This window comes from Gallinula chloropus, assembly GCF_964237585.1.
Source record: "Gallinula chloropus genome assembly, chromosome: 5".
Taxonomy (NCBI): Eukaryota; Metazoa; Chordata; class Aves; order Gruiformes; family Rallidae; genus Gallinula; species Gallinula chloropus.
Window position 1 is genome coordinate 61364978 of NC_140090.1, and position 69879 is coordinate 61434856.

The 69879-nt window shown below is 47.2% G+C and overlaps 4 protein-coding genes across 4 annotated transcripts in view; 2 read left to right on the forward strand and 2 right to left on the reverse strand.

Annotated features, from left to right (window-relative positions):
* Positions 1 to 3598: 3598 nt before the first annotated feature.
* On the reverse strand, positions 3599 to 13401 carry HIF1AN (hypoxia inducible factor 1 subunit alpha inhibitor; the record flags this gene model as incomplete). The annotated part of the gene is made up of 8 exons (XM_084264392.1): positions 3599 to 6021; positions 7222 to 7332; positions 7587 to 7650; positions 8021 to 8127; positions 8636 to 8781; positions 10450 to 10598; positions 11799 to 12049; positions 13225 to 13401. 8 exons carry the CDS (start codon positions 13399 to 13401, stop codon positions 5977 to 5979), a joined length of 1050 nt encoding a protein of 349 aa, XP_084120518.1. The 3' UTR covers positions 3599 to 5976.
* A 1801-nt stretch (positions 13402 to 15202) lies between these two features.
* NDUFB8 (NADH:ubiquinone oxidoreductase subunit B8) lies at positions 15203 to 18958 on the forward strand. The gene is made up of 5 exons (XM_084265268.1): positions 15203 to 15311; positions 15481 to 15607; positions 16177 to 16276; positions 17830 to 17985; positions 18738 to 18958. Exons 1-5 carry the CDS (start codon positions 15212 to 15214, stop codon positions 18828 to 18830), a joined length of 576 nt encoding a protein of 191 aa, XP_084121394.1. The 5' UTR covers positions 15203 to 15211; the 3' UTR covers positions 18831 to 18958.
* A 6781-nt stretch (positions 18959 to 25739) lies between these two features.
* On the forward strand, positions 25740 to 55531 carry SEC31B (SEC31 homolog B, COPII coat complex component; the record flags this gene model as incomplete). Its single annotated transcript, XM_084264267.1, has 27 exons — positions 25740 to 25818; positions 27333 to 27456; positions 28052 to 28247; positions 29388 to 29483; positions 30501 to 30641; positions 31147 to 31289; positions 31533 to 31632; positions 33532 to 33693; positions 35631 to 35783; positions 36502 to 36732; positions 37404 to 37478; positions 38088 to 38171; positions 39106 to 39214; positions 39562 to 39740; positions 40194 to 40320; positions 41863 to 42008; positions 43237 to 43410; positions 44026 to 44214; positions 44869 to 45082; positions 45465 to 45785; positions 46788 to 46826; positions 47172 to 47228; positions 49668 to 49723; positions 50951 to 51097; positions 51519 to 51635; positions 52893 to 52964; positions 53702 to 55531. 27 exons carry the CDS (start codon positions 25740 to 25742, stop codon positions 53879 to 53881), a joined length of 3711 nt encoding a protein of 1236 aa, XP_084120393.1. The 3' UTR covers positions 53882 to 55531.
* A 4925-nt stretch (positions 55532 to 60456) lies between these two features.
* WNT8B (Wnt family member 8B) overlaps positions 60457 to 69879 on the reverse strand; it is a gene marked incomplete at both ends in the record, with an annotated part of 18160 nt that continues 8737 nt past the window's right edge. Inside the window, 5 exons of the mRNA XM_084264610.1 lie at positions 60457 to 61014; positions 61435 to 61577; positions 63586 to 63711; positions 65017 to 65155; positions 66428 to 66510. Coding sequence (XP_084120736.1) covers positions 60457 to 61014; positions 61435 to 61577; positions 63586 to 63711; positions 65017 to 65155; positions 66428 to 66510 — 1049 coding nt within the window. The remainder of the gene's footprint in view (positions 61015 to 61434; positions 61578 to 63585; positions 63712 to 65016; positions 65156 to 66427; positions 66511 to 69879) is intronic.

Sequence of the window (69879 nt, forward strand, 5' to 3'; positions counted from 1 at the left end):
GCGTGATCAGTCCGTTACCCGTGATGCTAAGCTTTCCCTCAGAAACCACTGCTTTGGATACTGCTATAACGCCCTGTGCCCTCTGTAGTCATGAGCACTGTCCTTTCACAGAAACAGCTTATTTGGCCTCACTCCTTTAGTTGCTTTCAGCTCAGCCAGAGTCTTCACACAGCTCACTGCATGAGGCCAGCAGCGTTTCAGCAGCTCAGAGAGCACAGGGCGTGCAGCAGATCTCGTAACGCAGATTACCTATGCACAGGGAAGTGTGCAATCTCCTCACTTCCTGGCTTCCCAAGGGGTTTCAAGTCACATCCAAAGGTTCTCCCTGTCAGGGCATTCAATAGCAAACCCTGAATATCCAGGAAAAAAATGAACAACTGAAACTCTGAGTTGAAAACCATACCTGTGGCTCCTGCCATCCAGCACAGTGATGTTTCCTACAGCGAGGGCAATACCCTGCCGTGTCGAAGTCTGGGCTTTCTCAGGGTTTACAGTATTTTAGGGGGTGAGTTCCAACAGCTATCCTGCATTGCCACAAGCTGCCTTATCATCCACAGAAAGCATGAAGTGCTCTCTGACAAATTTAAACATGCTTTTAAAATGTTGTTGTGAATGAGAAGCAGCGCTCCCCCTTACATTTTTAGGAGGGAAAAGAAGTCACTGCCTGACATACTTCCTCACGCCAAGCAGTATGACCAGTGATCCTCCTAACTTTTCTTCTCATTAGCACTGGATGAACAGCCCTGTTAGATCATGTCCTGAGATCTGCTGTTTTCTCTTTTGAGTTCCTGTGGTGGAAACCACTAGCCACAGGAGAAGGCTGAAAATCCAAGTTGCTGTCATTTATCTGAGCTCAGAGCCAACTGGGAACAAGGCAATATTGCTTCAGCTCTCCCCTTTAGATGTATCTGTTTTGATGGAGACCTCCACCTCAAGCGAATGACCCAGCCTTGCAAGGACAAAAACTGTCACTGGAGTCAATCAACCCAGCAAGCTTAAGCCTTGAGATGTACCAACCAACCCTATATGCCTCAGAGTCTGTCATCCCCCCTCCCAAGTAACCACCATTGATCTACTCAGGGGCATTGTAAGCTACACCAAATGTTTAACCTGAGGAGACTGTGAATGACACCTGTAGGAAAAAATAGGTAACAGATTTCATGTGTACCAATAATTTGATCAAAACCCAAAAAACCCAAACAAATGCATATACTGGATTGTGCCTGGCTGGATGATGAGCTAAACCAGCAAACACACAAAGAAGTCACAACTGCCTTCTTTTATTTATCTGTCATGCAGCCCATCATATTCCTCCATGGTCTTGTTGGAAATGACATTATCAGGAAAAGACCCTGGAACTGCTTTCACATTGCTTGTCCTAATCTTTCTGCTTGCCAGTCAAGGTCTGTGCCTACTCTCTTCCACACCAGGAGCTGCAAGGCTACATGCAAGGTGTGGGGAAAGGAGACTGCAAAAATTTGTTTCTGTGTTTTCTACTGACAGCTTGCAGCCAGGCACTGAGAAATAAGCAAGTTGGTGGGGCAAAGAGAGGGCTCCAAGATGCGTGCTCTCCCTTACTAAGCAGTAAAGCTGGGAATCAGTGAACAGCATAGAAGGGATTTTGCCTAGCTGCCTCCCTCAGGAAGCTTTCCAACCAAGCCAAGACCCTTGCTGCTGCTCTGTACTGAGGCGGAGGGGGCTCTGTAGAGCAACAGTAGCACTCAGAGTTAGGCATCTCACGGACTTTGCTGTGGCTCTAGTGGCTGCCTCCATTGTTTGTGGGATATTCCCCCCCCCTTCCCTCCTTCTAACAAAGATTCTGATTAATGATCGCTCATTCCTAATTGTCAAATTTCTTTTCCTTCATCCTGTGTCTAATCACCAGTGACAGAAGCCATTACGCAAATGAGAGCAGACGACTTCCCACAACTGTTCTGGTTGGTAAAAGCCTTGTAATTTAAAGCTCTGCTTTGTAGAGGAAAGCTGCGTTTCCCCAAGGCGTCCGGGCATCTGTTCCACTTACACTCCAAGAGCCTCCACTTCCGCTCCCTCCCCCCACAATTAGTCCTCTGCTTGCAACAAATATTTGACTTTGCGAGGCAGTAATTAGAACTTACTTTGCGTGTGTTTGTCACAGTAACAGCATCTCTTTCCCTTTCCTTCTAGGTGGTACCAGTGCAGAAAAGCACCGAGGGAAGACAAGGGCTTCAGAACTTCCCAGGACATTGACAAAAGAGGTGCCACCTCCAAAATAGGAATGGAAGATGAAGAGCATAAACCAGAGTGGGAGGAAGCCCCCCACCACGTGGCAGAAGGGAACATGTGCAGATGCAGTAAGTACTCCCTGTGGCAGTTGCTCCTTCGCCTGGGATGGCACAGGGGGTTGACCAAGCACCACAGGCTTGCCAGGAGATTGCCAAAACCCTGAGCGCACCATCCCCATTCTTGACCCTCAAACAGCAGATGGCTGCATTCAAGGTCAACTTGCTCATTGACAAGACTTGCTGTAAAGTAGCCGTCTCAGCCCAGCCCTCTTCCCCTAAAGAGCTGTTTTCATGCTGGGGGTCTTACCCTTCACTCCCAGCTGTGTTAGACTGTCCCTGCATCACAGTTGGGTCTCATACCTCCTCAACTCCAGCCCTGATCCTGACCCGCTGGCTTCACTTTGGACCTGCTTTGTCATTCCACATTTCCTGGGTGATCACAGAGTTGAGCCTGACACTGATCAGCAAGGGGGTCAAACAACATACCAGTTTAAAAACCCATGCTCTTCCTATGGGGAAGATCCTGTAACCATGATCTACAAAGTCAAGCCTCCTTTAAAAATATCTCACATTTCAAGGAAGAGGGAAATGGAAGAAAGGTATCATAGAACCTAGGGTTCTATGATTCACCCCATCCCCCAGTGGTGTGAGAATGCCAACTGTCGTACTCCAGGCTCAGACAGATGTCTGTCCTCCCCCCACCCATCACCCCCCAACGTCCTTAAGCTCTATCTAACTCTTCCCCACTTTAATACAGATTAGAAATTTGTTCAGATTTAGCCAGCATTTCACTGACATGCCAAGACTGCTGTAGAGAAACCAGAAGATAACCTGTGTCTTCATTTGGTAGAGGACTCCACCACCAACATACAGCAGAGGTACAAAGGGAAGCCTCCCCCAAAAAAATCTCTTTGACCAAAGTATGAATTGGGTAAAGGACCAAATGGAAGACATGATATCCCAAAGGATAACCAATGGATAGCACTCAGTCCTGATTGTTTAGTTTGCTCTGTCACCCCATCAGTGACAAGATCATGGTGACACCATTCAAGTCAGCAGGGAGGGGAAGGTGTTCCCTCCCCACCACCACTTGTTGACAGGGTTCAAGCACACCCTTTAATCCCCAGCTTTCCTTTCATGCTTATGGAAGTAGTGTGTGAAAAGTTGTGAAGACACACAATGATGCAGTTGGTACTGCTGTTCTGAAGGCACTTCAGGAGACCATCCAGTGAAAAACGCAAGTGGAGTTAGTACAAAGACTGAAAGGTACCTGGCTTTATATGCACATCTTAAGACACCCCCACACAAAATAAAAGCCACACAGTTCTGTTGTTCAACATTGGTTGTATTTAAGAACTACACTTCAGAAGGTACCGTGTGTCTGTCACACCCCACCCCCTGCACACACACCCCTAGCAGAGAACACACACAGCTTCCCAATACCATGGCAAGGGGCATTGAAAGCACAAGGTGAAAAGGGAAGGGGGGGAGTCAGTCCATCAGTGCATTGTAAATGAGCTTTCATGAAGTCAAGTGCAGCAAAACCTGTTCAGACACTTTGAAAGTTAGACCTTTGGCAATAAAGGAAAAAAAAAAACCCAACAGGATCCTAAATTCTGTAAGTACCACTCTCTCTCCACATGGGATATGAACTCCCACCCTGAGCTTCAAGAGTTGGTGGTGTCTAACAAGTAGTGCTGGAGACTACTATGTGCTGAATAAACAGCACAGAGATGGGATTTCATTTGAGCATCTTTCAACCAAGGGCACGGGCCCAGGATTCCTGGAAAGGCCTTGCTTTTTGCCAGAGTCAGCAGCTTAGCCTTCTTCCCCACCCGCCCAAAGGCTGAACATCAATAAATATCCAGCTGAGTGACCTTCGTCTGGATCTAACCACAGCTCTGGAGAATCTGCAACAAGTAACATGGCAGTCAGACTACCCCGTGACACAGACATATTTCTTAAACAAGGAGCCTGCAGCTGCCAATTACACTTCATTTGTTCTGACCTGTAAAGCAGCCAGAAAACTAGCCCCTGGGACCTGTCTGAGAAGCCTTTCTTTCACCTTTGTGCAAGACAAGCTCGCTGCAAGTGGTGCATGAGCTGTCCCAGCACAAGATGGGACCTGAGGCCAAAGATGGAGAGCTTCTTGAGCGGTGTGTTCTCAACACTTTTATGAGAATCCCATGTCAGAACAAACCCCAAAGTAAAGGGGGAAAACACTGGGAAGTCTCAACAGAACAAATTCACCACTGATCTCTGGGATGAGATATATGGGTTATGAAACAGCTTCTCCCACCTCTAGCTCCTGGGACCCATTACAACCACATCAAATATACAAGACCTTGGCACCACCACCCCTAAAGCAGGGACAGCAGTGCAGCACACCTCTGGGAATAAAAAGCTAGCTTCCATATGAGCCTAAGGCTTGCACATGGAAGAGGAGGAAAGCAACCTGATTTTTCAGGGTGACTGGTGAGGACTCAGAAGCTTGCCTGGTTCCCATGCCCTGGTCTTCTCACTCCCTGGCCTGCCACATCAAGTCCCAGAACACAAAAAGGATCAAGCTTAACTCATCCACGTTTAAACAGAAAGCCCTGACCTCTTCCACATCACTGTACAAGGAAGGGAACCACACACTGGCATGGATTTAACTGATGGACAGGAGCCACACGCCACCACACAAACACGCGCACCCGTGCGCAGCCACACACACTCGAGTTCTTGCAGTTTCAGTGAGAAGGGCACTTCCCCACGGCAGCCCGGGGAGTCAGCACCCCTGCTGGGAGAGGGGAGGCTCTGTACCTATCTGGCACTGCGTTTTGACAGTCTAGCTCAGCACCCGAGGGGAATTTATCTTTTAAAAGTGGCTTCATCATTCAAGACGTGGAGAGTGCCCTGGCATTTATGCATCTCCCTTCATAATGCTACATCCCCTTTTAATCACACTGCAGCTTCAGAAGAGCAGGAGAGAAGCCTTCACTCCCCAGAGAAAGCTGTCAGAAAGGAGGTTTATCTAGACTCCTACAACACAGATGCTATTTAGAGAGCACAGGATTTGGTGCTCACACACTAGACGAATTCACTCTGATCTCTACCCTGTACTAAGTCCAAAGCATAGGTTTCTTAAGTAAGAAATTGCATCATTTGTCCAACTGTTCATCTCTCACAGGCCATCCCACATGTTCATTTCCATTATACAAAAAGGTACCAGAGTTGAGCATGGACAGGTCCTCTAACAACAGAGGGCTGTGACACCTATCACTTCCCATCTTATATCCACTGCAGGCATGAACACATAAACCCAGCCAGGAGGCCCAAACCCCATGAGGCTGAGGAAACAGGATCACTCCTGTTCTTTCTCCAAACTTCTTCAAATGCCTGAAAGTCCTTAAGCAACACATCCAAGTGCCAGAAGCCATGCTTCTTCTTGTGGCAAACAGGGCAGAGGGAGAACAAATGAGTTAGTGAGCATAAATCCAGCTTCCAATAAGTGCAGACTCTTTCTTGGGAGGTTCGATTAGATGAGAGTGGAGGATGAATGGGGTACTAACGGTTTTGCAGTTCCAGTAGCCCCCTTTATTGTAGTGGGGCAGGGATGGGCCAGGAGACCCATCAGTCTGTTAAGTGCTGCGTGCAATACTAGCGCTCAGTATCTTCCTTTGCTTGTGAACAAAGCAGCTCCAACATCAGTCACCCGGGTAGCCAGGCATTAGTCATACCGTCCTTTAATCATCATATTCAACAAGGGACCCACCTGTTCAAAGCAAAAACAGATCATTAGCCAGGACAGTTACACAGAAATAGCAGCTGCAGAGCCTGCTCCCTCTGCATCCCAACACCTGTGCTGAGCAGCCCAGGGCAGAGGAACTCAACGCATAAACTGAGCCTAAGGTACACAGAATCAGTTTTGAAGTATTTTCTGGATAAAACACTTGGGCACCCTTGAGCACATCCTCAAATAACCCACCATAATTGCAGGGTTCTCTGACAACACCAAACTTTTGTTGTCACCAAAACATTGCATCCACAGTGTTTGTCTGAAACTTTTTCATTTCCCAGCCTAGACTTGTGATTTTTCAGTAGATGCTATTAAAGAGAACCAACAGTCATCACAGGTTGTGTTTTGCAGGGCAGAGAAGGAACATTCTTACTTACTGAATCCTCTCTGGTCCTTGGGGTCACCTGGAAGGCAGGCTAGGACTGATAGTTTTGCTAAGGTTTTGGTTTTAGTCAAGGCCACTCACGTTTCTCAGCACTGCCTGATCACTGAAGTGGTTCAGCATGCTATGGCAGTAACAGTCTCAGGGGACAGGCATGACCTCACATGAGTGTGCTAAAGAAGAGTTCCTGCACACTGGTAAGGGTTACAGACCATGAAAACACTTCTATGCACATCCAGTATTTCCCCCTTCAGATCAGGAGATCTTCCACAGCATACATTTAGCATACTTCAATCTGGTTTTGTCTTTTTTTTAAATACCAGTTAGTTCAAATTGCAAAGAATTCAGCGATGACGAAGATGTGCATTAAGGGGGAAGCACATGAGATTTCCCTTATTTAAGAGATTTGGATTCAACAGGTAAGAGGTTTTTGGTTGTTTTTTTGTTTTGGTTTGGTTTTTTTGGCAAACACTGGGTATCGTTGTTGCACAGAAGGCTAAGGAGAGCTGGGAGCAACACTTTTCTGGCAGTACCCAAAACCAAAGTACACCTTCCCCCACAAACAACTACTCCACTGTTTGTAGTGTTCCTCTCCAGAATTATAATTTAAAGAGCTTGCCTTTTTGTAGCCAAAGGAGCTTCTGAAGACAGCAGGATGAACCATTCACAGCAACAGAGCAACCCTTTCTCCTACCCTCACTGTGACACCTGCAGAGCCAAATAGTTGGCATCTCGAGTTTTGCATTAAGCCATAATGATTTCAACATAATTGTCTATATTGTTCTTTTTTGTACCTCTTGTGGATTTCCTAAGGCTTCTCCCAACATCTTCTCAATGTTCCTCATTATCGCCACTTTCTGATGAGCCTTTAACGGATATTCAATTCTCTTTGGGGTTGGGGCACCCTGAAATATCAAAAATAGCTCATTGCATGCTTCCTGAACTGACAGATTATTCCATCTTTTCCCAGCCACCCAGTTCTTCACACACCACTCAAAAGGAGAAAGCTTTTCTTTTAATTTAAAGCTTTCAGCTTTAAAACGAAGGATTTGGTGCAATGAAGTTCTCACGTGAACAACATGTGCCAATACATCTCACCTGAAAAAAAATCCTCTGGGACTGAGCTACCCAAGCTGCGCAGGAAGGTGCTTGTACTCACCTTGTACCAGAAGTTCACAGTGATGGTAATGCCCCCGTTCAGGAGAGACTCGATGTGGTGCCACCTGCATGGAAACCACACAAGAAAAGGAAAGAAACTATTGCTGTAGTTTATTGTGAAATACCTTGGATGGATGAGTTCAGGCTGCACTAGACAAGCCTTGCCCTATACCTCCATCAGCATGACCTCAGAACTTCTGAAAAGCTCTCTTTATTTAAATACAGATCCTTTTCTGGCACATGGTAGTAGACTACTTGCACAATAATGTAGTGACAGGGAGAATTACCACTCGGTTCCAACAGATGGAAAAGTAGAAGCAGATTGGCCTAAAATACTCCAGAAAATACTGTACTTGCTGGAGAAGTCAAATCAAAATTCTCTTAAGAACCGACCCAACACTTGAAGCACAAGACTTCTTAAATCTCTGTTCTTACCAGTACATAGGTATGTATAGCACATCCCCTGGACCCACCACCGTCTCGTAGCCAACCACGCTCCGGAAGTTGGGAAACTTCTCATAGTCAGGATTGTCAAAGTCCACCTAATGGAAGAAAACATTAAGAAACTCAGCAGAACTTCCTGCAATGACAATCCTCACTATTGGCTCTCAGTATCAAATCCTCCTTATCTTCTTTATGCAGCTTTTACAATCCCATTCATGTTTTAACTCCACTGCAAGATCCTGCAGTACCCCCAAAGCACCAAACTTAAGACAGGAGTCCTGCAATTTGTCTCTCTGCAAGTGTACATTTGACCAAGTGATCAATGAAACAGAAGAGAGAAGGAAGCAACTGCTGCCCAGCTGTTCTATCAGTAAGGAGATGTTTATAGCCCTAGCACTTGCAAGTCAGGAGCAAACACAAACAGAAACACCACCAGTCCTTCCATCTGTTCTCAATGTATTCACCAGTTAACAGATCTGAACGTACGTTTTGCAAAAGCTCAGTAAGAGGTATGCAGCTCTAATTCCAGTGCTCCTTCCTCCCACCCAGCATCTTCAAAAACGCCCTTTTTTGGCATGCAGCAGAGAACAGATCTGCTACTCTCACCTGGCTCTGTCTGTCACATGGGTGGTGCACAGGATAAGGGTAGAGGCATTCAAACTGATCAGGAGGGAACAGGATACACCTCTTGTAACCCTTGATTTGAGCGAAGAAGTTCTGCTGCTCATCGTAGTGAGCTGGCGTCACATTCCCTACACAGCAAGAAAAGGGGATAATCAAGACACTCAGGCACAGGTATGAACGATGGAAACAAGCTCTAAAGACAGTAAATACACTCCAACATACTCAGAAAATTAAATAAGGAAGATGACTGCAGGAACATTACAAACTGATCACTGTATCAGTCAGCCTTTACTGAGCAGTTGCTATCCCACTTCATTTCCCTTCTAAATCCCTATTCAGCAACTTATGCTCTACGGGATTAGGAACTCCAGCTTGCTCCATGCACAGCAGATGGTGAATGTTGACAGAAAGCTTTTTCATAAAACACTGTTTAGGTGACAAGTTGTGGAACGGACTTTGTTAGTCTAGAGGAAAGGAGTCTAACAGCCTGATTTTGAAAAAATGTCTTAGTAGTTTTGCAAGAAAAAAAGTTAACAAATCTCTTCGACACTGGGGCTCCCAATATCACCTTCTCAGTCTGATTAATAGTTATGAAGCTTGACTGCTGCCACTAGATCTTGAATTTCGTCAAATATTTAAATAGAGCAGGTAATTTTGTACCCCTGAGAACTGTTTTTCTGAATGCTTGCCAATTCAGATACTACTTTTCCAACTTGCTTTTTACATGCATTTTTACTAAAGAGAATTAAGGTAACACTTAAGCCCCTAACTTCATTAAATAGACTGTACAATCACAGGCTCCTGTAAAGACGCTCCTTTTTCTAGCACAAACTGGTTCAAGATGATTCCTTGGTTCTTGTGCATAACCTGTTGGTAACAGGATTTTAGTGATCACATGATAACCTCTGGGGAAGCATCGGTGCAGAACTTTTGTATAAAGTTCTCTTCTCTCAGCTAGTAAAACAAGGGTCAGATTACTTCACGTTGGGTATGAATTGTTGCAAAGGGAAAAAACCTGCCCTCAGAACTGAACAGCCATCAATTGCTAAGTAATTATAATTGGCCAATTATAACAGGATGTGATGGCCACATTGATTACTGGCCTTCCCACTTCACAAAACCATGTGCATTCCTTGCCTAGTTACAGAGAATACTTTCTACTACAACTTCTCATTTCCAACAGCATGGTAGTATCTCTGCCTTCTAAGCCACCTGCCTGTGAGTCTATACATGGATTTGGAATTCTATTCTATCCCGATATTTTTTTGGATTTATCCATCTTCAAGCTCTCCAGAGCCCTCTAACTTCCAAAAGAAATTCAGCTCTTAATTGGAATCACAGAATAATCAACGTTTACTCCTGGACATGGACATACTAAGAAAATCCCAGAAGACACAACTCAGCTTGACTTGCAAACCTTTTAAATCCACAGACTCCAAGTGGTTTAAATCTACTGCATCCAAAGCATTCAAACAATAAAAAAGGTTTCAGAATATGATTAGCAACGACTGAAAGCATAACCCTACCAGCACGACCCAGAGCCTTTCCAAGAGCAGACTACGTCCAGGAATTCAGGTACGTCCCTGGGGCAACACAGGCTACTCCTTTGACTTCCTCTCTAAAACCCAAGTTAAGCTGAGACAACAGTTCCCTCCCAACAGAAAGATTAAACTGCCTGCTCTCAAAGGACACCTAGAAACTAGTGGAAAATCCACTTGAATGATCTTCTGAAACTGAAATACAGCACTGCTGACCAGATCTTGCCCCTTCTCCTGCAGTCAGAGGAAACTGCTTACCTTCCATGCCAATAAGAAGCAAGTTAGAAGTCAGTTGACCCCAACCGCGCTTCCCTTGCTGCTTGTTAATCCAGTTCCAGTTGAAGCCAAGGAAATCCACCACAATCTTCCTTCCAACTGTGTCATTCAAGGTTTGCTGCAAATATAACCTGTATTTTCCCAGAGACAAGCCAAAACAGAGTATTAATTGTCATGGACATAAAAGACCTGTCTCCGCATCTCTTCAGAAAGATTTCAAAACAAAGAAACAACTCCTACAGATGCTGTTCCTCACCACACCCCATCAACACCTGCGGAGGGAAACAGTTTCAAAAAGGCCCCAAACTTTGCTGAAAGATTTCCTGGTACAAAAGGGAACAGAACTCAGTTCTGCTTGAACAGTCACAAAAGAAAAAAGAGAAATTCAGAGCAAGAACAACCCCCTCACTGTGCAGGAGGAAACTGTAAACAGACTGGCCACTATCAAATATCAAACACACTCATGAATAATCCCCAGATAAACGTTACCACTCTTAACTCATCTGTAGTAAGAGTTACTTCCTCTGCTAGAAGTAGGGGCAAAAAAACCCTCAGAAAAACTCAGCAGATTTCAGTATTAAGTAAATTTAAAGCCATGCTTACATCAGAGGAATCAAACATCTGTATTAACAAATCACAGACTACTGTTCCCAATGCTGGAAGAAAAATGCATTCTTAAGCTCAAGGACTGCCTGCGCTCTTGGAGAAAGTGCCAAAGCTAAGGAAGAAGGGAAAGGCTCGGAGAACAAGTGGACACAGACAAGGAGCTGCTTCCAATTTAGACACAATTATGCTTCCATAAGTCCTTTTAGAGGGCTAATAACTGATAAAATTACCTGAGGGTTTAAGTACAGTTGTTAACAGTCATGTTCTGTATAAGTTACTGAGAGGACCAGTTAAGAACTCTGTTAGTGGTGTGGGCCACCACCAAAGGCACTGCATGTATGCCACCTTTTCTCATACTTCTGAAAGAGGGTTAGCACCAGCTACCTTGGTATTCTGTAGAAAAGGCTGAGTGCTATAGCCTGTACCTTGAATCAGATAACTAAGCTCCTCTACTAATACCATAGCCTGCCAAAAGAGGTGAAGCCTAAGGCTTTCTTTATCCAAACCCTACTTCAGACAGAAAAAAGTCAGGCAGGCAATATGAACAGTTTGATCAACTTAACAGTATGACTTCTTGGCTAACAAGGCTGCTGTCAAGTAGCAACCCTCCAAGGAAAGCAGGGCTACAGAAAGTTTGAGAGGTTTTAATCATCAACAGTCACTGAAGAGAAACTTATCCCCTACTTGGATCTGCAGAAATGGAGAAGCCTCCAAGTATCACTTACCTCTCAGCACTCCCTTTCTGTTGTATTTCTTTGAGTCTCTCCACAAACTCAGCAAACTTCATCTCTTCCCTGCTTGACTTGGGTTTAAAGTTCTTAAAATTGGCCATCTTCTTCTCATCGTAGTACAAAAACTTGTGTGTGCTGGCACTATACACTGAGAAGTCCCCATTGCCAATGTTTTCCTGGAGGTAGTCCAGGTCCCACTTCAGAGCAGGATAAACCAGATTTGTATCTGTTAACACCACCGGCTCCTGGGGAGAAACAGGAAGTTTACTGACTCAAGGACCTCTTGAACTTGAGAACAATCACATTCATTATTACAACCATAAAAACTCTCCTGGAAAACGGGGAATCGGAAAGGACATTTGGAGTGATCAGACACCTTGGTCTAGGGACAAAACCAAGCAAAACACAATAGGAAATTTTAAGAAAGTGGTGGTCTCCTCCTACAAACAGCTCCTGGTAGCAATGGGACAGATTCCACTACCTGCTTAGCTAATCTGTAACACGTGAGGTTAGGCAAACACAAGCTAGGAACAGTTTTAGGTCTACTTGGCCCTGTCACGTAGCAAGGAGACACAACAGATTCTGTTCAGTTACTTACAGCCTCAGCTGTCAAAGAGTAAAACGCTGGCTGAAAGATACCTCTGAATCCAGAAAAAGGGACAGCACTCACCTCTTTTTTACAGGATTGCAGATAGCCTTCAGCCATCCGAAAACTGCTATTACCTCACCTCTTCTACACCAAAAAAACCCCGCTACAAGAGGCAAACAAAGGACATCATCTCTCCTCACGTATAAAGGGTAAGCAACCAAAACAAGAAAGGCAGCTGTTGTGTTTCTAAGCTGTGGATGCACAACTTCCCTTCTTGCAGACTTTCTTTAAAAATAAAACCAAATTTGAAGTCTTACCAAAACTAGACCAAGCTTGTCTAGAACCAATACAAGAGTTGCTACTGCAAGGCAACCTTCACATCTGTGGCCACTCTCACTTGGAAAAGAAGGAACACAGGCCCATGGTTTTACACAACATTTCCAGTTTCCATCCGGACAGCAAAGGACTCAAAGCAAACGCTTCCTGCAAATTTCACCACTCCACGTTGTAGCATGGAAAAGAAACGTCCAATAGAGCTAAATGGGCCGGGACAGCTGCAACAACCAAGCCTGTGCGGGGAGGGGGCACGGCGGACGCTCCGTGGCAGACAGCAAGCTAACTCAGAGGGGCAGGAGCGGGATCGGGAGGTGAGAGCACCCGGGACAGCACCGGGACCCGGGCGAGCCCAGGACCCTGCGAGCCGTCCCGCGGGCCCCGCTCAGCTCGGCCTGACGGGCGGGGCTGGCAGCCTCCGCGCCACGGTGCACAAGCCCCCCGGCCCCGCCGCAGCCCCCGGAGCAGGCCGGGCCGAGCCGCCGCTGCCCCCCGCACCTCGTTCTCGATGAGCTCCTCGGCGCGGGGGTCGCTGTGGCTGAGCCGCGGGATGGGCCGCGTCTCGAAAGAGTAACGGCGGAACTGGGAGTCGCTCCAGCCGGGGCCTGCCCCTGCCGCTACCGCCGGGCCCTCCCGGCAGCCCGCGGCCGCCGCCGAAGAGGAGGCCGCCGCCATCGCCGCCTCCACCGGAGAACCCGGAACTAGACAGCAGGAAACGGAAATTGCCCACCCGTAACAACACCGGAAGGGAGGGAAGAAGGAGCGGAGCGGCACCGCGCAGAGGGCGGCGGGGAGCGGCGGCGGCGAGGAGCGCCCCCGCGAGAGGGGAGGCCGGCGGCGGCTCCCGCTGCCCTGCGCGGTCAGTCCGTCCCGCGGGGCCGCTCGGCTGCCGAGCCCTGGGGAGAGAGCTGCCCGCTGCCCGTCTGCGAGCGCGGCCGCGCCTCCTCCGGCCTGCAGACGAGGGGTTTAATCAACAACTGCCGCAAGAAACAACGCGCAGACCTGCGCGGTGTAACCACCACCCTCCCGCCGTCTGATGGGGACCGGGCCTCGCGTGGCTGGGCTGTCTCACCCGCACCTCAGGAGCTGCATGCCCAGGGCTGGAGCACATGAATGTCTTTTCCTAGTGTGTGTCTGTTACATGAAGCAAAATCTACGTTTTGCTTTTAATCGGGAAGCAGCGAGACTGATGGCTGCTCATAGCCAAGAACGAGTGCCCCGCGAGGCATCACTTCTGCAGACAGCTTTGGTCTCTGGTGTTCAGGGGGTTTTGTCTTGCAGTAGATGGATTTGCTGTTCTGGGTTTTAGAGCTTTGCCTTCATGAGAGTAACATTGCCTCTTTTTCCTCTGCCCTTCACAAACGTAGGAATGTGCTTAGTCTCTAGGAAAACTAATGTGTCCTCACTCTTTTAATCCACAGCACTATTCCTATACAGGTTAAGACAGATTTTTACAACAGATCTGCAGATATCTGGGTGCTCAGAAAGTGTCAACTACATCTGTTGAAGACTCAAATGTGAGCCAGAAAGTAATACCCAGTGGTGAAGAGCCAACCCTGATCCAAGCTTGCAGTGAGGTCTTAGCCTGGACTGATGGCACAACCAGAGATTGTACTAACTTCACTACACACCTGACTGCAAGGCAGTTGGATGAATTAAGATGTCCTTAAAATGAGGCCCTTCTTCGAGAGAAGTGAAGGATCCTATTCTAGTCTGTGACAGTGCCCCACCTCGGGCACGCTGTGCCTCAGATGTATTGTGGTTCGTCGCTATCTTCATTCAATTAGTCAGTTCACAATTAATGTTGTTGTTAGAAGGAATTACTTTAATGACAAATTGCCCGTGATAGTTTTTGATCGGCAAAGGTTTACAATGAAGATCGTTATAGAGACATTACCCGTTATGGCTGATGTGAATAACTGAAGGGAAATGAGTTCAACTGCCGCAGAGTTTACATAATGAAGCAAACTGTGACACCCTTCAATGCGGGTATCGATTTTTGTCTGGGGTGATGCATGGCTTACGTGTGAAGAATAGCATCGCCAAATGAACGCGCCGTTCCAGCTCCTCGTGCTTCCCTGGCTCCACAGAGCTAAGGCGGCTGCGTCCGGGTATTAACAATATCGATGCTGACACCAAGAAAGCAATCTGCATAACGCCCCAGCCCCAGCCCCAGCATCGACCCGGCTGAGCATCGACCTGGCCGCTCCGCACCCGGCTGCCCCGCGGCTGGAAGGTAATACCTGCCATAAATCCCCATCACCGCGCCTCAGACGCTGACAGCCAGAGCGAACACCGCGCCGATGCCCCTGCGGGCACCTGTGCCAGCACTGGGCCCACAGCCCTGAGCATCAGCCCGGGATGGCGGCCCATGCCCGGCAGCGCGGGCGGGGCCTGCGATCGCGTCGCCCCGCTTGGCTCCGCCCCCACCCTCGCCTGTCCCTACCGGCTTACCGTCGACCGCGCAGGCGCGGTGGTGGCGGCGATGGCGGCGGCCGGGCTCCGTGGTGTCCTTTGGCAGCGGGCGGTTGCCCGGCTGTGGGCGACGCGCGCTGCTGCGGCGGTGCCCCCCGGGTCGCGGGCGGGTGAGGGGAGAGGCAGAAGCGGGGGCGCTCGGCTGGCGGCGCGGCGGGGCGGGTGTCTGTGGGGCGGTGGGCTGGTGGCTCCGGGCTGCGAGGGCGGCGCGACCTCCCCGGCCGGGCTTCGGCTGGCGGCGGTGCCCGCGCCCACCCTGCCTTGTTGCTCTCCCGCCAGCTTCGGGGTTGTCCAAGGACATGCTGCCTGGGCCGTACCCCCGGACACCGGAGGAGCGGGCAGCTGCTGCGAAGAAGTATAACATGCGGGTGGAAGACTACGAGCCCTACCCTGACGATGGCTTCGGGTGAGCACCCCGTGCCCCCCGCAGCTGGGCCGCCCTCCTGGCAGGCTGGCAGCCCCTCTTGAGTACCGGGAGGCGCTGTGAGCTTAGAGCTTGGAAGGCGTGCGGCCGTGTTCTGAAACAGGAACAGAGGAAGCGAGTTAGAGGCCTGTGTGAGTGAAATACTGTCTGTATGAGAGGCTCCGTATGCAGGTGTGACACAAGGCTAAGAGGGATGAGCTGAAGGCCATCTCTGGAATAAGGATTTCGGGAGATGTTTAAATGTGGGGGAATACTTTGAGATGTGCAACTGCTACCTAACTGGGGTTCTGAATCTCAGTTAAGCTTGCATTTTCTTCTTGCTAGAATAGCCCAAAAGGCTGCTTTGAGGGACTTTTTTTGTTACAATCATGGCATCAAGGTGATGACTGGGCTAGTTGCATGTATGCATTTAAAAGTGTATGTACATGGGAGCTATAAAAACAAAGCTTAAGTTGTCCATATCTATAGGCCTATTGTGTAGTGTCTCACACAAAATGTACTTAAATTAATACATATTTCTTGTATGTTTGGGTTTTGTTTGTTTCTCGCAGATATGGTGACTATCCCAAGCTCCCTAATAAGTCTCTTCATGAGAGAGATCCCTGGTACAGCTGGGACCATCCAGATGTGAGGCATAACTGGGGACAGCCGGTAGGAATGCTAGTAGTGCTTTTCATTATCATTATGTTGTTACTGCACTAAATACTGACATGCACATCTCATCGGGGCTTTCTGTTTAATCCTTTGTGTGATTGCATCACCAAGTACAGGTGTATGTTGCTTGTGCAAGCAGGGGCAATCAGTTGGAGGGAGGCTTAGGCTGTGATCGTTTTGAAAGTGCTGGGGAGTGTTAATGTCTTATTACAAGAGAAGGGAGACTTTACAAAGTTAAGTTTCTCTGTAGGAATAAGAAAGTTATATCCATTTTCTTTGCCTGGTCTGATTCTATGAGAGCTTCAGAATCATTTAGCAAAGAAGCCATTGTTTGAAGAAAGTCCTTTTAGTACAACAGAAGTAACTATTGCTGATTTATTATTACTTCAGGGCTGTTTTGGGATAGAATACAAATAAGGAGGTTCTCTCTGAATGGAGTTTGCAAGATATCCTCAAGAGAAATGGAGAGATAGAGCATGTATGTTAACTTTTAAAATCTAAGTTTCTCAACCTCCTTGTAAAGGAGCAACTTTTCAGTTAGTGGATGGTCTTTGAATGACTGCAGTCTAACTGTGATTACTGACCTTGGTATTGACTTGAGCTGTCCTTAATGAGAGCAGAGATCATGCAAGCACGTGTATGTAATGTAGTATGACCATGCAAGAGCATCATAGCATGTGTACCACAGTGAAGTTCAAAGTGCAGTTGTAATGAGTGGGGAAAAAACCCAGCCTGTGGTGATTCTGTGCTGTGGTGATGCTGGGTACAAGAAGGCTTGTGTAGGTACCCTTGCACAGGGAGTTGGCAGTGGAGGGACAGGTGGGATATCTTGGTGTGTCCCAGGTGTCAGCAGATGCCTCTGTTTAGGCAACACAATTCTGCTCAGTCTGGTACTCTGGTTTTAATAGCAAACAGGTCTGTCTGCAAAGGGGGAAGCTGAGGAGCTAGAGGGAGTTCTTGAGCTGCAAATGTAGGAGTTCTCTGCTTTCATTAAGGTGAAAGGAGATTGTAGGCAGTACATACCTAGGATTTCCCTATGTATACTTTGAGGCAGAAGCTTAAATACTCTTCTGCTTCGATCAGGAAGGGCTTTAGCTTGCTGTTGGCCCTGCTTTTGTTATTGAGTGACAGTGGCAGGTGCTCTACCTGTTAGAGGAACCAGCTTCCAAGTGCCATGTAGTTGCTTCTTAGTTTGAAATAACACTGCTGCTTGTGTTGAGGTGTGTAACTGAACTTCTGTAACTGAGGGTATTGATTTATACCATGCTTTTTCAACAGTGCTGGGGGACAAATACAAGGTGGAGTGATTATGTATATAAGTAAAAGCCGCTGGTATCTTGTAATTAAGCCTATTTTCTGGTACAAATGTTGGAATCTGGAGCCCTAAGTTTTATGTGACACCCTGCTGTGATTGTGCATAGGTCATGTATCTGTGAGGTGAAAATGAAGCAGCTTCTGGTGTTTTTGTGAATATTGTAAAACACTTCTTCCCTTGTTAACAGCAGCTTGAGCACTGTTGATAATATGCAGCCACTTTCTTTGCTCTTTAGATGCACTGGGACTTCGACATGTACATTCGGAACCGTGTTGATACCTCCCCCACTGCAGTTCCCTGGCACACCATGCGCAAACACTTCCTTATCTTTTTGAGTACTATGCTGATCATGTTTGTTCTTGGTGAGATCTATCCAAGTTACAGGCCTGTGGTGAGTGACACCCTTGGGTAAAGGGGACAAAAGTAGCTGTGTCTCTTGTCCCTGCCAGTGGTGCAGAAGAATCGTAGAATCATAGGCGTTGGAAGGGACCTCGAGAGATCATCAGGTCCAACCCCCCTGCCAAAGCAGCTCCCTAGCTCATTTTGCACAGATAGGGGTTTTGCTGAAGCTGAGTGAGTGTGAATGCAAAACCCTGCTGCTGGCAGGGGATGGGCCAGGTCCTGTGGGGTCCTGTGACTTCATCCAGCCTGAGTTACTCTGTTGAGTGGCTTGGCTCAGCTCACGGTTTCTGTTTCATAATGAGCAATTTGCCAGGAAATAATTTCAAGTTACGTTTTTTACAGTGTCCCTCCTTCAGTCTAGGTATTCTCCTGCACAAGGGAGATGCTTTATGTCTTGTTTTGCCCTGTGTTTTTAGTTATATCTCATGATTTGGGTCATTTTGAACATACCTCTGAAAAACACATCTGAATGCACAAATAGCTTTTGCAGTATATTATACTGCAAGGTGGACTGTTGTTCAAGGCTAAATGCAAGACCAACTTGATGTTTCTGTTCAAGGACATGGATTTGTGCAAAGAACTCTTACCTCTGAATTTACTTTCCTTGTACTCTTAATATTCCTGCTGAAGCACTTGAGAAATAGAAGTTGTAAATGACAAGCCTTGGTTTGGGTGGGATGGGATGAGACACTTTCCCCTCACCCCTTATGGTGAATTTGCCATTCTTCTCTCTCTTTGCAGGGACCGAAGCAATATCCCTTCAATGACCTGTATCTGGAGAGAGGAGGAGACCCCAATAAAGAGCCACCAGAGGTGACGCACTATGAATTCTGAAAGGTGCTGGAAGTGCTGCACCAGCTCAGCTGGGAATGGCATTCTCTCTGGAGTTCAGTGGCATATGTTAACACTTGTTCTTAAGTATTCAACCACTAACTACAGTGAAATACATTGGTGATACCTACTGTGCTGGTTGTCTTGTGTTGGTTTGAGAAGGCTGAACAATGACCAATGGAACTGAATAACCTTTGCTACTTTTCTAAATGCACTAGTATCTAAATGCAGGCCTAGGACTGCTGCTAGTTTATGTACCTTGTGCACAAACATTCCTTAGCCAAACCTGTTTATGTGGGTTATATTCCCCGGTCATCTTAGAATACATCATAGATGTATGTAAGTCAAGTGGCTTATTGCAGGTGCTGCTTGGGGTTGAACTAGAGTGTCATAGTGTAATGGGTAATGACAGGCAGAACCAGACTGGCAAGTGCCAGTGCTTTGGAGTATCATGCTGTGTGAGTAACAGTCTGTCCTTCCTGGGATTTGGCTTTAAGCTCTTCCTGGTCTAATCACCCTCTGAAGTTAAGCTTGCCTAGCTGGTAGGGAGCACTCATGAGGCACAGAGCCTTGCATTGTATGGCTTGACACTGACAGCAGAGGTACAAAAAGGCTAATGAGTTAAGTCCAGCTCTGGCCAGATCTGTTCTGCTCCACCTGGGCTTTGGTCCAAGAGCACGAGTGCTGAAGTTGCTCCTGTATGGACTGAGCTCATCCTCCAGGTTTGGAGTTAAACCACTGTAAACCACTGGTCTAGGGCCTCCTGTGGCAGCAGCAGCAGTTAGCTTGGGAAAGCTAAATGTACAGTTTTATTAAGCTCCTAGATTTTTTTAGCTCCACTCTTCCCTTAAGGGTTTTTTTTCCCTTTTGTTACTGGAGGAGACTGTACCTTCATTGCCTGTTTACAGTGCACGTGTTCTCAGCTCCCTTGTGCTAGGTCTTAGACCCTGCTGTTTGGCTGCAGCAGTAGGTGACGACAGAAGGCTTGGGCTCCCTGGGGTGCTTCCAATAATCTGGCTGCTGTGCTGTTCTCAACACCCTGTTGTGACTCATAGGTTTGTGTTTTAAGAGACACAGGTTATTTGAAGACACTGATTCACGATGATTTTTCAATCTGTAAAGATCTTAACCTCCAATTCTAAAGGATAGTTAGCTGGATCTCTGGAGAGGTTTCTATAAGGATTTATGTTGAAAGGAATGACATAATTGAATGCTAGTATATACAAATATTTATGTGTAAATAAATCTAACCTCTGTGGAGGTGCTAAACAGTTGTCATTCCTCCTGGCTTTTACAAGCTGTCATCTTCTCTTCTTTTAAACTACAGATGATGTTTTATGCCAGAAGGGTCTGTAAAGCATTTTTTGAGCTGGGGGACGACGACACCTTGAAACTGAATTCTGTTACGAAGTGCAGTGCAGGGGAAAACATTCCTTAGGGATACTTAACTGCTCTGCAAAAGTTATTCTTATTTATGTGACAGCACTATGTACAGAGTTGAAAGAGTCTTCAAGTAAAATGAAAACAATCAGGGTGGTATTAGGAACCTTACTTTGGTGCGTGTAAAGTGGTAATGCAGCAGTTGCTGAGGCAGGTTGAGGCCCATCCAGCCTATTGTACAGCATACCCCACGGGTGCCCTGCCCCAGCACTGTTTGCTGCCGCCTCCTTTGGGGAGTTTCACACCCAGCCTGTATCTAACTGGCAATTTGTTTTTCTTCATGGGGAAGGTGCCATGGGTTGGGCAGAGAACACCAGTGAGAGAGCCTTAAAAATGGGGTTTGCAGTGTAGGCAGTTTCTCACAGCAGGCCAGGGAAGGTGGGCTGGGTGCTTTTGCATTATTTTTTTTCCCCTGGCAACTAAAGTGCTTTTAGGAAACGACTCCCTTCAGCTGTGTTTGTGTCCCCTCTGCGAGCTTCGGGGGAAGGCTTACAGCTGTCGCTGAGGCAAAGTCCCGAGGGGGGTGACTTCAGACAGCAGGCTCCAGCTGTGGCGTTCCTTGGGCTACAGCACGAGCCGCTTCGGACAGAGGACGGAGAGAATCCGGGTACGTGAAAACCTGGGAAGGCGCCTGGGAGGCTCCCGGCTTGGGAACCCACCTCGCGGTGCCACGGATGAGGAACAGACACCCCCGCTAACCTGGTCAGGACAGCTGCGAGCAGCTTTCCCGACGCGCCCCCGCCCCCCGCTCTTTCGGGACGCACGGGCGGGCGGTAGTACCCAAAATGCCCAAAGGGACGGGCCCCCGCACCCTCGCCGGCTGTGGGGACCCGCGGCACCACCACAGCGCGCAGAGCTTCCCGCCGCCCCTGAGGCGGCTGCCTGCGCAAGCGCGGCGGGGCGAGCGGCGCGCGCTCCCGCCGGGGCCGCGGGGGCGGGGACACGGGCGGCGCTTCGCGGGCGGGGGCTTTTCGGCTCCCGGCGGCCGCCGTCGTCGCGAGGGCTCAGCTGCGGGAGCTGGTCGGGCTTAGGTCGGCGGTGCGGTGGGGACGGCCAGCGAGCCGGTAAGGGCCGCCGCCCGCCTCCCCTCCCTTCCTCCTTCCCCCGCCGCTTCCGCTCTGCCCGCCCTGACCCGAGCGGCGGTCCCAGCTCCCGCGCCCCTCGGCCCCGCCGCCGGGGGCAGGAGCTCGGGAGCCGCCCCCGGGCCAGCCGGGCCCCGCCTGCGGCGCCCCCCGCCCCGCCGCGCCCCGGGGCTCGGCCCCCCGCTCCCGTTTCCCCGCAGCGCGGGCCTGCCGTGCCGCTCAGCCCGCTCCGCGGCGGCCGTGCCCGGTCCGTCCCCAGGTCCCGCGGCTCCGTCCCCACCCCTCTATCCCGGGAGCCTCGGAGCTTGCTTCCCCTCTGCGGGGAGGGGTGGGGGGCAGCTTCTGGGGAGCGCCTGGGAGGAGCTGGGCTGTTTGCCCTGGGCCGCGGGGAGGCCTTTGGGGGAGCCAAGGGCCTCTTGTGGCACCCGGTGTCCGAGGCCAGTGCTTACTTTCTAGACCTCTTCGTCATGCAGCGCAAGGCTGTTGTGCGGTGCGAGGTGACCAGATCCCTGTGCGTGCACTGCCATCGGGACAGTGCTGTGGCATTTAGCAACACCTCGTAAAAGTGCTCCGAGCACAAGAAGTTTCTTTCTATACTGTGGGAGCTGTCATGGAGGAATGTGCTGAGCCCTGCCCAGCTACAGCCCCGCCTTGCAAGCACCAACGATTAGCTGAGATTAGTCTCTCTGTGCTTTCTGCCCTCTGTAATAGGGGGTTATAATAAGCGCTTGTGAGAACAGCCTGGCTTGAGGGTATTGGGGAGCTGTGAAAGGAGAGTGTCAGAGGAACACAAAGGAAAGGGACAGTACAAAGACTTTAAATTGACACTGGGATGTGGAGACTCTAGGATGGTTTGTGTCTTAACTGTTGTGCCATGGCTGAGAGGCTTCTTTCAGTTCTTAGGGTGGTTGATTGTCACCTGGATGACCTTGGACAAGTTTTTTTTCTGTTCTGCCCAATTTACACCTTTAGTTAAGAGGGATCAGGCTATTGGCACCTTTGGGTGCTGTTCTGGAAGTCCAGTATCAGCAGGATCTGTTCAAAGAGCAATGGTTGGGTGCCCAGTTGCAGGAGGAAGATTGGGAAAGTCAGTAGGAGGGAATTTCTGATTGGCAGTATTTTCGTGGTGCAATAGAGAAGCCTTACTGGAGTGATTAGGGATGATTATCAGGGCAGCTTTGAGTGTCAATTAGCTGATACAACATCTTTTAGGATGCGTTCTAAGCCACAAGTATTTCAAGTTAGAGTAGGTGAGGGGTTTTTGTCTCCGTCAGCACTGTTTGTGAGGTTTGTCATGATTTGAGACCGTGTGCTTTTACTTTTTGCTGTTTACCTGCGTGTACTGGTGGTGGGGAGCGCTCTGACCTGCGGGGTTTTGTTTCACAGGCACTGTTGCCTTTTAAGGACACTGCAGGAAACTGTGGCTGGGGGAGGCTGTGGGGAAATGCTGCTTCTGTCCTCTGACTCCCGTTGGGGCTGAGGTTCGTTAATACGTTAGATCTGTAATCTGATGTCTGTAGAAGGAGGAGGAGGGATTGTCATGATTAATTAATTATAGGTCATGAGAAAAGCATGAGCTTTCTCAGAAGTCTTAGATGCTATTTGGGAGTTGACAGCAGGTGGCAGTTTCTCCTTAAAAATTCTCCTGTGGAAGAGTCGATGTTTGACTTTTTCTCAGGCGGCCACAAGAGGTTGCTAAAGAAGGGCTTTTTCCTGCTTTGAGGATCCCGAGTCCTGGCCTGGATAGACATTCACAGCGTACAGGAAGATTCCGTCTCTAAGACTAAGACTCACACCAGGCGTTTATTTGTGGTTTGTTTTTTACTTCCAAACTCAGACCCTACTGATGTAAGGAGGAGATGCTGCTGCATCCCTTCTGAACCTCAGCTGCAGTGGAGATGAAGTGGTAGGAGGTGCTTAAGAGATGGTGCGAAACTGGGATCTTGGCTTCTTATGTATCTCCTCTGGGTCTTCTCAAGTCTATTGGTACTACTGCTGCTTTGCCTTGAGGACCAGGGACACGGTTGCTCTGTTGATATTGAGCCACTGTAAATGGTGCCTTGTTTGTTTCCCTATGTCTGGATGAGTTATCACAGGCAAGACACTTTACCTTCACATTCTGTCCTGATAAGTCTGTGAAAAGAGAACAGTAATATTTCTTATGAAAAAGGATCTATTAACAAGAAAAAGCTGGACAACTGATTAATACTGTTTTGCACATTTTTTATGGCTTGTCTTCATGTGTTAAATGCAAATTGTGCCAGCCATGCAGTCAGTCCAGTGCAGAGGGTAAGGAGTACCATTCACCTGGCTAACTTTGTGATGGTTGCATTCTTCATTGCTTCCTTACCTGTTAATTTACCAGAGGGAAGAGGTCTCTTGGTCATTGTCTGATAATATTCACAGGGGAGTTGCTCTCTCAAAAGTCAAGAAGCAGAGAGGCCAGCTCCTACAATTGATGGATTGTAACTGGAGGAGGAAGAGGCAAAAAAGGGGTGGGTAAGGAACATACCAGCTGCCCTGCTCCCAATGAAGTAGTGGAGTCAAGTGGTGCTTTGTGCTGTAGGCTGTTGCTAGCAGGTTTACCTGACCCATCCTGGAGATAAGGAGACCCCACCAGTGCTCCTTCACTACTATAGGAGACAGATGAGTAGGCACTGGAACTTCTTGGCAAGGAGATTGTAAGTGAGCCATAACAAGCACTCTGCAAAGTGTGTGCTGGAAGGTAAGAAAGTAAGCTTTAGAGGTCTGTTATGGTGATGAGGGGATGCCCTTTCCACTGCTGTTCCTGGGCTGTGTGAGGGAATAGTTGCACTTGTATTATTGTCCAAGAGTTTGTTCGGATTGCTCTGGGCCTTGGCTAAGTTGGGATGAGGTTCATGTGAGAATAGGAATAGGCACTTTGAGCTTTGGGATATATTACTGCAGGCTAATGCTGAAAAGCACTAAATAATTTCTAATCAAACAGCATGGGGCAGTGCGTGGGAGAAGAGACAAGATGTCCTTGGCTTCTGGCTGGTGGTGGTGAAGAATCCCTAAGAAGAGTCTGGAGTTATTAGCTAAGAGGTCCAAGCCCAAGAAGTGTTCTGACCAGGTTTCTCTTTGTGTGGGCCTCAGAAGGCCATAGCTTCATATGAGCCACAGGGTGAAGGAAGGCTTTTTCAAAACTGGTTGGCTTTTGTTTTGGGGGTTGTTTTTCTTTTTGGGATGGTCTGGCCAGACAGCAGGTTGGCCACAGCAAGCTGCCTTTATGAACTCACAGAAAGCTGTCAAGATGCAGAGTGTTTTGCTGTGCAGCCTGCTGACAGTTTTACTTTATTCAGAATGATACCATCTGAGGGCATAGCTAGCAGCTCTGTTTAGCTAGACTTAAAAGATTAAACTGCAGCCAAGGTCAAAAAGTTTAGGAAATGCTTTTGAGAGTGACCCTGCAAGCCTGTGAATGATATGTCTGCACATCACTGGTGCCTAGAAGGCCTGGGAATAGTCTGTGGTGGAGAGGGTTCTTTTTCCTCACTAAGAACATGGAACAGTAGTTTGTATTTATATTCAGTTTTGCAAATTTATGGCTGCCTGCTGTTGTTTGAGTTTCATTATCCTGCTACATTATTGCTTGACTAATCTCTCTCAAGTGAAGTGGGGAAGTTGTGTTCCCATTTTACAGGTGTGGGTTGATATATCCAGAGTAAATAAAAAGAAATGTCAGAGCAGAGATTGAGACACTGTAGTTACTTCTACATTGCTGCTTCTCACCTTCTCCCACTTACAAACTCAAGCAGGAAGTTAAATGAATTATCTCATTTCACTTCTCAGAGGAATGAGAACAAAGTACATTAACTGAATTGGCGTGTGATAGCACTGCACTTTGTTTTCTGTTGCCACGTCAGTTTTCAGCTTGGAATTTAGCCTGCCCTGAGATTCCTCCAGGTCCCTTTCTACCCATGTATATACTGACATCAGCTTGTTCAGGGAAAGCAACTAATGCCGTGAATATATGCTTGTTTAAACTATTTTCTGCAGCTGATTTAAACCAGCCTGAACTGAAGACCTGAGTATGTTGTTTAATTTAGATTCCCTTCCTTTTACTGAAACTCTCCTGTGAGCGGGGTATATGAGAGAGAGAGAGAGATACATGTGACAGAAAATCTGGGATCAGACAGCTGGTATTGTTTGCAGTTTTTTAAAATGAATTCTAAAATACACAAAATCATTCCTGTGAAACTGTTACTTTACTAGCTCAGGAAGTAACAAGCAACTTTGTTCTATTGAGAGCAATTTGGTCAACTGGTGCCTTTGTAAGGGGATATTTTGTTACTGGTGTGATTATTTTCATGTTGACTTTATCCAGCTGTTCTAACTGCTATGTGAAATTTCTTCTAGAGCCTAGAAAATGAAGCTAAAGGAAATTGAGCGAACAGCTGTCCAGGCATGGAGTCCAGCAAACAACCACCCCATTTATCTAGCAACAGGTAATGTTCTTCACAATTTGGGAAAATTAAAGTATGAGTCATGGATTTTATGTAGAGTTGTATTGGCTTTAACTTTCAACAATTCCCATCCTAATAATCTCTGGGAAACTTGCAAGCGATATATGTTTTGTGTTTTTAAAGTGAACTGGAGGGAGTTATTTGTATGCCCTCAGGCAAAAAGCTATCACATTTGATACCTTAAAGGCCTATGATTCTTTTCAAAGGGTGAATACATGGGTTTAGGGATCTAACCCTTAGTCTGTATGAACTCCAACACCTGCTTGCTACAAAAACTAAAATAAAATGTTACTTATCTGGTATGTCTGTGGAAAAAAAAATCATTCTAACTACCTTCATTTAAGCTCACTTTCACTTTGTTTGCCTTCAGAGATTATGGTGTGGTTTGGCAGTCAAATAATAGAAATACCTTTTTCCCTAAAATGGCATGTTTTGTTTATAATTCAATTTTCAACATTTCTGCAAAACCTTAAATTTGTATTTTGTTGATATTGTTCATTAGTCAATATAGTTATAATAATTTTATATCCTGAAGTACAAAGTCAGCCTGTTCACTGAGTGAGTTTAGTGTCTGTGTGGAACCAACAGCTTGGGTTGTCTTCCTGACGTGAGAACTAGTCAATTCTGTCTCCTGCCTGAGTTGGGCAGTGCTGCCGTATTGCTTTGCCGTCCCCCCCTCTGGGATTACTGTCAAAAGAAAGCCACAAAAGTTTGGCTGTTAAAAGCAAAGCTCTGGGGGCAGATAGCCTATCTTGCACTTCTCTGATGAGGACAAATTTTTTGGTTGGACCAAAGGTCTTGGCTTCAGTCAGCTTTAGATCAGAAACTGCATAGTTTCATAATTTGTACTGCCTTTTAATAGTCTCCTGGGCACTCGCTATGCCATAGGCAATTACAAAGCACCTCTGTGGTAACTGGGTGACTGTTAGCCTGGCAGTGTCCCGTTAGGCAATGTTAAGTCTATTTTAAACTTTTATTCTATAAGCAAGGGAGAAGGGAAGAAGCCACCACTGTGTGACTGCTAGTTGTCCATGGGTCACTGGGGGTCTTTAGACAGCAGAGGTTGAAGAACTCTTGCTGTCAACTAGGTTTAGAAGGGTCGGTCAAGACATGGTTGAGGAGCAGTATACAGAAGTATTTGGGATCATACTTGGGTTTCATGATTTGACTGCATTTGTAATTTAAATAAGGACTTAATATCAGAAGCTATGGCTGCCTGGAAGAGAGTATATGAATTGTATTTATCCTAACAGAGAAAGGTATATGCTCAACAGTGACCCTGATGCCCAGAATTTATTGAGGACCTGATAATTATGACAAGACTGAAAGAATTTGTTAGCTCTTCATTCTGAGATATTCAAACATGTCCTCCCCTTGAATGGGCACAGCCAAGGTTGTGTTGGCTATGAAGAATAGCTTTCTGATGCCTTGACATTTTTGTTTCTTGTGCTGTTGATGAAAAATGCCCACGTGTTTTGCCCTTGTACTTCTGCTAGGAACATCTGCCCAACAATTGGATGCATCCTTCAGTACAAATGCCACATTGGAAATATTTGAGGTTGACTTCAGAGATCCTTCCCTGGACATGAAGCAGAAGGGAACACTTCCTGCCTCAAACAGGTACTAGAGACTCATACTGACATGTCAGTCAGTGAAAATGAAAAAGGCTTTTCTGGCACAAGAAAGGAGAGGAGGAGATCATATCTGGGGGGATATAAAGTGATCTTTTGGATCAGTTGACCTCTGCCTTGAAGAATTTCTTTGTCTCATCAGTGTGGATGACATTTGTACCAAGTGTAAAACAGTGTTGATTTGTAACTAGCAGCTTTTACAGTGAGTAAATATATTTTTCAAATAGCAGCTATGGAAAAGAAGGCATATAGTCCTGTGATCTAATTTTCTATATAGTTAGTGTAGGGGTTACAGGAGTTCACCTGGCAAATCCCATATGAGGCTTGAAACATTTTAAGGTTGGGGTGAAGAAAAAAGAAATTGACTAGGCCTTCCTTTGTAAGTTCCCTTTAAAAGTCTTTGGAAGGAAGCCTTTTTTTCCATGTGAGAGCCACAGTCATCTTCAAAAGGAAATGGTTATTCAGGGTGCGGAGTGATAGTTATGTTTGGTAGGTTGGAACATGGATGTGTTTTTTGGTAATGCAGAGAGTGTCTTGATTTCTACCAAAATTGTGGCCCACATCAGCCTTATCTTCTCTTTTAGGTTTCATAAGCTGATCTGGGGTAACTTTGGAAATGGGTCCCCAGAGTCCTCTGGAGTGATCATTGGTGGAGGGGATAATGGTGTACTGACAATGTACAGTGTGCACCGCATCTTGGCTTCAAAGAGCGACCCTGTAATTGGGCAGACAGAGAAGCATTCGGGTCCCGTTCGAGCTCTTGACTTCAACCCTTTCCAGGTATGCAATGTTGAGATACTTATAATCAAATTACATGATTAACCTCTGTGCTGAAAAATACAATACCTGTAGAGATGTATAAACTGAAGGAACAATTCTTAACCTGAAATAAGGGTGATACTTGTGACATGAGATTGGTTTGGGACTCAGAAACAGGGAATTCAGCTTTGCCACTGAATTCCCCTGTAGCCTTAACTAAGTCTCTCACCTCCCTGTAGAAATATGGTCTGTAATACTGTTACATGTTATATCATTAACCATTTAAAGTCAGAACTTCTTTTATTTGTTCAGTTGGTGTCTGATTCACTTGGGCTCTGATCATACTTGAAAGGACTGCAGCATAGGTGAACAGAACACATGTTCTCATGTCAGCACAAAGGCAAATTGAAAGTTGCCTGCATCTTGTCAGAAGAAATGCCCTTGGTGCTGAGATGCAGAGCAAAGATGCCGGGATGCTGGCCAGAGGCAGCGGCTTTCAGGCCCGTGGCAGAGTTTCATGATGAGTAATGTCAGCAAACCACACATATAGCTTGTGAGGCAAATTGTAAGCAGATCTGTACCATGGACAACTGAAGGCGCAGAGGCCAGAAATGTCCTTGGTTTATAATCCGGTTAGTATCTTTCTGCTTACCTGTGGCTGAAAAATGTAGCTCTTACCCGACTTTGGAAGCTTTTGGGTGTTTTGCTTACATTTATAGCATTTATTCAGCGTGGAGAACAGGCTCTGGGGAGATCTTACAGCACATTCCAGTACCTAAAGGGTCCTAGAAGAAAGCTGGAGAGAACTGTTTACAAGGGCATGGAGTGACAGGACAAGGAATAATGACCTTAAGCTGAAGGAGGAGAGGCTTAAATTACATATTTGGAAGAAATTCTTCACTCTTTAGAGTGGTGAGGCCGTGGCACAGGCTGCCCAGAGAAGCTGTGGCTGCCCCCTCCCTGACAGTGTTCAAGGCCAGGCTGGATGGGGCTTTGGGCAACCTGGTCTAGTGGAGGGTGTCCATTCCCATGGCAAGGGGCTGGAACCAGCTATTATTTGAGGTCCCTTCCAACCCAAACTAGTCAGTGTTTTTTAAGAAATCTGTCCTCTCCCTCTGTGAAATTGAACACAGCTTTTCTTCTTTTTTTTCTTTTCTGCAGAGTAACCTCTTAGCTTCTGGAGCCAACGACTCTGAAATTTTCATCTGGGACTTGAATAACTTCAGTGTGCCTATGACTCCAGGGGCAAAATCACAGGTAAAGGAGCTTTCCCCTGGACAACGCCTCCATGGGTTTCATATGTCAGTAGGCAAGGCAAAAAGATGATAGTGTGTGGGAATGACCTTGTTGTCTGTCAGGAGAAATATGAATCATAACTGACTGATCAGCTTCATCCTAGAGAGGTGGAAAGAGTATTATAAGGGGAGGGAAGTAGGCTGTCAAGCTCTGCAAGGATGCACTTTGCATGGATGGGTAGGCTCTTTGTGGATTTGAATCAAGTAACTGACCAGTTTATCTTGTGATCCAGCTGGGGTGTGTGTGATGGATTAAGAAGGCTTATTGGACCTTCTCTGAGGAATGAATTTACTTCAGGCTTCAGATGAAGCTTTTCATATCTCATGAAAGTAATATTCCTAGCAGACCCAGTGAGCCATTTAATGTATCTTGGCTATTGCTCCCAGATAATGTTTCCTGACTTTGAAGAGGAAGAAGCTTCTGATGCTGATTATTTTATTCAAGGCAATCAACAAAAATAATCATAGTAAACTTGCCTAAAAACAGGCCAAATTTTATCTCCAGTAAGCCTCCCATTTGTTTCCTTCCCTGTCTCCTGTATTGCAGTAGATACAGTAAAGGCAATTAGCCTTAAATGCTTCATTTTCCATCTCACTGCACTCCTGGAATTGTTACACAAGGTCATCTTTCCATTTAAGCTCGTTGCAGAAGTCAGAGTAGAAGTATCTGTGTTCTCTCAGCTGCAGTTCCCTGAAATTATTTATGACACATTTGGTCAATGCAGATTCCAGTACCCACTCCCAAAATGCAAAGGTGCTTTTCAGGTGATATTTCACCATAGGATTTGATGGTCCACTCTACGTTCTGAGTAAAGGACTGTCCGTGCTTCCTAGACCTGGTCAGTGCCGCTACATCCGATTAGTTGATCAGGTGATTAAATAAAGAGTCTATTTTAAACTCTAGCTAGTGACAGAATGCTGTGATTAGTGTCCCCTCAGCAGGGGGATAATGGATGTATGGCCTTTCCTGTCTTGGCAGCCTCATGAAGACATCAGCGTGGTGTCCTGGAATCGTCAAGTGCAGCATATCCTGTCCTCCGCTCACCCCAGCGGCAAGGCTGTGGTTTGGGACCTGAGGAAGAACGAGCCTATCATCAAAGTTCACGACCACAGCAACAGAGTGAGTGGGGGAAAGACGCTGATCCTGACTAGCTGACGACGCATCACACGTGATGGCAGAGCAGTGGCACAGGCTTATTTGATCAAGTGGTTTTTCATGGTAGCTGCTGGGGCTGGTTCTCTTAGAGCTGTGGCATCAAAACACCTCTCTCTTTCTCCTAATGAAATGGAGAAACAAGATCCCTAGCTGTTCCTAAAATTAGGGCCCCCTTGCGTTCAGTTGCTATGTTCACAGCTCATTTATGAGAAGCCTCTTGCGTTTTCATCGCAGCTGTCTTGCTAGATCAGCTTTGAACTAGTCCTTCAACTTCTGTGCTGTTAGCAGGTTCTTTTGCTGTGTAGAGAAGGTGGCAATACTTGCTTTTCACAGCAAGACACTGCTAGACTTGCTTCATGTCAAACTTTCTAGGCGGTTTAAGTGCAGAATGACGTGGCTCTGGGCCATTTGTGACATTGCCAGCTTACTTTACTGAGGAATTTTCAGCCTATGCTATTTTTGTCCCTAGATGCATTGCTCAGGAATGGCCTGGCATCCAGAAGTTGCAACTCAGCTAGTCCTTTCCTCTGAGGATGACCGCTTGCCAGTGATCCAAATATGGGACTTACGTTTTGCTACCTCTCCTTTGAGCCAGCTGGAAGGGCATACGAGGTGAGGGCCTGCTTGCTCTGTTGCCTTTTCAAGGATCTGTGTCTTTGAAAGGCAGACATCTGGGAGACTGGACTTTTGAGAACTATGATTTTTTTGCTATGCCTGTTTTGTTTCACAGATTAATTTGGTTGAGGATCAAGATGAGAACTAGCATGTCTGAGATTAAGCAGAAATTCTGCTTAATTTCTTCTGGTGGAAGAGTGGACTGTGTAACATGACTGATTTCTTCCTGATCTATTTTAGGGGAGTTCTGTCTGTCTCTTGGTGCCAGGCTGACCCTGAACTGCTGTTGAGTAGCGCTAAAGACAACCGGATCTTATGCTGGAACCCGAGTGTGGGGGAGGTACATAACCACAGCTATAAGTACCCACAGTCTGCTTTATACAAAGCTGTGCGCTATGCTCTGTGTGTGTCCCATCTCTGTGGAGTGCCAGTGTGATTGCCTCCAGTATGTCTCCTGTATTATTCCTGTCTGCAGCGAATGAGTGTGTGGTCCGTATCTAGACTGGAAATGGCAGAGGGAGTTATTTTCTCTGATAGATCTATGTCCAGCGAGGGGAGAAATCTACCTAAAACTTAGTTTCAGCTGGTTAAGATTACTCTTGCTATATTCGCACATGTAGTGTTATCTATGTTTGTTTCTTCTTCTCTTTTCCACTAGGGTAGGAAGTTTTGGGTTTTTTTTAATAACTTGAAGCATAATGAGTATTTGTTAGGGTCATCGAGAGGGGAACGATGTAATTAAATATGTATAAGCCTCATTCATAATACAGGGCCTGTATGTGCTTATATAGTCATCCAAAATTAACGTCTTTGAAATATTTTGGTATCACCTGAATTAAAAAAAACAGGACTGTGTAAAAAGTCTGCATACTTAGTCATTCAGTGCTGAATTTGTGGATAAAACTGAGTTTTGAACTTTGAACAAAATGCAGTTGTTCTTAATGATATCATGGGGAAAGTGCTCAAATAATACTGAACAAAGTCCAGCTGGGAGCCCCAGGCTGGATTCATTTCATGGGGCAATTCCACTTAGCTGACCACCTTTGCCTTGGAAAAAAAATTAATACATTTTCATAAAATGCATGAAATGCTACTGTTGTGGTTTCATGGGATTCAGTGCTCACTCCGCCTTTGAAATCTAGTGGTTAGAAGAGAATCAGACTCTGAAGTGCTACTAAAGCCTAATTTTTACTAAAGACTTTTACTGTATTTCAGTGGAGAAATAAATAAACAAATTTAATGCCACTGGCTCAACTTAATGCATGGTGCTGTAGATTAGAAGAGTCTAAATTCAAATTAGGCATTTATGCACAAATTATTGTTAAGGGGCTGTTCTTCACTTGGTGGTTTTAGGTGATGCAAAAATTGGCAAGATTTTCAGTAGTAAGGGTACTGCAGTTAAACAAAATGGCTGATGTGGTGAGTCTGGGGGAAGTGTTGGTTTCTTTGGCCTTTGGGGATATTTGGGAGCGGTTTTGGTTGGTTTTGTGTTTTGTTTGGGGATTTGTTGGCTTTTTTTTAATTTAGCAATACAGATTTTAATATAAGCAAATGCAAGATTTTATACCTAGGAACAGAAAATGGAGATCACATTCCTACAGAGAGGGAAGCTGTGATTCTCTGTGCCTTGTGCCTTTGAGGCGTAAAGGACATCTCTTTGTTTTACAAACAAGGTTGAAAGTCAAGGTTGGGTTGGTGAGTTGCCCAATACCAGGCAGGAAGTCTGTGACTGGGCCATGCATTGAACTTTGGATTTTTGAGTTCTGGACCAGAAGCTTGTTGTCCACAATATCCTTCATAGTTCACCTGCAGCTATAGTCTTATTTGGTTGTTCTACTTTTTTCTGTAGGCTTTTATTTTATTTCTCAAATTTGTTATTCCAGACTGTTTTTTCTGTCAACATGTTCTTGCTCATGACACCGTCTTGCCTTTTGGCTTCTGGCTTTCTTGTGGTGTTTCCTGGTGTTTCCCCTGCTCTGGCCAATAGCAGGTGTGACAGTATTGACTTGTTTTATTCCACAATCAAAATCCTGTGGTACAGCAGCTTTCTGAGGTTTTCTGTTGTCTGGGCTCAGTGTGCTAGAACTCGGTTGCAATGTGTCCTTCAAGAAGCAAAAGTAAAAGACTTGTATAGAATGGTGATATGTAAATAAAGTGTGAGATGTTTGCTGTGGGCAAGTAATTTCAGGAAAACAGGAGAGTATTCATGTTGTGCTTCTGCTTTCTCTTTCTGTGATAGGTGGTTTATGAGCTGCCCATTCGCAGTCAGTGGTGTTTTGATGTCCAGTGGTGTCCTAGGAATCCCTCAGTCTTCTCTGCTGCCACTTTCGATGGGTGGATCAACGTTTATTCTGTTATGGGTGGGAACTTAGAAGCTCAGCAGAAGACACAGGCTGACAAGGTAAAGTCCTGTGAACATGTTATGGCTTGACAGATTGGCAATTACTCACCTGACTTCCAAGAGCATTAGAAGTCATGTGTAGCAGTGTGGGTTTGAAGTGATGCCATCTGTCCCACCAAACACCATATATAGCTGTATGGTGTGGGTACGAGAATCTACCTGTGCAGGGCTTAATGTGCACCAAGTCCCAGAGGGGCTGCACTGCCTTTGACAAAGGTATCTCAGTATTTCTTGTAAAATTCATTGAAGTGTGTAAAAAGAACCAAGATCAACTGTAGTTTTGATGTTATATCTATTTAATTATTATTATTACTAGACTAGAAACAAAGCAGCACGCCTGTTAGAGCAACAAGCTTGTCTTGTCATCAGGTTAAAATTAAATACATTGATTCTAATTAATACCACACATTCTTTATTAGATCAGAAGAGAATTTAAAATGTAGCTTATACGCCACTGTAAGCAATCTTTGAGTCAGTTGACTGTAACTTGGAGCACCTTAGTATTTTGATACTGAGACCTATTACTTAGCCAATTATTAGATGTGCAAACTCTGAACAGATTAGATGTCAGTACTGTATAAAATCTTAGTTTTAATCTGGTGTCTAGTCTTTTAATTCCCTCCCTCTCTCCCAGCTAACAAACGTGTTGCGATACAGGTTTTAAGAGAATACGTATGAGCTGGCTTAAGTGTTATTTATATAGTCATTTACAGCTGACTGAGTTCAGTTTCATAGGATTTGCAAGAGGAAGAAAATACTTTATCAAGCAACAGCTGTAGGAGATTAAGGATTTATTTAACCCATGGAGAATTTTCTTTCTGTGCATTCTTCGTGTGCACGCGCCACACTTCAGCTTTTCAAAACTGGAGAACAGTAGGGTAGAGTAACTCCAAGGTAAATATAATAAGAAAGAACAAGAGGCAGGAAGACATAATGACAGTTATGGAGGCAGGGAGTTTGTGACCAAAAGGTCTCTCTCCTCTGGGTTCAGTGGTATCAGGATAGAAACTCTGTTGAAGACCTGGTGGCTGATGTTTCTGGTACCCTGGTCATGTGTATTTATCTTCTAAGGTTTAGGGTGATTGATCTATTAGCTATAAGCTGTTCTTCCAGGAAATGGTCTGTCTTGGGAATTGGTTTCCCCCAAGAAAGATTAGAAAGACAAAACATGTAGGTCTTGCCTGTGATTCTTTTTTTGGCAACCTAAGCTTGACAAGCCTTGTGTTGCTTCTTTTTAGGTATGCTGATCAGGGCTATTTTGGAGCTGTGCCCTATGGTCTAGTCAAACTTGAACAGGGTTATCTTTAGCAAACAACAACTCTACGCCAACAATGTTAAAAATTAAGAATGCTTGTGAACATCATTATATGTATGGTCATGGACTTCCCAAATGTCAGAAATCCAGATCAGAGGCCACTTTTGACACTCTTGTCTAGGCAAGAAAGTCTGGAGAGATTATTTCACCAGCCTCATCTAAGCTATAAAAGCTTGAGACAGTCCTTAAAACTAGCCCATATGAAAGACCTCGGCCATGGAAAGGGAGTCAGCATTCCTTTTTGGGCAAAACAAGAAATAAGTTGGACAACTTTTGACTGTATGTTGTCACTGTCTTGCATAAAACAAGTAATTTTGTAACTCCTGCGTTTAAGAGCTGGTTGCTAGGCCAGGCAGTGTTTGCTAAGGAATTTGCATCTTGCTAAGGAAAAATTACTTGAAAATCTCCAAAGGTGAAGGTTTCTTGAGAAATAATTTCTGGAATTGTTTGGAAATACAGAACTCTCACTTATAGGCCAGGTGCTATTCCAGGAAGAGGTGCTGTAACAGCCTTTTTCTTCATTAGTGAGGAAAGTAACTGATTACTAAACAATGTTTTTTGTGCTCACTCCCTACAGAGAGGGATTGAATTATATCTTATTCCTTTCTCTGTCTGATTCCAGATCTCTTCTTCCTTCAACAACCTGGATCCCTTTGGCACAGGACAGATCCTTCCTCCTCTGCAAGTGCCAGAGCAAGTAGCTCAGACCACCTTGATTCCACCATTAAAAAAACCGCCCAAGTGGATTCGCAGGCCTGTGGGGGTTTCCTTTGCAGTAAGTGAATGGAACGTGCTTGGCTTAAAGTGCAACAGATGTGTCATCTTGTGACACAATCCTTTTCTTTTGCTAGGGAAACATTTTTATCTTCCTGTTGCTAGTTTTTTTAATATCTATTTAAGGTGCAATGTGTCAACATTCGGGTATATTTCCAACAAGGAGGAGTGCTGTATCAGAGAGTGGGAGGTTATAAGTAAGAGTTAATAAAGCTAAGAAAGACTTACAAAACCTGTCCTTGTAGGCTGTGACATGCATTCCCGTTCTCCTTTGTCTTTCTCCTTCCTATCCAGGTATTTAATTTTTTTCACCTCTTTGGTCCTAAATCAGAAGGCTGGATTGTTGTTTTCACCTTTGGCTTGACTTGTTCTCTGTCTGTCTAGTGCCTGCCATTCATATGATAGTTTTTATCATTGTAGCCTGCTTCTCCGTGTCAGAAAAGAACAAGGTTTCCAAATGGTACTTTCTCCTCTGTGCCTTTCTAGCATTTGCAATTGGCTTGGCATGACAGCACATACACAGGTACCTTGGTTATCAGCCTTCAGCTGAAGGGCTTGTGATGTGAACTCCCTTAATGTCTCTACCATCTGTACACATTAAACTGTTTGGGTTCCTTGTGATCACAGCTGGAGCTTGAGTCCACCTTGCTGAATGAAAAGCTAAGCAAGTTGCTTTTGTTTATAAGAATGCTTACCATATCTCCCTCTGTATTTCTCAGTTTGGAGGAAAACTTATTTCCTTTGGTCTTACCAAAGCTCCGGGGCAGCAAATGCAGCAGACTTACCCACACCAGGTATTCATCAGTCAAGTCACTACTGAAACTGAATTTCTGCTCCGATCCAGAGAACTGCAGATGGCCTTGCAGTCAGGGAACCTCCTTGATTACTGCCAGGGCAAGATCCAGACAGCCAAGTTGCCTTTTGATGAGAACCTTTGGAACTTCTTGAAGGTAAGATGGCTGTGGTGAAACTCAGAGTCAGTTCTTTTACAGTCCTGGGGTGGAATGTGTTCATTATGGTCCTCTCTAGCCCTTTATTTTTACCATTCTTTAAGATATAAAATGGAATTTAGTAGGGCAGTTAGTTACTTGTCTAAAGAAAAGCTTTTGCTGATGAGGTCTTGGAGGTTGCCTTTTCAGTAGGAGCAGTTTTCTCAGTGGACTCATTAGGGCTTTCTGACAAGGTGCTAAACAGGATTTTCTCATCTCAGCCCACTGCCCAATTATATCTGCCTGCTACCTGTGGAGCTCTAATGTTACTGTTTCTCAAGACAAAATCCAAACAGGAAAGGAGATTCCCCAGTAATAAGGGAGAGCTCTGTGATAGCAGGAGGACTGACTGTAGCCCTGTATAGCACGATGATTTTAGTAACACTTTGGTAATATAAAAGAGTTTGGTGATGAGGAGTGGCTGCCCTTCCAGTGGGGCAGAACTTAGCCTTGATAGTGTTTTAGAGACACTCATAGGCAGGCTGTGCCTGAGGTGAAATGTTGGGATGTTAGTTGAGTTCCTTATCTATAGACTAAGATCTAAACTTTGCTGCTGCCAGAAGCAGCCAACATTTGTCAGTGTGTAGAATTTTACATATTTTCTTGTCTTTTTAATATCCTTTGGGATTCAGGTGAACCTGGAGCAGGAGTCCAGGACTAAACTCCTCAAGCTGCTGGGTTACAGTAAAGAGGATCTGCAAAAAAAGGTAAGGGGTCTTTCCAATAGAGAGAAGCCTTTGTAGAACTAAAGCTGCTGTGGGAGAGTTATAGGGTCCCTACTGTAAATGAGTGAGTGATCTCACAACATACAAAGGACGGAATTGTATGAAATAACAGCTGAGAGGCACATCGAGCATCCCTCCTTAAAAACCAAATGAGTGCACTTGTAAGGGTATAACTGTAGCTATATTAGGTCAAATCAAAGGGGTGTTGGGCCCATTATCTTACTACCAGTTCTTGGTGCTCTGGGAAGTGTTTAGCAGAAGTGCAGTTGTGAGAGCTGCTTCTAGCATCCAGCTCTCTGCATCTCAGGGGATTCCTCAGACAGGAAGAATGTGACAGATGAAGACAGTCTGGCATAGCAGTGATGGAGCTGCGAGGGAGGAAACTCTTGCAGCAGCATGGACAATGGTCTGCAAAGAATAAATAACCTCTGATAGGCAGCCAGCCAGGAATAGGGAAAGGTGGAACTTTTCAAACAGGTGAAAGAGTTGGGGGAATTGTTTCTGGGGCTTGTCAGTCACTTGGTAGCCTTGCTGCCCAGGTGTTTAACTTTGATAGGGGATTCACTCTGTGCATGCCTGTTACTTTTCTAGATCACCTCATGTTTGAGCAATGGCATCCCCAATAAACAGCCCCTTCCTGAAGAAAATGAGACAAACACTGCACAGCCAGATCAGGTATGTCCTGTACATCTTGCCAGCCTCTGAGAGCAGTGGAGGGCAGAATGGACAGGAAGGTTTAATTACAACCACAAGTTGTTGGGCTCAATGCAGACATCGCAGAGGGCAGCTCACAGTCCTGTCAGACCCTCACAGGGTCAGATTAAATGATCATAGCCATCCTTTCTGGCTTTAAAACAAATCAGTGAATGATGAAGATGAACTCCTGGCTGTTGACAGTGCAAGAAGGCTTGCTTCACCAGTGATTTCTTCAGTGATAGAATTAGCCTCACCTCCAGCATAACTTCATGCTACAGTTCTGGATTTCCTCTGTGAAGCTTCTGCTGTGGTATTTCTTTTGCATTTCTTTCCTTTTTACCTCTATCCTTTGCAATATATTCTCACATGGTTTTGGGTTGTCCATCTTTAGAAGCCTTCCACAGCCTGGTTCACCATACACTGTAAATTTTGCTCGATGTCTTGAAACTGCTATCCTCAAATTAGTAATTTTCACAAATCTTAAACACTGAAGATATTCTAGGGATAGCAACTTTGCCCTGCATTTCAGTAGAGCACCAAGCATGTCTGTGATCCTGCTGTTAGTTACAGCTGTCACTTATTTGGCTAGTCCTTACTCTGTCCAAAATTATTCAGCTTGCTCAAGGGCTGGCAGTTGAGTTGATGAATGCTGGACAGCAATATTGTTGGCATTGCATGGTTTATACTGTCAATCTCCCAAGCTGTGTCAATAGCAGCACTTGTCTTGTTGCTGCTCTGGTGTGCAGATTGATAGAGCAGGGGCAGGAGGCATGATGGATTTCCAAATTAAAACCAGATTTATGAGCATGCTCAACAAAATGGAGAGCAGCCCCATCCCACTCTGTAATCTGCTAAACTGTTTTGGGCAGAATCTGTTCAATGAATTAATTAACCTTTTGCATTCTTTGCACAGCTCTTAATAAATTCCAGTGATGATGTAGCTGCTGTTTCCTCCTCTTCAGCCTTTTTTGACAATCTCATCCCACAGAATATGAGCACATTAGAGATTCCTGTCACAGAAGGTATGTTGCATGAATTGTGTTTCTGCTTTCTTAGGAAAAGTATAGAAGAGGGGAAACTAGAAAGAAAATTAGGAAGACTCTGGTTAGCTCCAGCTGATTAATACTTTTAAAACATGTGACTACTCCCAGTGTCATGCAGCATATCTCTGCATTATGCAGATAAGTAATTTTCCCAGATAAGAGATCCATTGAAAATATAGGAGAATCTTCTAGATTAAGAAACTTTTACAGTCAAGTCAGTGGTGTTGTGTTTGGGTTTGGTTTTTTTTTAAATGTAAAACGTGATTTTGGGATCAGTGCATCTGGATGATCCCCCTGTGGGTTGACTGTGCTTGTCACCTCTGTAGATACTGATGGACTCATCAGCCAAGCCCTTTTACTGGGGAATTTTGAGGCTGCAGTGGAACTGTGCATGCAAGCAGAGCGTTTTGCTGATGCCATCATCTTAGCTATAGCTGGTGGGGAGAACCTCCTGAAGGAGACCCAGAAGCGCTACTTTGCCAAACAGAAGACAAAACTTTCCCTGGTAAGTGACAGTTTTATGTACCCAATGAGCAGTGAAAGGTGTGCAGTATCTTGGCAGATGTTTGCCTGAATATATGTGGAAATGCTTTTGCAGGAAGTGGGATGTCAGCAGAATCTGTGCATCACTTCTTGACTTGGCATTTAATATCCTAAGACTGTACTCCCAGTCACTGATCCTAGCTGCTCTGAAACAGGAGATATGTTGTATCTTTACTCTTGCTTAGCGTGGCTGTTTCCATATTCTCCCAAGTGCTTTGTTGGGCTTTTTCACTTTCTACAGAGGCATTGGGTTCAAATTCCTGTTAACATTGGGAAGCTAGGATTCTTGGACCTTAATGTACAGCAAGGTAGCTGCTGCCTAGTGGGAAATGAGCTGTTGCTGTGTGTACATTTGTTTAATCAGCCAGCTTATCTTTGTCTTCAGTGACTGACATGCTTTCTGCTTCCTTTGCAGCTCCTTTCTTCCATTGTGCAGCAGAACTGGCAAGATATTGTTTGCATGTGTGATCTACAGAGCTGGAAGGAGGCACTGGCCATCTTGTTAACATACTCAAAGCAGGAGGACTATACTCAGCTCTGTGGTATGCAGCATACTATGTTTTGTTATGATCTCCCTTAGGAGAGGGTACCTCTAGACCATGTACAGAAAGAAATGCATACAGCTGAGGAAGTGAAGCACTCCTTGCCCATTGCAGCTAGCTGGAACTTAGGAAGTAAGCATGAACTGCTAGGAGAATGATAGACACATCGTGGAGCTGAGTGTCATGGTATAAAGTTATATATGCTGATATTTCCTGTCACCTCTAGCAATAGCATGGGGAAAAAAAAGGTTAGGCATTAGGCTGAGACACTAAGAGTATGATATTAATTATTTTATTCTCGGGAGAAAGGAATTTTCTTGACAGTAAAACAGTGGCTTTACTTCATCTGAAAGAAGTCTACCCTTCCAGCACATTCCCCTCCCTTTCTTAGTTCAAAACCAGGGGTAAATGAATATTTGATGGCTTCAGTAATTTCCTCAGTCAGGTTAATATTCCAAAATGCTCAGCAACTGGTAGTTCTGGGAGTGAGAGTTAGGGGGCAATCTAGTGACTGAATCTGATGTTGCTTCAGTGAGAAACTAACTCCTGGCTGACAGAACAGCTAAGTGCTGTTGGAGAAATGACAGTGCTTTATGTAAGATAACACAAATTGAAATGCAAGAAATCATGGCATCTTTTACAGACCAAATTTTAGGGGTGGAGTGGCTGTGGTGGTGGTGGCAGTGAGGTAGGTCCAGTTCACCATAATCTCCTGTCATGTGTTAAACATCAACAATTATCAGATTACTAGCTGTCTACTACTGTTGCCTGGAGATTCCCATATCTCTTGGGGGGTAGGGGGAGGAAGTATTGGATTTTTTCCACTGGATTAATCAGTCATTTTTAAAGGTTTTTTTTTGCTTGGGGTTTTTTCTTTTCTCTTTTATATGTCTGGGTAGACATATAAAAAATGACAGATATGTAAAAAGTGCTTAGTTTTTCAAGCAAATTTGCTTTGGGATTCCTTTATAGTGCCCATTTCTCTATGTTATCCAAAAGTTATACAACAAAGCTGGTGTGAAGGGTCTAGAGGAACAGCTAAGGGAACTAGAGTTGTTTAACCTGGAGAAAAGGAGGCTGAGGAGAGACTTTATTGCGTTCTGTAATGACCTGAAAGGAGTTTGTAGCCAGGTGGATGTTGGTCTCTTCTCCCAAGTAGCAAGTGATAGAATGAGAGGAAGTCAAGTTACACCAGGGGAAGTTTATATTAGATGTTAGGAAAATTTTCTTCACTGAGAAGGTTATCAAGCACTGGAGCAGGCTGCCCAAAGAAGTGGATGAGTCATCATTCCTGGAGGTATTTAAAAGACTTGTAGATGTGATGCTTTGGAACATGGTTTAGTGGGACTTGGCAGTGTTAGGTTTATGGTTGGACTCAGTGATCTTAAAGGTCTTTTTCCAATCTAAATGATTCTATGATTGTGTGACTCAAGTGCAGATCCAAAGCTGTTAACACCTTTTCATCCCAAGCCAGAGTAGGATTGTAGTTAATGAGGTCTTAAAAGAGTGTGTTATATGTTAGGTGTATTTCTTCCTCTCTAGACATGCTGGGTGCCCGCTTAGAGTCGGAGGGAGATGCAGCCCTGTCCAATGATGCCTGCCTCTGCTATATCTCATCAGGCAATGTGGAGAGGTTGGTGGAATGCTGGGTAAAAAACCATGAGACTTCGTCACCCCTTGCCCTGCAGGTACAGGTGCTATAATGTTGGTTTGACTCCTCTTTAGGCCAGTCTGGCAGCCCTGATCTGTTTGTGTTATACCATCAAACAGACCATCTGGCTTCCAGCAGGCAGCAGAGAACTGTTTGTAGTCACCAGGGTATCTCCTTCTAGCCTGGATTAGGGGTTTGCTTCCAAAGGAGGCTTGCACTCTTAAACATTAGGTTTTTGTGTGTTTAGAGAGTACTGATTACCTTGCACATAAATCCAGCCATGGACAGGAGTTATGGCCTACCCACCTGTGTGTGTATACTGATGTCCTCTCTCATGTCATGTCTTTCTTTTAAGCGGGGAAGTTTGGACTGTACCTATTTTCTTACTCATAGTTGCCTGGGAGTATGTTTGCAGATGTTCTTATCATGTGAACTAACATGCCAGTTACCTGTACCTTCAGAACAGCCTCTGGCAAAACAAAATGAAGTCTAGACTGTATCATTCCCACTGTAAGTAGAACAATCATGTAGGAAGTCAATGCTTGCCACTGAATCAGGGCTTCTAATTCAGTGCTGTTAGCTACCTTTCACACCTAAACCAATCCTAGCTAAGTTACTAACCCCTGCTGTGTCTACCAGTGACTAGAATGAAGTGCAGGAGTCTTCCACTCACATACCTGCAGATAATACCCTCTGCTAAAGGGTTTCCTTGGTTTTGCAACCCCACTAGTGAACCCCAAAGCAACGAATAGATTATCTTGGGCATTCCTAGTTATGTTTGAAACTCTCTGCCTTCTATTTATCAGTTATCAGCTGGTGATGCATGTATCATTCTACAGCTAGAACTGAAAACCTTCTGGTCTGTTTGTCAGCAGCATTGTTTTTTTCTAGTGAATTTCTGCTTCTGTAGCTTTAATCCTTCCTCTTCTAAGCTGATATCTTGTAACTCACAGAGTTACAGTAGTAACTTCTTAGTAAAAAGATCACAGTTGATTGGGATGTCCTTGAGGCTTCAGCATTTTTCCTGCCTAAAAGTAGCAGAGTCAGGATTTGCTTCCTTGTTTCTGTTTTTCTCCACAAAGTGCACCTGAGGAAACAGTCATCAGTGGTAACATCTGGTGCAGAGTGGAGTAACTTCTGTTCACATTGGACCTGATGGTGGTTGAAAGGGGGGAAAGCCACCTGATGTTGTCTCAGAATGAGAATGGACCAGTAAAGCAAGTCAGTTTGAGTGGTCTATTTCTTCCCTCCCCTGGCTTATTCAGGATCTTATAGAGAAGGTGATGGTGCTGAGCAGGTCCCTTGAGTTGCTCCGAGGCACAGCAGGCCCAGCGCCAGGCCCGGCCTTGGCGGAACGAATCACCCAATACGCTGGTCTTCTGGCATCACAAGGATGCTTGGCAGCCGCAATGAATTACCTACCCAGCAGCTCTAAAGAGGTGAGTGACAAACAGTGGTTGTGGGAAAGGCTAGTACATGGGTGAAAAATGATACTTTGTATGGTAACTTTGGTTTTGACATGAAATAGGACTTAAGATTTCACCGTAAGGACAGTAACTTGAGGGTAGAGATGTGGGGTTTTGTTCTAGGATGCAGCTTTAGTCTTCATTTGCTTTTTCTTTGTAGCGTCTTTGATTCAGGGATAAAGAAGGGAGCTGTGGAACTGTAAAATGGTTCCTGGCAGACAATGGTGGGAAACAGTTCTCCAGGGAAGCTGCATCTATTTCTGAAACTCGCTGGTAGAGGAAGGGAATGGGGAAGTCATCTTGTAGTTTGAAACAAGTCTGTCTTGTGCCCAAGTGTGGCTAGGGATTGGGGAGGGATCAGTGAGACTTCATCTGTTCAGGAATGTGGCTGGTGATGTCCCAGACTGTTGCTTACAGTTTGGGTTTGTGGTGTTTGTTTGTTGGGTTTTTTTCTTCCTGGTGGCTATTGGGGAATTAGTTTTGCTGGGTGATGCTTGGTGCTTTGGGTCAGGGTCTGCTTTGAATACCTCCCCAGCACCTTCCATCTGAGGCTCTCAGGTGCTTCTCCTAAAGCATGGTTTGTTTCAGCTCCTGATTGAACAGCTCCGAGACCGGCTTTTCCATGCTCAGGGAGAGAATGTGCGTGATCAGCAGCCACCCCCTTTTCCCTACACTCGTGTCAACGTAGGTGTCACTAAACATACATCCACAGCAGCCAAGCATGGTTCCACCCCTGAAGGGGCAGCTCACAAAACAGGTCCGAGACATACAGAGAAGGTAGGCCTTAAACTCATGGTCTTCATGGCTTGGGGAGGAGGAGGGAGGCTACTACTGGGTTGTGGAAAGCATGTGAAGCAATAAGAGATGATGCAGATTATAGGTATGGAGAAACTCACTAGTGATGTCCTTCACTGGAGGAAGCACAGGCTCTGTGATAATCCAAAAGTAGGCTTTTCACAAAGCCCTGTCCCATATGAAGCCATTGGAGGGGACTATTAGAAGTGCAGTGATCCCCTGAGGTGTCATGTACTGAGGGAAAAAAGAGGGTTGTAGTTTGCTTTTCATACCTCATCCTCGTGTCTCAGTAAGATTAGCATAGTATGGTTTCATCTCAGTTCTTGCACAAGAAAACTGGGAAGTTTTGCTTCCAGCCTCTGTTAACTTCATTATTTCCTCTGGTTGTGCATCCAGAAAGTCACTATGGGAACTGGCTCTCAAAAGGGTTAGTCCTCAGGAGCCAGAGAATATTCTGAGGAGTTGTTGAGCAAATCGTGTGGTGGAAAGGCCTTTGAACCAATCTACCCAGGATACTGACAGCAGCAGCATCTTCTCTTGCCCAGGAAGTGACAGGGATAGAAAGTGCATCTGCTTGTGGGAGCATTCAAATGGCTGATGCAGTCGTGTGCAAAGTTCTTTGGTTTTTAATTGCAGCCCAACTATCAGTCGTCATTTGCCTCTTCAGCACCTTCTCAGCCTTCAGTGCCTTCCCACTTCACACCTCAGCCAGTGCCAGCGATGTCTATGGCACCTCACCACGTTCCCCCTCCCCAGGCCAGCACAGGTCCACAAACAAGTGTCTATTCCAGAGGACCCCCATACCCACAGTACAACTTGGGCTTGGTTCCAACAACTGTTTCAGGGCCAGGTAAGCATTGTCTGATAGTTGTCTGTTCTCCTGGGGTTTTTTTGACTGAAGTCTTGAAGAAGGATAGTGGCTCTCCTTTCTTCCTCATGTGCCTATTGTACTTGAAAAGAAAAGTCAGTTTCTCAGTGCTTCTGGCACATACAGTTCTAGCAACTCTTGCTGTACTTTCACTGAAGTTAAGCAGTATATAGAGGCAGAGAAGCTGCTGCTAACTTTGTGGCAGAGTTAGGCTGATGTACCCTGGGATATGGGAGATATGCCTGGCATGGATACTCTAGGGTATGGCTTGGAGAAGGGCAGGCTTAGTAGCGTGAAGGAAAACATCAGAAGTAGTTGGCACATGAAACAAGTAACACTGATACACTCTCTCTCTCATTTGTAGCTGTGTCACAGTCTCAGCCATTTGGACCAGCAGGAGTTGGACCTGCTGGACCTGCTCCCTTCCCCAGCCAGCCTGCTCTGCCAGGACAGTCCATGTCATCTCCTGGTGTTCTCCCACCTGGACCTGCTTTCTTCACTCCAGCATCAGTCTCACCATCGCAGCTGCCTGCAGCTTGTCCTCTCCCTGCAGGAAGCCAGTCTCCTCTAGGTTTCTCTTCAACACCATTCAACTGCCCCATGAACATGGGTTACCCTCAGGGAGGTCCCGGAGCTCCATCTACTAAGCCCCTGCCAGCAGCTAGCATCCCTCCTCCTCCCATAGGTAAGTACCACTTGTGTGGCTTGTGTTCTAGGGTGCTCCTGGGTGGGGTATGCAGTACAGGATGGACATGGGCCCTGAGGTCTGGTCTGTCACCACAGAGGCTGGATGTGGGGCTGAGGCTAACCTTACAGACACGTTGTGCTGAGTCTTGCTGTGGTTGTGAAAAACAGCAATGATGACAACTTCATTCAGCCTGTTCAGCTGCTCTGTCTCTTCGTGTCCCCAGTGTACCCTGATTAATCCATCTACTCCAGAGGCATCTTGGACAGGAAGGGTGGTGGTTCCCAGAGAATGCCTGGCAGAAGGCTTAGTGACCTCAGCCCTGCATTTGAAATGCTGGAGAGCAGGGTGCCGTTTCTCTGTCCATGGGATACTCCTTACCTACCTTCAGGATCAAATTTCTGTCTGTTGTGCTCGAGTTCACCCCATTTTTTTCCTGTTTCCATAGTGCTTGCCTGGGAATCTCTTCTGGGTTTCTCTGTGTAGTACATTAAACCTGGAGCCTTTCACCCTGGGTCTGTGGTTTGGATCCAGCCCAGCCTGCAAGTACTGTGAAGTCTTTTCTAGAATGGTAAAAGGGTTTTGGACCTAGTTACTAGCGGATGGGTATTCCCTCTATTTCCCACATTACTGTATCTGGTGCTTGTTCATTCTGTTGCAATCTCCATGGACAGGACAGGTTTAGCTAGGCTGTGGAGATCCCTAACAATAAGGCTGACAATCCTTAGATATTTTAAGCAGTTGCTTCTCCAAGCCACCCATATTCTCAGACTGAAAGAACAGATGCTTTGAAGTTTGCTTCCACCTGGAATCCTTTCACCTGGGTTTAACAGGGGATAGCAAATCCCACTGTGTGAAGCCCATGAGGACTACAAACATATGCTCTAAGCTAAGGCTGGAAAGTTCTGTCCCAAAAGCTACTGGGGTAGTAGTCCAGGGACACTTCTTACTGAGTAAAAGCTGTTGGTGATGATGACTCTCCCACCCTGCCTTGATTTTCAGGTTTCTTCCCTTGGCTAGATCCCCACGTGGATCATGCAGGTAGTACCCAGAGAAGCCTCCAGACCCTGTGGGGGGGAGGCAATGTTGCTGCTTCCAGTGAAACATGGGGGGCTGTGCACGTGTTACTGTGTGTGCATGCATGCCTGCATGCTCGTGGCTGTCCGTTGTTTCTTTGCATGCCTGGGGAGCTGCACAACTGAGGTAGTGGACAAACTTGTCCTGAGGACTAGGAAGGGACAGCTGGGGAAGTGGCAAGTGAAGCCAAAGCACTGTACTCTTGCTGGTGAGTTTTGGTACAGAAGGCAGGGGCTCCAGCTGCTTCGTTCTCTACTTTCCACTGGTCATGGAGGAATTAGAGCATTCTCAGTCTCTCTGTCCCTTCAGGCAGTTGCTGGGCCAGCAGGACAGGGAAGCAGCCCCTGTTCCTTGGCCTGCTCCTTGCCTAGAGAACCAGTGACTGTAACTTGTTTTCTCCCTGTTAATCTCCCAGCCTTACATGTGGCTTTATTTGTGCTTGTGCTTTTCCCAGGTGGTTTGGAAGAGGAGGTGCCAGTATGAGCAATGATTAAGCTTCCCAAGCAGAATTTGGGGGCTCTATTCCAAGGGGAACCAGGTAGCCCTTTTGGAATTAGATACAGGGCAAGATTTGGGTTTTATCTCTGCTGGGGAGAATTTGGACTATAGAGGTTTTCTGACTGCTTTTACTGATTTCTCTCCTTGGGATTCATTGATGATGGAGAGCAGCTGTCTTTCAATCTGAGCTATCAGTGTAATAAGGTGTAATGTCTGTGGGCTGTCTCTGCTTGCACCAAAGGCCATCTACCAGACACAAAAGTTTATCCAGGGAGTAGCAGCTTTATTTAGGAAACCACAGAGTACTCGGTAGCCACTTACATTACCAGGCAGACATTGCTGTGTGGAGTGGGACTCCAGAAAGGGAGTTGTCCCTTCAGCAGAGAAACAAAATACCCCAATGTTTCTCTCTTAAAGGAAAGATGATTCCAAGGCAAGAATATCAAGCACTTCCCCAGGCTGAAGATGCCCCATGGGAATTCATTGCTGGGAAGTTCCCTTCTGGCAGCATTTACCCCCAGGTTTCTGGGAGCACAAGGCATGCCCAGATCAGCAGTGTGAAGAGGCTTCCTTGAGAGTGATTTCTTGCCTGCTGTTATTGTTCTGATTTTGATGGGTAGTTTCTTTTAGCCTGGAAAAGGGACCTTAAGATCACTTGGTCTGACTGGCCAAACTTGCTTGCTTTGGAAATTCCTGAACATGGTCTCAACAGCTCATGGACAAATCCTTAGTAATACAATGAAGGGAGATCTTCAGATGTGGAAATCCCACACTCAGGCCGCATCAGGGACAGAGTGAAGGACAGCAGCATGTTGGCTGATCTCCTTTCTAGTCAGGATAATCCCAGATTCCAGCCCCTGATGGCCTTATTTTCTCTAGGGCAGGCATTGCTGGAGTCTGCTGCCGTGGGGCACTCCTTTCAGGGTTGGTGAGAAATCCTCTTTCACAAGTAGCATGCGCAAGAGAGTTTCATCCCAGCAAAATGCAGCAGGGTCCTGTTGTCTCATGTCAGATGATTAAGTGCCTGGCTTAAAGACTATAATTTAAATAGCTATTTCCTGTGAGGATTCAAAGTGCCACTGAGTTGGAATAGTGCCAGGGGCTGCTAGGCCACAAGCTCAGTGGGGGCCAGCAGAGTTCTAGGGCACAGAATCCCCAAGCTAGAAATAAGTGCCAACTTAATTAAACTACTGATCCAAACTCATCAGAGAGTGAGTCTTGAAATCATGGGAAAAGGGAGGGCAAAAAGAGGCTGCCAGAATTTTAATAATAAAGGTAATTAAAGTAATGAAGCACCTTTTGCATCTTTCCCCTGTGATTTTTTTAAAGCTCAGCTCAGGATCAGTGGCTCATTAAGTGTGGCACTGAGCTTCAGCAAGTCTGATATTGCCTCTTAGAGTTGTGCCACTTTCTCACAGATTATTCCCATCTCATGGGCCTGAGGTTATTAATACTGGGGTGGCCAAAGAAGCACAGGGATTTTGTCTAGAGATGCAGATACCCTTACCGGAGAGCAGCAGGCAAAGCAGAATGAAATGTGGTCACAAATCTTTTGATGTCCTGTTGCCTGATAGATTTTTAATTACCTGGAGTGAGGTTATAGGCTAGGTGCCACAGAAGAGTCTGATCCAAGGGATTTACAAGTTAAGTCTTTCTTCTAGTTGGGAAGCCAGAAAATTTTGCTAAGCTTTGTTTCTGAACGTGATTTTTAGAAGGGGAAAATTTCAACTCACTCCTAAGGCTTGCTCCTCCTATGGCAGCAACCCACATTGCTGCAAACTACCCCGATGAGGCAGTCCTGCAGGTGTGGGTGAGAAGCCCTCTCTCACCCATAGCACAGTCCTGACTGCGGTACCAGCTACCACAGCCCTGGATTCTCTGCCTGGGGAACCTCAGGAATTCCCTGACTCCTGATGTACACTCACGTGCAGGTCTGACTCTGAGGCTGACTTCTGCAACCTGTGCAGAATGTGGAAAGCTTCAGGTAGTTGTGAAAAAGCTTTTTGTGTGGGAGTGGGTGCGTGCCAGCTCTGTCTGATCGGATGCCACCTCATGAAGCCTGTGCACATACGTGGATACTGTAACAATATAATTAAGAAAGAGAAAGGGAGACAAGAAGAGTTCTTGGGCCTCTGAGCTGGGTATGAAATACCTTGGTTGAAATGGGCTGAAGATGCAATGATGGGGGAATTGGAGCCACAGGCCCTTTTGCTGAGAGAAGTTCCAAACCATGAAAGCAACCATGAACTGTTGCTGTGATCACCTTGCTAAAGTCTGATATTTGTCTCTCCTCCTGTCTCCTGGCAGCTCAGGAACCTTGGACCGATCCCTCTGCTGCAAGAGGAGGCCTTCAAAAGAAAAAGGTGAGCTTTCAGCTGCAATATGTGTTAGCTGTCTTTTAGCCAGGGAGTTCCATGTAACAGATACATTCCTATAAAATGCTCTCTGTTACACTCAGCAAGTCTCATTCTGTGTTGGCATGTCTACTTGTGCATTGCATGTATAGTTAGGACTGGAGTCTAAGTCACCTTGACTCTTTGCCATCCAAACTTGCACGCCGTTCTCCAGGGTGGCTGTTTTGTAACGTGGTTATGATCAGTGGTGCTGTGTCCTCTGTCAGTGTCCTCAGGCTGACTACAGTCACTTGTTGCTAGAAATAGGGATTTAAATCCCCTTGCCCACACACCCTTTTTGGTAGTGGCTGCAGAGATCGTGCTCACTCCACACCTGGCAGTTGGGGGCAGCATTTCCCCTCATCGCAGAGAGACCGACAGTGATTTGGTCTTTTTTATCTTTCTCGGGTGTTGCTACCCCCTGGTAAGGCACTTCTGAAAGAAGCTGGGACAGGCATAGCTGTGAGCTGCCTGCCATGTTGGCCCTGCTGCTCTCAGCCTTGTAGTGATGGCACTGGAGGACCTGTGAGCTGAGCTTTTTTGCCACAAATACTCTCAGTCCTCTATCACTGCTGCCTGCTGGCAGGTGTGACAAGAAGCTTCTTTGGCACCGTTCCCACCCCCCACTCCTCTTCTTTAGCTTGGAACAGACTTCTCGCCCTTTTTCTGGCAGCATAGCTGGGAACCTGCTTCAGGCTGTGCTCACTACAACAGGATTAGCCTCTTGTTAAAGCCATCTCCTTTTGATCTAGCCCCGTCAGAGTGAATCTAGCCTGACTCTCTGGCTTAACAGGGGCACGATGAAGTGTTTGCAAGAGGATTCTCCCCCCATGTCGTGGGATTTTCCCCAACACTTGCTCTGTTGGACACTTTACTGCTGCTAATCTCTACATTCAGGACTCGTGCCGTCGCAGAGCCAAGGCGGCTTTCTGAGGACCGGTGCTTTCAGGGGCAACGGATCTGTTTGATTGAACAATTCCAGAGGAGTTTTCTTGCTGTCACTTTGACTCTTCATCTGGGATGCAAGAGGAAGGGCCCCATGCTCTGAGCCAAGGGACTGAAAGAAAAGGGATCATATTGAGAACTGGGCATTCTGCAAATTAGAAAGGAAGTTGAATTTGACTGCAGAGAATGTAACCAACTCTCCTTCCTTGGACTTGGTTTTCTTGATTTTTTTTTTTCTTGTTTTACTGACAGTTGCCTGAAAAGTTTACTCCTCCAGCCCCCATCACAGCTCCAGTAATGAGCCTGCCTGCTGAGCCCCAAGGGATCCATCCTCAGCTGTCCAGGTTGCAAGAATCTGGCCAGTCACCCCCAGGAGCACCCAAGGAAGGCAGCCTGCAGGTACCCAGGGAAAGTGGGGCATTCCCTAGCCACCAGTTCCTTGTCAAGCAGCAAAACAACTCAGCTTTTGCGATTCTTATTACTTGGCAGCTACAGGGTTTATGTTGCTCGTCAGCCCTTATAAGACATCTTTGCCTGAGTGTTAGAGGAATTTTCAGGGTGGAAAATTTTCCTGAGTATGTCAGGGAGACAGGAAGGGAAGCCAGGCAGGCTGTCAGCCTGCTTAGAGTTGGGAATCCACAGAGGTCTGAAGCTATACCACAGTCGGAAGATGATAATATAACAACTGTGCTTCTAGGTATTCTCTGGGTTTCCAAACGGGTGAAATTCTCTCTGTTCATAGCTGCAGGAGAGGAATCTTCCCCTGCCTCGGCCTTTCATGCTCATGTTGTATTCATTCATCTGCTTCTCTATCTGTCAGTATCACCAGCTACCTGTGGAGAGGGTCGAGAGGAAGGAGGTACCCCCTGAGCACCAGGCTCTGAAGACCACATTTGAAGGGTTGGTGCAACGCTGCTCTGCTGTCGCCACTGATCCAGTAAGTCGTCCCTTCTCTGGTCTTTGGCTTTTTTTCCCCTCATAGATATTTTACTGGTACTTCCTTCTTTTGGTTGGGAAAAGTGAGGAAGTGTCTTGTCCCTATAACCAAGTTAATCTCCACCTGCCTCCTTCCTGTGGACTGTAGGCTTGCCTATCTCTTGGTAATTGAGATGCGGTCTCTTCTCATTGTCTCTCTGGAGCATCGTTCTGTTCTCCTGGCTCTTTTCTGTGAGGAAAGATTTTTCACTGGCTTGATTTGTTGATAGTTCTGCAGAGCTGGTTTTACCAGGTATCCTCAGAGTTTAGGGGAAAGGCTGAGATATTCTGGCTGGGATTGAAAACCAGGCAATCTTTGTGTCCAGTCACTGTAACTTCTACACCCTGGTTCCTGGAAGGCTGTTGGCATACATGTCACGTTGCATGAATGTGTCAGGCCAGGCTGTCTGGAAGCAGAAAACCAGTGCTTGCAGCATTGTGTTAGGTTGCTAAGTCTTCCCAGAGCTTGGGAAGATAACTTGTGTGTACAGCAGCTTCAGAGGGTTTGCTCAGTGCTTTCTGAGAGGGCGGTGTAGCAATTTCTGGAAGATAACCTAAAGGTTCCCTCTGTGGACAGAAAGGCCCGTCAGTGCGGCCTTAGCACTCGCCTTGGGTGGAGGTTGCATAGCCGGGTTGGTGCAGCAGCGCAGCGCACCTGAGCTCCCAAGGCTGCCAGGTGTGTCCTGGTGTTGCCCAGAGCCAGACATATCCATGGTATAATCTACCTGTGAGTGGAGTATCCGAGGCAGGGTTAGTGGGGTCAGTCCCAGCAGAGCTTCAGTGGCCCTTTCCTTGGTGCTTACCTAGAGTGGGAAGGATATTCCCTCTTTTTCTCAGAGATGAGGAAGAGGCTGTTGCTTAAGTCGGCTGCTGTGGGGCTGTCTGAATGCCTCATGGGTCAACTAGTGGGTAGCAGATATTTCTCAGGCTTTGGAAGCAGTCCCTCTGTCCTGTGGTCTGCAGGCACTGGGTGAATGCTTAGGCTGGGAGATGGGAAAAGGGGCAAATCCAGCTTCCTGTCTTGAGGAGAGGATGCATGCATGTCTGTGTGCACAGTGATGGCTGGCTGGCTTGAACCATAGTCCCTGGCTGACAGAGGATGAGATGCAGCTGAGTTGTAAGGTGCTGTGGGAAGGGAGGGACTGAGCAAGAGCAACTTGTTTCTGGGAGAGGTGTGTTTGAAGCTCTGGCAGAGCTAGCAATACCTGTTTCACTTCAGAAAACCCGAAGGAAGCTGGAGGATGCACTGCAGCGGCTGGAATGTTTGTATGAGAAGCTCCGCGAGCAGGCGGTAAGTAGAAGCCCTCATTCCTTCTGGCCCAGCCAGGTTCCTGATCCCACCTTTGCACTGGACTGTGTGCCTTGGTGTCTGTCCTGGTGTTTCCAGCATAGGTCATCTTGAGAAAGCATGGGGAGTGCAAAACCTTATAATGTAGCTTGAATCCAGCCAGCCTGATCTCTTCCTCCTTAACTTTGGCCCAGACATAGTATAAGGAAAAGCTGGGGAGGGATTTTCAGGGTGCTTTTACACCCAGGAAGTATACTGGCCTATAGACAGGTTCTGGATGGGAAGAGACAATTGGGGGTAACTGTTAATGTGAACCTAGTATAACCTCTGGTTTAGAAACCTCTGAAGCTGCTGATGCCACCTGCTGAATAGATAGCTATCAAGGGAAGAATCCTTCTAACATACATCCTTTCCCTGAGTGTCTGTATTAGGCCTGAATAGAGACAGGATTCTGTGCTAGATGAACCTTTGAGCTCCTCCAATACATGAGGTATTCATTAATGCTGAAATATCATTATTTGGGACCTGCATTAATTGTAACCCAGCCTGGATATTATGCTAATATTTGTTGTTGGCTGGGAAACTGAGGGAGGAAGCAGAGTATCCTTGCTGCCAGTGCTTGACTGTGTAGGTGCTATTTGGTGAGGAGGAGACGGTGAACAGGAGGGAAGGGTATGGAGGGAGGGGGGCCTGTGTTACAGTGCTGAGCATGCTGACCCACTTCTGCTCCTTCCCCACAGCTCTCTCCAGCCATCCTCATGGGTCTCCATGAAATTGCCCGCTGTATTGAGGCTAGGAACTACCAACAGGGTCTCCTGGTTCACACTCAAGTGGTGAGCAGCAGCAGTTTCAGTGAGGTGTCTAGTTTCATGCCCATTCTGAAAGTCCTCATGACCATTGCTGGCAAGCTGAATGTGTAAAGTGTGGAGCAGCTGGAACAGTGCACACAGAGAGCTGGTGGACTCCTTGCCTATTGATGTGCTGCACATTGTGGACTCTGCTTCTGATTCTGGAGAAATAAGTCTGTGCCAGAACCTGGAACTGTGCTGGGCCAGCATACCTGGCCCCATCCACTCTCCAGACAGCCCACTGGTGCCTGGGACTCCTGGAGACAGTTCTTTCTCTCTCTTCTTTCTCACTAGTCTGAGGCTGCTTCCCAACCCAGGGATCTCAATTTCACACTGTCCGTGTTGCACAGAGATCCTCCCTCTTCCCTGTTGCTGCAGCACAAATGGGAAGCTCCTTCCCTCCTGGGCTGGCCATTGCTATTTTTTTTCTCTCCTTTTTTTAGGAGACATACAGGGCTGGCACCTGCAGTGCTACCAGACAGAAGAGGTTCAGGCTCTATTCCCTGCTGCAGTGTAAACTGCCTGTGTGACAGCTCTGTTGGGCTGCCGTGAGGATCTCTCCTCTGGTTCTTCCTTTCTCTTCATTCCCATCTGTAACTCACCCTGTCACCCGCCATGCTCCTATCTTGCTACAGCTAGGGGTAACTACCAGCGTGCTCTGGGCTAGCTTTGGTTCTCTCCATTCTGCACCCAGCCCACACTTTTCATAGTTGGGTCTCCCATTTACCCTCCATGCCCCATCCTTTATATATTTTACCCCATAAGCTGCAGGCTTGAGCCCTTTGTGTTTCAGGCCCAGAGCTGATTCCCGCTTCCAACTCCTGGGACTCCTGTTCAGGAGTGCAAGCAGGTTGGACTGCTCTGTGCTCTTCCACACAGCTGGTCACATCCTGTGTTTGGGCCAAAAGCTGCCTCTTTCACATCCTTTATGTTAGCACAGTTGGCCTTTTGCCCACTGGTGCTATCTAAAGGCTTCCTACATTTGGGCTTTTCAGGCAGTCTAGGGGCTTGAAGAGCAGCAGGAGTTGTTCAGGTCCCATAAAGAATCTCCTCGAGCTACTCTGACCCACCCAGATTTGAGTGGGAAGAGGCAGCCTCACGTGTGGTGCATTCATTCTGCCTGCAGTAGCAGGTAGTGCAGAGGTGGTTCTCAAAGGCCCCGTGGCACTGTGGCTGTAGGAATATGCAGCAGGAGGCCAGCCTGTCAGTTCTCAAGGGTATGACTGTGCTGAGGATTTTCATCACTGTGGCATTTCCTCTGGGTAAAATAGATGAATGAAACACATCTGTCTTGGGGAAGCAGTCTGGGAAGACTGGGATGGGATTTTAGGGCACATCTGTGTGCGTGTATATCTTCTCTTCCTCCCTCCTTGCCTTCCTCTGTGTTGCCCTCTTTCATGCTAACCAGGCAGAGTAATTCTTGGGCCCTAGATGGGAGCAAGGCTTCTTCCCAGTGTTTGGCTGCAGCCAGCCCCTGCTTCCTCTGCTTGCTGTTTGGGTGATAATGCCATCACAGGCTGGTGGTTCAGTGACTTACATGAATCAGCCTGTTCTACCATGGAACTTAGGAGGGAGCAGAATTGGGAAGGGAGGGAGAAGACACATCTCATTCTCTCCTTTCCAGGTCAAAGTGCCTCCTTGTTGCTGCTGTGTTGTTTCTATTGCTGCAGTTTGATGCACTGAGAGATTACAGAACAGTGAAATAAAAGCTGCGTTTTGTGATGCTGCTAGCTTTTTTTCATAGACTTGTCACCTCTGGCTACAGGGGACTTCTTCCCTTAGTCTGCAGGGCCACCCACTGAGAGCTGGGTTCTCAGCTTTGGTGAGGGGGGAATTGAGAACTGTGTGGGGCAAACTAGATTCTGGACTCTGCTGGCCTTGAGCAGCAGCCACCCTTGTGTGTTGAGACCTCAGACCTTACCCACTCCTCATGGCGTCAGGGTCAGATCACTGATCTCCAGATCACCTCCCTCCACTGTGACTGTTCGCCTACGTCAGAGGCAAGAAGGTCCCTGGGATGGCTGAGGTTCCCTCAGTGAGTCATAGCAGTGTTGGGGATTTTACACTTCATATCAGACGTTGAAAGTATGTCAGTAAGCAAATAGCCCTTGAAGAGACCCTCTCCTGTTGGAAACCAGCATTATGCTACTTGAACTGGGATGAGGATACGTCCTCCTTTGTGGAGATCTGATTCATACCACTGAATTGTCAGTTCTCACCATTAGTTAATAGCTTCTGAATCAGCTGATTTCTTCTAAGCTTTTTGAGGTGATAAGAAGGCTGAGGTGAAACATCGGTGCTGAAGTAAAGGGGAAAGGGAATCAAACCAGCTTCTGCAAAAAGACTGGTACCATTTTTTAAAAAAATTGTTTCTTTTTGCTGGCTGCTGACTAGTATGTATGTACAGGCTGGGCAGTCAGCATGCATGAAACTGACATACTGCAAGGTGATGGCTTGTGGCTGGAGGGCTTGGGATGAAGGTTGGAAGGGCCGTTGCTGGAAGGGACCAGGGTTTATGAGGGTTTTGGAGTGTTATGGACACAGCACATGCATTCAACGAAAACCAGCCTTTGTTAGTTCTGCTGCTCAGAAAGGCAAACATCAGGTGTAAGGGAGTCTTGCAGAGCTTTTGCAGCCTGGTCTGGGAACAGTTAGCAGTGAGTCTGGCTTCCCAGCTGTCCCTCATCAAGGAGATGCAAGCTATTTTCAAAGGCCCCTTCTGATGCTGCACAAGTGGGTAGGTAGCCCCAAAGGCATGCATTTACTTAACAAGTACATGAGGAAACTCCTGCCTTTCTGACATCATTTAACAAGCCTGCTCACTCCTAGATTCTGCCTTTCTGGGTCCAGTTACAGTACTCTGTGCAGCCCAGCCTCTCTAACTCAGGCCACTTGTACCACTGAGAAATAAGCATGGATTTTCCGTGTATTTCTCAGATGCATTTGACTTCTCTCTAGCATGCACCACTCCTGCTACCCACAGGCTCAGGCAGCGACCAGGTATTGATCCTGCCTTTGCTATGTACCCTTCCTGCTTGTCCCTTTGTCCCACTGCTGCTTAGTTTTGCTTCAGGTTTACCCCAGCAAGCACGGTGCCTAAAACTCGGTAGGGAAACCAGGCAGGGGGAAATGTGGTGACCCACTTGAGGGTCTTTAAGAGGCTTGTGGCTCAAGCGCTGCCTGTAGCCCTGGTGCAGTAAATGCCCTTGTGAGCCCCACTGAAAAGCGCTCTGCCATTTATAGAGCTGTCTCTGCTGGCTGGTACCAGCTTCTGGTCTATGGCAGCAACTCCTTGGCATCGCTGCCTCCTCTGTAGGCACATGCTCCCACATCATCCCTGCGATGCTTTCCAGAGAAAGCATTTTGTGTTGGGTGAGAAGGCCTTTTCGTTCACAAAGAATTGGGGTGGCTGTAGGAAAGGATCGCTGGGCACAGAGAACAGAGCTCTAATCCTGTGGCAGATAACATCATGTCTGCAGGCTAGGCTTGTGTGTTTGGGGGAGCTGGAGGGGCAGAGATTGTTAGGCAGTATTTGTTTGTAAAGCCACTTGCTCTGAAGATAATGCTTGCACTAACTTCTATTGAGGGAGCAGTGTGAGTCCCCACAAAGTCCTTTCCCAAAGTGTCTTTGAAGCCAAGAACCCATTGAAAGGAAGAAAGGCCAAGAGAGGGGATTAGTTTGTTCAGCAGCTGTGAATTTCAGTGGGAGGCTGATGAACTCCAAAGTCTTTGTTGAGATGTTTTTTGTAAGGAGCCCTGCTGGAGGGAGAGACCCACACGGGGGCCGCGGCCTTAGACAAGAAGGAATCCGAAGCGGCAGGGAGCTGTAAACGGGCCACAAGGACTTTTCCCAAACACTTTTCGGAAAAGGTGTTGTGAAGAGATCGGAGGGGGATTAGCATGTGAAATGACACTTTCCATTGACTCCACAGAGGGGAGGGGAAAAGGGCTGGCTGGCTGATTTATTAGCATTTTGTTCCCTTCTCTATTCTGCTCCCCTAGCAGCCCCCCCTCCCCTTGCTCCCCTCCTCCCTGAGCCCTCTAAAGAGGTTTGGATTGGAAAAGGGAGCGGGGGGCTGCCTGTTTGTGTGTCATCTGGGCGAAGGTGACCACCTGGGAAGCTGAATGTAAATATTTCTCCTCTGAGGAATGCGCCTTCATTAAACCGAAATGAATACATGGAAGCATCCAATCCCGCCGCACAATGGCAGCAGTGCCTTTACCGCTAAGGGTTCCTTCTGCCGGGGGTGGGGGGGTCCCCTCCGGGCCCCGACCCGCTGCTGAGGTCAGCACATTTTGCAGCTGCGGCATCGCCATTTTCTCCCGGAGAAAGAAGCAGGCGGTGGTGGGGCCCCGCTCGTAACTCGCCCCCCGTGTCCCCATCACCAACAGGCGTCACTGTGCCCAGCGGCGCGTCCTGCGCTGTGGCCTCCGCGGGCCGGTGGTGGGAGGCAGTAATGTCGGCAGGGGAGGGGCGGGGGTAGCACAGCCTGCCTGTGCTGGGGAAGAGGGAGATGGGAAACAGCTTCCACATCTTCTCTTGCTTTTCCGGCTGCCCACGGAATGGGGGCGGGGGTAGGGGGGGCACAGAGGTACAAGGGGCTGGGGTAGAAGGTGTCCTCTCTGCTTTGCCGTTTGCCTTTATGCCAGCCGGTGCTGGAGGCTCTCACCACTTCTCTGCCTTCCCCTAACAAGGATGCGTCTCCACTGCAGGGAGATGAAGAACTGCTGGTGGATGTGCAAGGCAGACTGAGGTCGGTGTCACTGTACTAATAAGAACCTTTCCTCAAACAGCCAGTGACTTGTGTGTGAAGTGGAAGCGTTTCAGCTTTCCCTGAGAATGGGCTGAGATTGTTTCTCGCAATTTTTAAAGGGCTGGATCCTTGCTTGACGTGAACTTTCTCGCTGTGGTGAGACCCCAGCTTGCTGTAGGTCCAAGACCCCACCCCCAACAAAGACTGCAGAGTCTGAAGGCATCATCTCTGAAATGGGCAACTGGGCCCCTCTCTGTGCCCCCTCTTGCCCCCTTTCCCCTCAGCAGCTGTGCTGAAGTTGGATGCAACCTCAGAGATGCTGAAGGTGGGAGTAGGCCCTCTCTCCTCCTGGAAGGGGCCATGGTGGTGCTGCATGGAGGGAACTGGTTGGCTTTTCTTATGCTCAACAGATGGGTAAGTAGTTGGGTTTTAGCCTCTAGAAATGTAATCACATACATCCACACACACAGTTGGATGAAAAAACTCGTCAAACTACTTAGACACAACAGCATTTTGCAAGCACTTGGTTACTGATTTATTGTGTTGGCTATTGGTTTACAAATACTGGCTACAACACAGGTCTAATGGCCAGGAACTTAGCTCTGCTGGCTTCTTGTCTGGCTAAAGAACACTTAAAACAGCAAAGTAGATAACCTCACAGTCTGGGGGAGATCACTGTGATGGTGCAGTGAGCTTCCCCAGGTCCTGCAGCTGACAGCTTCTTCCCTCCCCACCCCAGCCATGGCAGGGGAACAGAGATGCATCAACCAAATCTTCCTGCTGCTTGCTTAGCCTATAGAATATATACAATAAGCAGTAGAGGAAAACCTGTTATGTATACATCACAGTAATTGTGCAATAAATTAAACTTCAAAGTGCTTCACTTTCCTATTTACAACACCATTAAATAGTAACTGACACAGTTTTCTCAGACTAGGAGGAAGTATTTAGTTAGTTAGCTGACAGGGTGAGAGTGCTGGGCAAGTACATCAGGAGATGGAAAATGGGCTCAGCTGGCAGCTCCTCTCTGGCAGAGATCTGGGAAGGAAGGGGGACTGGACAAGTGTGGGGGCCGGTCAAGGACTTCGGCAGGGATGCTGGGGTGAAAAAGGAGACCAGACCTGGAGGTTTAGAAGATACAAAGTGTGTAAAAAAGCAGGCAATGTGACTCCTCTACCAGACAGCTGTTTAATGCACAGGTCGAGCAGGGGTAGCTGCCATCTCAAATGCAAAGTAAAGCATTGGAGAGCTTAGCAAAGCCCTCAAAGGGTTGGAAATGATGCTGTGGGCCTCCTGGAGGCCGTCTTACTGCAGGAATGAGTTACACACCTTTTCTATTACCTCATAGTGTAATGTTTAATATAAGGCAAGAACAATTTTTTTTAGTGCCTCTATTTTTTTAGGGTACTAGAAAACTTTTCAGTTTCAGGGGATTATCGCTCTGAGTTGTCCAGCTCTGGTGGTACCATCTCATCTTCCTTGTGCTTTCCTGACTACTGATCTCACTTGCTTGAAAGCTCAGAGCAGGTGCTTGTTTGGGGAACAGACAAGCTCAAAAGAGCAGGGGATGCTGAGACCACCTGTGTTTTCAGCAGTGAAACCATAGTCACTGGATCAAGTGCCTCTGGGTTGAAGGGACCAAACCTCACCTTGTTTTGTCAATACTTGAGGGTCTTCCCAGAAGTCATCCCTCACTACACTGATGGAAAATGTCCTGTACTCCAAGGTTAAGGGGCTCACAAGGGCTCTTTTGTCTTGCCCAAGCCCCAGTGAGATGGCATTGGGAATGAGACAAAACTAAGTCAAAGGAAAATGGTGTTGGGGGGCTGCTGGGAAGATGGGGAGGGCAGGAGAGGAGAAGGGCAGGCAGGACAGTGAAGGAGCAGAGGCAAGTTAGAGCTTTCTCTTGAGCTTGCGGCTGGCCCCGCCACCCCCGCTCCGCTCCCGCTTCTCCTTGCGAACACAGAAGTACTTGGTGACCCGCTTGCGGCACTGCTCGCACCGCACGGCACAGCACCAGTGGAACTTGCAGTTGCAGCTGGACACCATCTCGGCTCTCCTTTCCTCTACCGCCAGCCCACAGTCCCCACACAGCCGCCGGCAGCTCCGCTTCTCCCACTTGCTGAGTGCCTTGCCCCTCTTCAGACACTCCCTGCCCTCAGTGCCCAGCAGCCCCAGTGTCTTGTTCTCCAGACAGTAGTCAGGAGAGTCTTCTAAATGGACCAGCTCCTTCTTGGAGATGGAGCTGAAGGTCTCGGCGATGGCACCCCGGCTGGCAGCGCTGTTCCCTGCCCCCTGCAGCAAGTCCACCTTCAGGGCTTTGTGATACCTCTCCTTGAGGTAAGTGCCCACCTCCCGAAACTCAGGCAGCTGCAGCCAGCAGGTTTGGGTGGTGCAGCTCCCTGACACGCCATGGCATTTGCAAGTCCGCTTCATGGTCCCTTTCACAGCCTACAGAATGAGGAGAGAGAGAGAGGATTCAGGAAAAAACACTGAGGGGTCATTTCTGTGTTGCAGTGCATGGAAAAACATGACTCCAAGCCTGTGAAGGGGTTTGCCATTCACCCTCCCTGCACAGTAGCCTTGCTCAGGGATGGTTGGCTTAAAGCTCGAAGATTTGCTTCTCTGAGGTATTCCCCTACTTGAACTGGGAGAAAGAGAACAACAGGGAACCAATAACAGCATAATCACTGGAGGTTTGCTACCTTAAAATGACCCCTCTTCACACCAGTACTACTTCTGTCCCTTTCTTGGCAAGGTAGTTGTTTCTGGGCATGTGCTTTTAGCCACAGCAAGTTGTGACTCTTTGCAATGAATGGCCAGAGACAATCTGGTACATGCTGTCCGGTCTGGAGGGAGAGAGGGACTCACCTTTCTACCTGCCTCATTGTTATGCAGGTTCATAGCAGCTCTGGCATCTTGTCCAGTCTCCAGGGCATCCACAAACTGCTTGGAAATGGCTTCCCCAAAGCCCACATTATCACTGCAGCCTCCCCACAACCAGCCTTGTCCCCCTAGGAAAGGAGACAAGATGTGCACTGTTAGGGAACCAGCCCTTCACCTGCCTGACTTGTGATTCTAGGGGGGAAAAAGGGTCTCAGATGCGATGGGAGGGAATGGAGGCAAATCCAGCCTTTTGCCTCACAGTAGTCCCAGATTCCCTTTCCTTGGGCTCATGCCATTTCTACTGAGGGCTGAATAGACAGTGAAGGTTATGTCCTGTGCAACAAACCCAGGGATTTCCAGGCTTCTATAGAGCAGGATTCAGAGCCTCTTTATCATGCATTAGCAGTCATACAGACTGCTACAGTCATACGTTCAGGTTTTTTAATCATCTTTCCTCAAACCCTGACTTTAACTGGTTCAGTCTAATTTGCAGGGAGACCATCTTGCTAATGTGGATTAATGAACCAGTGGGGGCACCCTGGTCAGAGGAAGCAGATGCCCCTCCACTGGGAGACCACCCAAGCCTGGCACGTATATATTGAGCAGGCCCTCTTTTTGATACACCCAGAATCCCAGGCTGATGTAGGGCACTGCAGAAGGGTCTGGTTTTCTGTTTATCATAAAGAGATGAAGGAGTCAGCACAGAACTGGGAACTGCATGGCAAGATGCAGAGGATACTTTTTCTAACTACATGGGAGCTCAGTAGCTCAGCTTGGCTGACTGGAAACGCGTCATGCGGTTTGCTGCTTCTCCTCCTAGAGAAAAATGCCAAATTCTTTATGAAGATTTGAAATCTGGAAAATTATGACCTTAACGTGTCTCGGTGGTACATCTTGGGAATTGTGGTTTAGCGGTCTTGTGTCTCTCTTCTCCCTGAAAGACCCAGCCCTTGCTTGGACTTCCCCAGAGTCTTGTGGTCCCCTTTCCCAAGGAAAGGCGGGGGTGTCTCATGGGAGGTGGGTACATGCAGCGGATGATGAAGTCCAAATCAAGAGCTGGGACCCAAGGGAGTATTGAAACCTTTCACCAACTTGGATTCAGTACAATGGCACTTAGAATTAAATCATACTGTTTTTCACAAGCCCAAAAGTTTCCTTTGCCTTCCAAACTTTTAAGTTCATAATGGAAAATGTTCATGAAAACCAGACATCTTTTGGGGAAAAGTGCAGCATGACTAACTCAGTTTTCCAGAGAAGATAAAATTTGGTGTGTCATTGTCCAAAATTCTTGCTCTGCTAGAGATGGGCTATCTCACACCTCGGACACCTAAGAAGTAGTGAATGTTTTAAAACCTAATAGCCATAAAGCAAATTACTAAATACTGGACACTCCAGAGAAGTCTGTCATAAACTGACGTGTACCAGCTGCCCAGTGCTCTTGGGTGGGGAAAGGCTTTTAAAATATTTTGATAATTTGAAATTTGACTTCTTTCCATTTAAAATAAAAGATCAAAATACAAAAGTTTTCTGTGAAAGCTGAGCAGAAAGGTGGAGCAGTGCAATCTGGCATTGCCCACCCAGGCGTGCCTAGTGTGATGGGGATGGGGTGAAGGCTGTGTGCTGCCACAGTGGTTCTCCTGGTTGTGCTCCTGTGTACCTGCCACACTGACAAATGCTGGTGGGGTCTGTGGGTGCCATAATTCTGCTGTGGGGCCATCCTGATCCTGCACACCTTGGGAGCCTGGAGGTCTCTGATCAGTGCTGGTCTAACCAGATCTGCCATTTAGATGTACTGCGTCAGGTCTTCCTGTACAATACAGTCATTAGCTCCAGTGGCTTAGTCAGAGTTATTCTTGATTTGAACCAGGGAAACAGCAACCCTTTTCTAATTTCCTGCTCATTTAGAAAATAATGGAAAACACCAAGTGCTAGGTCTCAGCTGGTGTCAGTTGGAGGTGGCCCCATTATCTTCCTCAGAGCTACTTTGGTTTGAGCCAGGCAAAGCTTTGCTCTGGGCATTATTTCCAGGTGCTGGGACTGGGAGGAGGAACTGTTTCTGCGGGCCTTAGTGAAGGAGAAGAGCTTTCTGCTGCTGCCTGGGGTGTGAGAGAGGGGTGGCAGCTTGTCTCTCCTTACCCAGCTGTCCGTTGCGGGAGTCATCACAGCCACAGTTGTCAAAGTCTCCCAGGCTGCAGTTCCGGGTCAGTGTGTACATGACGCCGGCCGAGCTGATGGCGTGGACAAACGCGGTTTCCCGGTTTGCTGTCAGGTGGGAACACAAAAAGAGCAGATGGGCTAAAGATTCCATAGCAACACCAGTGCCAGACATTGCTCTTGCCGCGTGGGAGACTGGGGAGGAGGAGATCTGCGACAGGCAGGGATCTGTGGGGTGGAGAGGAGGCCTTACGTGTCACATTGGCTTAGTTTTGGCTTGAACTGCATGAAGACAGAAGCTCCCAGGTTTGATCCAGACTGACTCATGCCATTTCCAAGGGAGCGGAGGAGTTTCACACTTGACTGTCCTTGTGGGAGCTTACCCGTGGGTATACAGCACGGGAAGCCAAATGTTCCCCATCTCACTAACACAACCCAGAGGGGAAGGGGCTCTCCCCAAGGATCAAAGAATCCATTTCCCACAGCCCCCTTGAGCCTTACCTTCTGCTGGACACTGTCTGGGGCGTGTCCATACCTACATTCAGAGTCAGTGTGGTGACCATCAGCTAACTTCTCTGAGTCTTTGGTTTTCATTTAATGCCATCAAGGTCTGGATATGAGCAGATAACCTTGACAGAAACAGCTCAGGGACCTGCTCCCAGTCCCAGAGTGTTACTTTGTGCTACAATTGCCTCCTTGAGGTCCCCCTTTGGAACCTCTGTCTGCCTCTGCCCAGGGCCCTCATCTGCTGACAGTCCCACCAGAGGCTCTCTTCCACATCCAGGTCCTCCCTGTACAGGGCAGGTGTGAGCTCAGCCCAGCAGCAAACATGGGTCTAGAGGACCAGCTATGCACTGAAACATTTCCTGTGTGACAGGACACAGTGACAATGACCACAGTCCCACACTTTGTGGTGGCACAGGTCATGGATGCTGGATTTCTGCTCAAGGAAGACTTTTCTCCTGCCTCTTAGCCACAGCATGGCCATTGATGAACACTTCCCCCCACCATTTAGCCATATTCCTCTGATTGCCACCCTATAACATCATGCTGGTTCTCCACCTCTCTGGGACATCCAGGTGAGAGGTGCTACTTGGACATGGTGTGTCCAGTGTCCCATGCCACAGGCCACAGTGGTGCATCCTTATGGGGAGCAAGTTGTGTGAGGGTTGGTGGGACACTCTGTCCTACACAAGCTGGAGCTCGGCAGATCTAGAGGCAACGCTGGTATTGGGGGTCTGCCTCATTTTGAAGTTGGATTCCCTGTGTGTGTCTGGGACCTCATGGGGAAAGATGCCTCCTGGACATCCCAAGTGGGGATGGGGAAGGAGTCTCTTGGGAAGAGAGAAGGAGCCTGTGGGCTCTACTCTGTAGTGAAGGGGTCCAAATAGCGGTATCCAATGCTTTCCTTACCACTGCGCAGCCCACCATGGCTGGAGAGCTGCAGTGCCCGCTCGGGGCAATTCCAGCGGTCCCAGGCAAACTGGAACTTGCACTCCTCAATGCCACTCTGCGCCCCGGCTGCCACGCTGCTGGAGTAGATGAGATAGGCCTAGGAGGAGAGTCACAGGGTCAGGAAGGGAGATGGTGTGGGCCCTGCTTCAGCCCACCAGCACTAAGGAGGTTAGGACAAGTTGGCCAGCGAGCAGGGACAGCCCCACAGGCAATGGGGTGGGAATGTCCCCAGGCTGCTCTCACTCAGCAGCTCTAGTTTCCACTGCAGGTAGTGCAAAGCTGGTATAGCCCCAGCTGCTTCCCACACAGCCATGGGATTGACCCAGGAGTAGTTTTCCTACCCTGCACTGCATATCGTGGGTACTGCTGCTTTGGGGTCTAGGTAGATGGAGAAGCACAGTGCAAAACACCAGGGGGAACATGGCCCCAGGAAGCTGGCATTCATCTGGAAATAACTCGCATGCCATTTTACAGAGACAAGATGTACGCAGTGGAGGAGGCCTGTGGGGCTTGGCTCCCCCGGGGAGCGGTGCTTGCCAGCAGCAGGGAATGCCTTTCCTGCTGTGCTGGATAAGACCCTGAGCCTCCCCAAGGGAGAAGGCAAAGCAGAGCTGCTGGCTGTTAGCCACATTAGGGAATGTGCCAGCCAGTCCCTGTGATGGGGAACCCTTTATCTCCCCAGCATGAGAGGAGGTAGAGCCTCCTCCTCAGAGACCAGGGAGCTCCGGGCCAGCAGGTGCCTCAGCCTGTCGCCTCCTTCACCACAGCCCCAGGGAGACAGCTGGTGCTTTGGGGCAAGGTTACTCTGCCACAGCATGGAGAGCTGTAGCAAGAGCTAGATGGGCTTGGGGAGTTCCTGGGTAGTACCAGGAATGAAAATTGGGTGAATTTTAAAACTGGTACTGGATAGGGAAAAGAAAAAGAAAAAAAGAAAAAAGCAAGCCTCTGAACAAGGGGTGCAAGGAGGAAAGGGGTCAAAAACATTTAACAAGGTCCTGGCAATTGTAGTGGTGTTCCTTGGGGAAGTATGTTTTGCAGGCTGCACAGAAAATGCCCTTCAGCTGGATGAATGTGGGTCCTGATGCTAACCTGATCATCAGGAAGGAATAGATGACAGGTGAGGTGCCCAGCTGCTGCCAATAGACGTATCTCCAGAATGTGGCCCCAAACAGCTGAAAAGGACCCTAGACCAGCTTTGTTCAGAGTTGGTATGGTGAATTGTAGCAGGTTAGTCATGAGGTCTCTTGCTGGAAACTTGGGGGTGAGGGGAGCTCTTGCCAAGGCTGGATGGAGAGAAGTGGGAAGGAGGAGCCCCCCCCTTTCTGGGTTTAGTGGAATCAGAGACAGAGATCAAAGGGATTTCTCTTACCTTGGGGCCCGTCATCAGGAAATTATTCACTGACCTGGAAGACAGAGACAGTGTCAGCAGGGAGGGGGTGATGGTGGAGGAGTCTGGGGAATGCCAGGCATCCTGGAGCTCTCCTCTTACCCTCCATAGCTTGCCTGTCTCCTGGCTGCAGGCACCTTTGATTTTTCTCCGTCTCCCCTTACTGCTTCCTCCACCTCCTCCAACCAGGCTCTAAGCCCCTCATTGCTCCTTTTACTTTCTTCCATGTGGCTGACCTTCATACCAATACCTTGGCTTGTTAGGACTGTGCTGTTCCCTCAAGTTGCTTCCCTTACCAAGTTGCTGCTCAGCTTAGCTCAGGGTAGCATTGCTTCCAATTCCAGGAGCACCTCAATTCCTCCTGCAGCCCCAGGAGATGGGCTGTGTGCCATCGTTTGCTCTCCCTGTGGGACTGCACCGAGGGTAAAAGGAGGTTCCACTTCTGCTTCTTCACAGTGTGTGTCCTGGCAGCATCCATCCCCCCAGGTCACAGTCCCTTGTTTCCTTGCAGTGGCAACTCTGGCTGCCCACACTTTCCTCTTGGTCATGTTAAGGCGATGGCTGAGCACAAACACTCCCTAACCTGCTGGGTGCTGCAGGGAGGAGTGAGGGCATGAGTGTGATGGTCCTGGCCAAAATTGAACTTTAGGCTGACATGAAAAATCTAAATGAATGGTTTCCAAAGGTGCCTATTTGTAAGTGTTCCCATGAAATATCTAACTCTGCCACTAGTCATGGAAAGCTGAAAATACCAGAGTCTGTTATGGTAATCTTAAATTGCAGCCTAGCAATTAAACCTTTAGCTCTGGGAGCCTTGTGACACCCCCCAGCCCACTACCCCTGCTTCATTCTGTACATCAGTAACTCCTCTTTCTTGTATGGAAGAAGACACGGAGGCCAGAGGGGCGGCGCAAGTGGATCAGGACCTTGCAGTGAGTGATGGGGCAAAAGCTAGAGCATGCACTGAGAGAAACTAGGTTCTTCAGCTTCCTATTGAGATAATATTCTACTTCAAATTCTGATCATCTCCCAGAGGTAGATGCCTCTCCTTTTCAGCTAGCCTTAACCCAGACCAAGTCTCTTCAGCAGAGCTGCGTGCTCAGCTCTGCACTTGGGCTGTTGGGCGGGTAGTGATGCTTGCTGCTTTTCTAGCTCCTCTTGTTCCCTGAAAATCCCAGTAGCTGGGTGGACCTTAACTGGATGCAGGGAAGACAGGCATGGGTTAGGGTTTATTTTTTTTCCTCCCTGTGTGTTTTCAAGCAAAGTTGTCTGGAGCCACAGGTATCCCTGGTAAGGGAGAAAAGCTCTGTCGTCTTGTGCTACAAATCCAGCACGGAGAGTGCGGGGGGATCCCAGGGTGGGGGGCTTGAGCACAGAAAAAAATGGCACTGCCAGCCCAAGGCAGAGGACAAAGTGTAGCTGTGCTGCAGCCCTGCCATGGGTGCAGACAGGGTATATAGCTCGGTTAAAACCTCCAAACGCTTTGTCTTTGCTATTACTCACAGTTTAGGAACAGTTGAGAGAATTAGTTTGTAAAGTCTCACTCTGACAAGTCTAACTTTATTTATTTGATGAAATGTGTCCATCTTGATGAATCTTGTGCTGGGATAGATCCCTCTGGGTCAAAACATTGAGGGAAAGGGCTGTGCTCTGGCCCTGTAAGAACAGGAGATCCCCTTCCCTTTGTTCCAGGTCTGGGATTCAGGCCCGGCTGTGCTCCAGCCCCCATGGGTACTTTAGCATGAAGTCGATGGCTGTTTTGCAGAGGAATTTTCCTTTGGGAGCCGCTTCTGCATTGTACAGCTAATTAAATATTTCCTAGGACTCGGAGAGACGGCATCTGTAGCCGAGTGATTAGAGCATCGGGTGACCTGAATCACACAGGGCCATGAACCTGGGGCTTTTCAGACTGTGTAAGCTCTGTGGGTCCCCATCCTAATGCAACTGGGTAACAGCATGAACAAGTCATTTTTCCATCTGGTTTCTCTCCTGTCCTTTGCCTTGCCCTTAAGCGCTTTGCTATGGGGACCACACTCAGGATGGCATCAGTGTGAATCTGAGCCCCCAGTAGCAGCTGTGAGAAAACTGGTAAAATGCCCCTGGGTAGGCAAGATCTAGAGAGTTGCAAGTCCTCTCGTCTTGCTTTTGTGACCAAAACAAGAGCTACATCCCATTTGCACTGCTTTCCACCTCTGCAGGAAAAGCCAAATTCACAGTCTGCAAGAAGGATTTGCTTCAAACCCTTGCTGGCCTCATCTTGGATTAGGAACATCTGAGCAGTTGCAAGGTGGCTTTAGGAGGAGGAGAGTAATCCACAAGTTCAGGGTTTACATCAAACCAGCTTGTTAGCAGGCGTCAATTGACATAACTGCATTGAAGCAGAGAATCTGTTCCTCCCAGGATAAACCTCAAGGTTCGCAAAAAGGCCAAGTTCAGGATATGCCAATTTACCATCTGCAGTTGAGCAAATGGTACAGTAGCAATTTCCCAGCAGCATATTCTAAACATTTTTATTAAGTCAGAGAGACAGAAGGCATTTTCTCTGAGCTCCCCGATCAACACACAGGCATGTTGATGAGCAGGTTTGTGGGACTTAGACAAGTAAAAGATTCATTTAGACTGGTACACTTGACCTCCCACATTTAACTCTCGCAGCTGCAAGCAGATTCAGGAGAAGGGGAGATGGGACTGTCATATGGCTAAAAGATAGCTGTTTTTTCTCTTATTTATGCTAAGAGGAAAGGAAAGATACTAATGGGGACAAAAATCTGTAAACTTTGTCTTTGCTCATATGATCTAGCTAGGAAAAATACACCTCTGCTCTGGATATAGTCTCCAGCAAGGGCAGAGAGTAATTAAGCCACTTGTTCTACAGATGTAGTGCAATATTGGCAATGCCACTACTTATCGCTGCACTGCAAATAGGAATCACTATGAAAATGAATCTATATTTGGTTTTGTCTCTATTTTATTTATTTCTACTAGTTTTTCACACAGCTGTAAAGGAAAGTGGAATGTAATCCTAAGCTAACTGGCTACCTGCATCCGCAACAGGTGTCAACCAGCCCAGTTTTCATTACTTCAGTGTCCCCAGACTGGATTGAAAACTTGTTGAAATTGTACACATGAAAGTTCACTCTTGAAATTCTTTCTCTTCTCCGAGAAAGGTAGGAACCCTGTAAGCTACCTAAACCGCTTTCCCTCCACCTTCAAACTCCAGGACAGTGTTACACAGGCAGTAGCAGAGCAGACAAACCTCAGCAGGTAGAGAGGAGTTGCACCCAGTTCCCCAGCCCCCTCCCCAGCCTGTGCAGGGCCTTGGGGTACAACTCCATGCATCTGGGTAAAAAACATATCTAAGGCAAGTGATTTTCATTCTATCCAATATTAGCCAATTATTAATATTTATAGCAGGAGCTCTCTATCATAGTTTT

Coding starts and splice junctions, on each gene's coding strand:
- NDUFB8 (XM_084265268.1), top strand. CDS start 15,212: ATGGCGGCGGCCGGGCTCCGTGGTGTCCTTTGGCAGCGGGCGGTTGCC. Junction 15,608..16,176: donor TACCCTGACGATGGCTTCGG/GTGAGCACCCCG, acceptor TGTTTCTCGCAG/ATATGGTGACTATCCCAAGC. Junction 17,986..18,737: donor ATCCAAGTTACAGGCCTGTG/GTGAGTGACACC, acceptor CTCTCTTTGCAG/GGACCGAAGCAATATCCCTT.